Source organism: Eucalyptus grandis, chromosome 7, assembly GCF_016545825.1.
Source record: "Eucalyptus grandis isolate ANBG69807.140 chromosome 7, ASM1654582v1, whole genome shotgun sequence".
Classification (NCBI taxonomy): domain Eukaryota; kingdom Viridiplantae; phylum Streptophyta; class Magnoliopsida; order Myrtales; family Myrtaceae; genus Eucalyptus; species Eucalyptus grandis.
Window position 1 is genome coordinate 2,991,392 of NC_052618.1, and position 72,089 is coordinate 3,063,480.

The window sequence follows — 72,089 nt, forward strand, 5'->3', positions numbered from 1 at the left end:
TGATGAGGAATCTATCGACAATCCATGAAGAACAAATGAAGGAAGCTACGGGAGACCGAAGAGGACCCCCCGCAAAACAGAAAGGAAAGAGTGTAAAGGTGGCTAATGCAAAAAAAGCAAAAAGGTTCTGTCCATATGGAGCACAACCATCATCTCAGCATGCAGAGAACTGTATCCAGCTTGTGGAAACACCTATTAGGGTGGCAGAAATATCAAAACAATGGGCTCTGGTGGCTAGCCCTAATAAGCCACCAAAGTACCCATGAAACTCTTAAGCTGGAATTGTCAGGGGCTGGGCAATCCCCTGACAATCCGGCCTTGCGAGTCACCGTGACTCAGGAACGGCCCAACCTTGTTTTCATTATGGAGACAAAGAATTCAGAGCAGAAAGTGTTTAAAATAAAAGAAGACTTAACTTCGAACAGCTACATCGTTAATCCCGAAGGTACAAAGCGGGGGCTTAGCTTTATTGCAGGATGATCAACTGCGATTATCAATTGAATCCTCCTCGGCCACGGCGATCTTTACCCAGTGCCACTGACGGATCGAGACCAGAAAATGAAAATCATATTTCTCCATGCACCCAATGTATTCAGAGAAAGAATTCAGTTATGGGAAAGAATCTACTCAGCGAGTATATATTACCGGATACCATGGCTTTGCTTGGGTGATTTCAATGAAATACTGAACCATTGGGAGAAAGAGGGGAAGTACGGGGTAGAAACTTACCGGCTAACAGCCTTCGAGAGATTTTGTTAATCAATGCTCCCCGATGGACTGGATTGCAAGGGATGCTCTTTCACTGGTCAAATAAAAGGAGGGAGAGAACCTGGTTAAAGAGAGACTTGACGGGGCATTATGCTCACATCAATGGAGAATTACTTACCCCGAGGCGGCACGCACCGCACTCCCAGCAATAGGCTCGGATCACTTTGTCCTATCCCGATATCTCGGATCAACCAAAAAGAAGAAAGCGAAAGCGGTTCGGATATGAAGCTTGCGGTCCGATGAAACAGAAAGCAAAAACATTATCACGATACTGGAATGACCCGCTTTGCACAGGACCTTAATGGGTGGAAAAATTGCAGCAAGTACAACGAGAGGTTAATGCGGTGGAGCAAGAGCAAATTCGGCCATGCAAAGAAGAGAATCACCCCGCTCAAAGGAGAACTCGTAACCCGATGAACAGCAAACAAACACATGAAGAGACAGCTCGGGAGAAAGAAATAACTAAAGAAATCGACCAACTATGGAGACAAGAAGAGATGTATTGGGGCATGCGATCGAGATTACATTGGATTAAGTGGGGCGACAAAAACACTCGTTTCTTTCATGCAACGACAATTCAGAGGAGATGTAGAAATCAGATAAGAACGCTGAAAAATGAGAGTGGTGAATGGGTAAGAGGGGAACAGCAGTACGGGGGATGACGAACAGTTTTCAAAACTTATACACATCGGTGGGAGACCGTAACTGGCAACCTATCTTACAACACATCCCTACTTTAGTGGATGACCAGATGAACCGTACCTTAATGGAGAATTTCACTGAGGAGGAAGTTACCATAGCTATGCAGCAACTTGGAGCTTTTAGGGCACCCGGTCCTGATGGGTTCCACGGAATATTTTATAGAGAACATTGGCCAGTTGTCTCCAAAGACATCCATCAAGCACTGCAGCTCTTATTCACCACGAGGCCATCTAGATCCCGCACTAAACGAACACAAATCACACTGATACCCAAAGTCCCACAGCCAGAAAAACTAGAGCAATATCGCCCTATCAGTCTCTGCAACTTCCTATACAAAATAATCTCTAAAGTCCTTACAAACAGACTCAAACCTATCCTACCCCATATCATCGCAGAGGAAAATAGCGCTTTTGTGGGAGGCGAGCGAGTTCGGGACAACATATTGATAGTACAGAAGTGCTCCACGAGACTCCGAACTAGCAACGGGGAGGAAGAAATTTCAAGCGATCTTAAAACTGGACATGCAAAAGGCTTATGATCGCATCGAGTGGGATTTTCTTAAGGCATGCCTAACAAAAATGGGCTTCTGTGACAAATAGATAACATGGATAATGCAATGTGTGAGCACAGTATCCTTCAGCATAAACCTCAATAGAGAATCGTTACCTTTTTTCAAACCTACCCGCGGCCTGCGCCAAGGAGACCCACTCTCACCTTACCTTTTCATCATCGTAGCCAATGTGTTGTCGATTCGATGAAGAAAGCTATGCGGGAGGGTACGCTCCGGGATCGAAACCGAACTGTCAATGCCCTACTGGTCCCATCTGCTATTTGCGGATGATTCAATATTTTTCCTACATGGAACAGTTATGGAATGTCAAAACCTTGCTGACATACTTAATCAGTACTGCTTTGCTTTAGGCCAGGCAATTAACCTCAACAAATCAGGCATCTACTTTAGTAAAGGATGTCCTATAGATCTAAGAAGAAATATGGCATCTGCTCTTAGGGTTCCAGAAATCGCAAAGACAGGGAAATATCTGGGCATACCTTCAGACTGGGGACACTCCAAGAAGGACATGTTCGCTTGGATCCTAGCTCGGGTAAACTCCAAGTTGAGCAGCTGGAAGGAAAAACTATTATCAAAAGCTGGAAAGGAAATTCTCATAAAACGTGAGTACAAGCTATCCCTCGCACGCGATGTCTATATTTAAAATTCCTATATCAATCAGTAAAGCAATAGAGAAGAAGGTTGCATCTTTTTGGTGGAAAAGCAACGAGAAAAAGACGCAATCCTTTGGAAGAAGTGGGATTTGTTGAAAACGGGGAAAGGCGAAGGGGATTGGGATTTAAAGATCTACGGATGTTAATAAAGCACCGCTAGCAAAGCGGATGTGGCGCATAATTCAAAATCCAGACTCTTTGTTAACCAGATTATGGAAAGGGCTATATTACTCACGGGGAGATTTACGGACTGCGGGCGGAGGGTCAAGGCCTTCGTGGGGATGGCGAGTATCATCATGGCAAGGGACTCGGTTGCTCCTCAGGTCATGCATAGGATCGGCAATGGAAAAAACACTCCAATTAGAACAGCGAGATGGCTAAAGAGTGGTATAATAGAAGGCCCAGCATCACAACATGAACCAGAAAAAGTCGCAGAACTCATATATCCAGACACAGGTACATGGAATGAACCCTTAATACATTCTATGTTCGATGAAAGGAGAGTGCAGGAAATTCTAGCCACACCCATTGGCTTACCCGACGAGAATGACAAGCTGGTATGGATGCACACAAAAACAGGAGAGTACTCAGTAAAGAGTGGCTATTTCATGTTTAGGAAAGCCTCTGTTATCACACAGGACAATCAAGCAACATCATCTTACCAGGCCAATCCCAATCTATGGAAAAATATATGGCAGTCCACAATCCCACCCAGAACAAGAATTTTTCTCTGGAATGCATGTAACAATGCCCTAGCTACAAAGGAAAACTTGCACCACCGCAAAATCGTACCTTCTCCCTTGTGTCCTCTCTGCAAAAAAGAAGCAGAAACGCTGGAGCACACCTTTCTTCTCTGCCCATGGACTGTAAAGGTCTGGAGTTCGGCCCCCTTGCATATACAGATTCCCAGAGTCGGCCTTTCCCGATTTGAAGAATGGATCTGCGACATACAACAGTCTTCAGTAACCTCGGGTAAATTCAACCTAATTGCTGAGGTATTATGGAACATCTGGAAGGAACGAAATCGATTCGTATTCAATCAGCAGATTCCGAGACCAAAATCAATCATAGCCAGAGCAGAAGCATTTACAGAAAGCTATAGATCCGTAAATGGCGAAAAGAACAACAAGAAGAAAACCGAACACTTATCTGACTCTTGGCTTCCACCTCCTCCAGGAATGATTCATATTAATGTGGATGCAGCTTTCGACCCAGATCTGGAAAGGCACACAGCAAACACCAATACGACAGAACCTCCCACCGAGATGACAGAGACTCCTCGACATCGCGCGGCCATAGCATGTGTATGCAGAGATCACCGAGGCCTCATCGTCGATGGTTTCGCGAAGCCAGTCGCTGCGACTTCGGCTCTCCAGGCAGAGACGATCGCGATCGTCGAAACCCTAAATTTCATCGAGACCCGAAACTTTCTCTCTCCTCAAGTACACTCTGACTACTTATCTCTTGTGCACGCTTTGAAGACTTCAACAGAGTTGAGTTGGGAACTGAATCCGACCGTGAAACGGGCCCAGGCAAAATTACTTCACCTTCCGGGCTTGACGTTGGCCCACTGTAGCAGAAACTTAAACCGCCCTGTGGACTGGATCGCGAAGGCATGCCGAAACAACTCTCTACCCCAGCATTTGGATTTATAATCCCCCTGTTTTATTTGATCTACTATGCTCGATGCTCGAGTGTTTTGTTTCATCATATGAAGTAGTAAAAAAAAAATGATGATGGTTTACAGATAAAAAATAATAATAATAAAATAAAATAAAATAAAAAATAGGGCTTTGTAACTTAATTTGCCAAAAAAGAAAGTTATTTGGCTTTATTTGTTTTACAAAGCAAAAAACAATAAATTCGATTGGGCCAAATTGATAACTTGACATCCACAAAACGAAAACCACTGGATTCATTTGTAAGCTTAGTAATACCATCACAAAACTATTTGCTTTAACATCAATTTATGTACTGGCCAAAAAAAAACATTAATTTATGTTTTATATGAAATTGGATATCTTGGATGTGGAAAGAAATTAAATTAAATAATTAAAAAAAGAAATCAAAGAAACCAAAGAAAAGGATTATTCGCACACATTGGAGGAGAGAGAGAGAGAGATAACAACAGTTTTAATATCCTAATGTAATGTAGTCTTAATAGTTATCGTACTCTATTCATTATATCACAATGTGTGATGGATATAAGACAAATCAAATTTAAAGATTCTATTAATTTTGCAATTCAAATTAAAAATGTCAATATTGCTAAATTTGAGTTATCGGTAACTTATCGCTATCTCTCAAAGAGATTAAGTATAACTAATTTATATTGAAATTTAATCTTATCGATAGAGCTTTGTAAATTAATTTGCCAAAAAAAGAAGAAGCTATTTTATGGTATACTTTGTTTGGTCCTAAATATTTTGTCGTCGTTCATTTTAATCTAAATGACCTAAAGAAATCCCTTCACATGACTTTTCCTCAATGCGTTTTTGCCCCCGCCAATATGTTTATCTATTCCTGCCAACAAGCCCCTCCTGAACCACTAAGTCGAATCTGATGGCCCTATTTCATTGGTATTTATAGTATAATCATCACATACTTCAATTTAACTCACATTTTACGTGGATTATTTGATAAATCTATAATAAAATAGGAAGTACAAATACATTTAAGTACAAATGTCAATAACAATATAGAACATGACAAAAGCATGCATGGTTATCGTTTGGCTTTGCGTAGCTACAAAGAATATATCCAGTTTAGGGGAAGAAGGGCCCATAAAAATAAACTATATCATTTCTCAAATTCACAATTGCCAGAATAGATAAATAATATCGTCTCTTAAATTTATAGTAGTTTCAATATTTGAACTCGAGCTTCAATTAGATTTACTTTCTAATCGAGTTCAATTGACGTTCCTCTTAGACAATCGAATTGAATTGAATTGAATAACTAAAGTACGACCATCGTGAACCCAATGGGAATAAGCCATTGTGCTATAATGTCCTCAATCATTTTAAGTCAAGAAGTGCTCAACTTACTACTTTTGGTCTTCGGGAGCCTAATGCTTCGTGAATCATGACTAAGAATGGACAATTCTAGTTAATAAATACACCTTAAAGAGTCTAACAAGTAAAGTGTGGAGTGATCGAATCTACTCTAAATTTGATATTTAGGAACAATTTCAGTTTTTTTGTACATAACAATAGTGATAATATTAAATGATTTTATACAAATTAACCCTGTAATATATAAGACTAGTAATCAATTTTTGTTATGTTACCTTTTTATTATTGAGACGTTTTCTTTCTTCATTTAACTTGTCTCATCTTTTTTACTCAAATACCTCATTGAATTTATTAAAGTGGCTATATTTATCAAACTTTTGCAAATTATAGTTTAAAATTATTAGCACTGTATATTTTTTATTATCAATAATTTAGTTAATTTAGTTTCATATCATTTTCTATAACTTTTAATCATCCATAGTAAGTAGGGGAAAAAGAGATTTCCTTTAAAAACATGATATTATATTGTTGACACATGAATTTTTGTCGACATTTTAGGTATCCATTTTATTTTACAAAAATACAAAAAAAATACATTAAAAAAAGGATGGACAAGATTAAATTGAGAGAGAGAGAGAGAGAGAGAGAGAGAGAGAATTTTTTTAATAAAAATTAAATTAAATTAATTATAAAAAGAAAAAGAAAAGGGGAATATAGAAACAAAATCGAGTGGGCTGGTTTTGTCCAGCCCACTTTGGCATTTTCCGCTTTCTAAGCCCCATCAAGCCCCGCCTAGTCTCGTTCTTTCTTTTTGGGGCCATCTTTTGTTTTTCTTTTTAGCCCATATTTTTGTTTCTCTTTAGCCCACCTCTTCCATTGTTTTCTTAGCCCACATCAAAATTAAAAAGGAAAAAAAGCCCAGCCCAGCATCCTTCTAACCTTGCTTCGAAGGAAATTAACAGGGCGTGACGTAAGCAAAACTAGAAGGTGAGCTGGCGCATGAGAGAGAAAGAATAACAAGCAAGATTCGCGCGAGCTCGCACGAGAAGGAGGAGAGGATGGCGTCAGCCATGGAAGATAGAAAAGGAGCTTGGACTGAAGTAAAAAACCAGAAAGATTCTCGGGGCTGGAGGAGTTGCGGTCGTTGGAGTAAGTGGTCGGACTTGGTGGCCGTCAATCGGAGTAGGTGACCGTCGGTTGGTGTTGGTTCAGTGGTTATGTGTATTGCCACCGACGACTCGTACAGAGATTGATTCGGCATTCAAAATTCAGGTTTGGTTAAGCTGCAAAAGGTGAAAAGATTCGGGAATAGAAGAAGGTGCAAGGTTGAAGAAGAAGGTGTAGGGGAAAAGGATAAAATAGACAAAAAGATAAAAGGGAGAGAATATAAGACATTAAGAAAATCATTAAAAAAATAAAAAAAAAAAAATTGAAAATTTTCATTTTTTAATTTGATCAAACCGAATCCGAGTATACAGGTTGGGCCAACAGGTCGGACCGGTAAACTAGTCCAAACCCATTCCCGAATAATAATAATAATAATAATAATAATAATAATAATAATAATAATAATAATAATAATAATAATAATAATAATAATAATAATTACTATTATTATTATAAAATTAATTATTTAATTAATTAAAATTTCAAAAAAAAAATTAAAAAAGCAATGTACGTTAATTGGGCTAATTTTATGAGGAGGACACTCAAACTATCATTGACCACCATCAATTATGTGCTGATGAAATGATGTTTATCAAAGCTATTTATTATCCTTATGTCTGGCAGAGCAACAAAACCGGCTTCATTCTTTTATTCTGGTCTCCTCTAGCTTCTATTTGATGGCAAACTTTTGAATTTTGAGAATCTGACTATTATACCGTCTAGCCGCCCTGTAATGGTGGCTTCTTATTTATGTGGACATACCGATTATTGAGCGTTTGTTGCAAAATCACTTGGGTTTGAATATAATTTTTTTTTTATGTAAATTTGTATATTTCGGGAATCTTGTAGGCTTGTGTTGGCAAGCAGAGTTTTTCCATCGACGTCTTCAAAAATACCTTTGGGTCGAGGATTTGCGGTTCCATTACCAAGATGCTCGGTGTAGAGCTTGCTTGCTAGCACTTTCGTTTTTAGTCTTTTTATTAGGAATAAATGCTATCATTAGTTCAATCAATAACGTTAACTTCTCTGTTTTTAACCTTCTTGATAAAGCAGTTTAGTTGCTACATTAGGTTGTCATAGGGTCAAATCATGCGACAGAGCAAATACATGCTACGGGAGGAATAAAACTCTATTATGGTATTTTCTTTTGACATGATTTTCTTTTGTGGAGGAAAAAAATTGCAAAATTATCAAGAAAATGTTTTGGAATGCTTTAGGGAGATGCAATTGCATGTCAAAAACTCTCTAAAGGCTTCTAGGCTAAGGTAGGTCCAAAGGTAATTTGAAATGCTACATTTTAGACTTGCAGACCATCAACACGCAGCCGGCGATAATACCATTATGTTCCTTCTTTCTTGATTGCCCTCCCCCCCTCTCTCTCTCTCTCTAAGCCTACTCTTTTGTGCTTTTTTGATAAAAAAAAAATGCAATTGAGCTTTAAAAATTTTAATTAGTTCGATTATATCCTAAATTTTATGTTGAAAAAGTACGTTTTAAGGACATAGTGTAGCAGAAAATTTTAATTGACATTTGGACAATTTGAGGTAAATATTTAAAGCAACATTCTAACAATTTAAGTGACACTTAGAATAATTTTATTTTTGGGCAGTTCTTATGTGGCTTTTAGATTAACTATATGCTCCTATTTTGCACTTTTATTTCGCACCATCTCCTTTTAATTTGTTACTAGAGTTAAATGGCTTGAAGATTAGAGTCTTTTATTTTTCAAGGAGAAATTCAAAATGGACGTTGCTGTCCTTTGTGCAATTTCAATTGGCTTTAAAATGAATCAAATGTATTCTATCTTAACATATATTTCACACCCTTCTCTCTCTTTTTTCCTTTTTTTTTTTTTGATAATTTGCGTAATATAACTACAAAATCTATTTGACCACTAACTAACATCGGTAAATTTGGGCAATTATCCCTTTTTTTACTTGCCCTTTTTCACTCCAAATTTATATCCACTTTGCCGAAATATATTTGAAGCCAAAGAAAATGTGGAGCAAGTTTTCCACATTCCTACTTAATAATCTCTGTTTTTTCCTCCTTTTTATTAATTGTTGAAATTCTAGGATAAAAATTTTCTCGTTTACAGTAAGTTGAGAATGAAATTCACATTTTTTTTATTCATTATTTAACATTTATCTGTTAATTTGAATTCGTAACCATTTAAAAGTGCTTCCTGAATTAAACAATTGATATACAGTGGTATTTTGAAAATTTCGAAAAATGGACATATTGATGAATGCAAATTGATTCATCCCATGGGTTTTAGTCTAATGGTTACATATATCATTCTTCCAAGCTCCCAATATCTTAATTGCTTTTAGCAAAATGGGCTTAGGGGAAAACAAAATAAAAAAGAGCTTGAAAAATTGGTGTATCGCAAGATAAAGAATTTAAATTTTCCTTATCTCACATCAAGATTTAAATTTAATTTGTTTACTGATTTTTATAGTTATTTGATCTGTTATTGTTCCGTATCTCCATACTCCTATCTGTCAACCTCCTCACTTCTCTCTCTTTGGGACGACAACCTTTCCAGCCATCAACGCTCAGAGAACAGCCTCCCCCACAAAAGGTTGTCCTAGCAACGCTTAGAAGTATTTCCTCCGCTCAGAGGTATGTCCTTTTGATTTTTATTAATCGTGATTAGCGATTGTGCCTCTGAAGCACGAGCTCGTGGCTTTGGATCAACACATTGTGGATGCTTCCACCCTCAGTGCGCACGGGTGGTTGAGTATGTTGAGTAGTTTGAGTCACCCCTCCCAATTGTTTCCACTTTTTGTTAATCGATCCAGGAGCTTATCTTGTGTTTGTAAACTGAACATATCTCGTCTGATTGTCTATCTTGGGAACTGTAATCAATATGGAGCTAGAGTTTCTTGCTCGGTACATGTCGAATTGCCGGTTTCATTTGCACAGCTCATCCTTAGCAATCAACAATCAAATGTTGATTGTTATTTTTTATTTTATAAAAATGAATAGTGACACACCACCGGAGGTGGCCGGACGCACCCACAAGTGCACAGCACGTGCTTGCCTATAATTACAATTTTGTCCCTCACTTTTCGCAAAATTGCAGTTTTTCCCTTACAATGTTTTAACAATTATGTCCTTCATTTTTCTCTCATGTTACCAAACTGACCAGTTGACCCAACCCAGTCATCCAGTTGACCGGCATTGACCTCCATAAATTACGTGTAATCATTTTTTGTTATGCATTTTTTGTAGGAATAATGTTGCGTTTCATACACAGCCAATATTCGCAAGTACAGATGAACAAAAGGCGAGACTTAAAGGGCTAATAGCAAAATTAGCTAATTATCGGTGGAATAATGGTGATATAGTGATGCACGTGATGAGGGTCAATGAGATGATACAAGAAATCATTTGAAATAGTTACATTATGCCAGATTTTGAGAATGTGTCAGCCTTAATGAACACTCTTTCATCTGAATGGCAAGTAGTGTTAAATAAACTAAGGGAGGCCAACGTGGTTCCAGCTTATAAAAAACTTGCAAAAGAGTTTTTGAGAGAATACTCTAGGATTATTGCAATGAAGACTTCAACCCTCGGGTTGAATGCAACTTGGCATAGAATGAATGCGGGAGGAGTCATAAGGGATCTCTGAGGGTCTTTCCGTGACTGCCCAATATGACCTTAGAATTTTCAAGGGAATTTTTAGAGGAATTTGAAAAGTCTTTCCCTGTTTATGAGATGGTTAAAGATCATTGAATTTATTTATTTATTATTTTTCCTAGGTTGGTTTGAGATATCTTAGTTGTAAATGGCATATGTTCATTTAATGAAAATTAAAAAACTTCTCGAATATCATCATCATCGCAAAATCAAAATCAAGACATCTGCTACTGTCACATACATGTTCTGCTGTTTCTTTTGTCTCCACTGGCGGCCATCAGGAGGTGTATCAGAAATCAGATTTGAAATCCGTCAGCTCATTTCTCGTAATTATCGGTTTGCCAAGACTCATACCGAAAAACGTTAGAAGTACTTACAGATGGCTAACAAGTGACAATATTTCATCGCACAAACTAAGGGACTCACGGACGCGCGGACCGGAGTGCCTTAACTTTGGCCAAAGGGACACTTAAGTGCCATAACTTACGAAAGGTACACTTAAGTGCCAAAATCGGAGTAAAATGGATGACTTGAGTGCCAATCCGGCGAAAAAATTCGGCCAAAATGTCGACGTGACACTTTTCCGGCGAACGGAGCTCAAAATAACGTTGTTTTCATGCGACGTGGCCAAAACGGCATTGTTTTGGCCGACGTGGCAAAAAAAAAATAAAATAAAATAATTAATTAAATTAAATTTATTTAAAATATTTAAAAATAATAATTTTAAAATTAAATTTAGTTAAAATATTTTAAATTAATAATTTTGAAATTAAATTTAGTTGAAATATTAAAAAATTAATAATTTAAAATTTAAAAAAAAAAAAAAGTTGGAGAGGCTCCCTCGCCACCGCCGCCGTCGGGAAGGGGCGGCGACGGCGGAGCGAGGGTCGGCCGGGTCGCCGGCCCCCGGCTGTGGGCCGGGCGACCCGGTCGACCGGCAGCCGAGGGCCGCAGCCCTCGCCTAGATCCGGCGAGGGTCGGCGGCCCTCCCCGGACGGGCCAAGGGCCGCCGCCCAAGCGAGGGCCGCGAGCCTCGCCACGAATCCGGGGAGGGTCGCAGCCCTTGCCCACCCCCGGTGGGCGGCGGCCCTTGGCCCGGCCGGGCGAGGGCCGTCGACCCTCGCCGGATCCGGGCAAGGGCCACGAGCCCTCGCCACAGATCCGACGAGGGCTCGCGAGCCCTCGCCGCCCGATCGGCCATGGTCGCCGACCCCGGCCGGGGGCCCGCGACCCGGCCGACCCTCCCCGCCGTCGCCGGCCCTTCCGGCGGCGGGGGCGGCGGGCGAGGGCTAATCCTCGCCCGCCTCCCCACTTTTTTTTTTTAATTATTAAGTTTTTAATATTTCAACTAAATTTAATTTTAAAATTATTATTTTTAAATATTTTAACTAAATTTAATTTTAAAATTATTATTTTTAAATATTTTAACTAAATTTAATTTTAAAATTAATTTAATTAATTTTTTAATTTTTTAATTTTTTACCACGTCGCCCCAAAACGACGCCGTTTTGGCCACGTCAGCGTGCAAAACGACGTCGTTTTGGCGCGCTTCGCGGAAAAACGCCACGTTGGCGTTTTGGCCGGATTTTGGAGTGGCACTTAAGTGATCCGTTTTCTTTGAATGTGGCACTTAAGTGTACCTTTCGTAAGTTATGGCACTTAAGTGTACATTTGGCCAAAGTTATGGCACTTGAAGCGTTCTTTTGCCAAAAAATGAGGTTTCAATGTTATAGCCGAAGATCGAACCGCCGACTGCAGTGATGAGGCATGTTACCACCACATGACATGCGTGCAGGTGGGCAGGAGGCGGGGGCGGGCGGGTGGGCAGCGGGTGGGATGGACAAAAGACAAAACAAGTCCTTCTCAAATAATTGGTCAAAAAGAAAACATGTTAACGAAAGTCTCAAGAAAATCTAAAAATGTAGATGTCAGTATATGTAGCATAATTTCTCATGTCACCTTGACGAATAGTTACTATGGAAGCCCTGCAAAGGAACCGTCCAAAGTTACAAATATGGGTGACTGCACTAATTATAGAATTATTGTTTTCCAATTATTTAGTGAAGCTCTTGAATATATCCTTTTATCCTTGGCTCGATTGTTTCAATGCAATTAAGAGACTACAGAAGATTAAACATAAAGCCTATAGAGCAAGCCTGATGAAAATAAGTAACAGGTCGACTGTAATTGGAATCGAGCCCCAAACTGAATGACAACTAGCAGCTTATCAACCACTGGAACACAGACTGATATTTGCACTACACAAAATGGTAAAGAAGGCCGGATCAAAATAGGAAGAAGTTCCATGCCTATTTGATTCTTGTGGGATATTTGAAATTGAAAGTTTGTCAATATCGCTAGAAGTTACATTCTTAAGTTCAGCCAGCTCTAAAGTGCTATTCATATAATTTACTGGTACCAAAATAGTGCACGCCAGGAATGCCACGGGAGCAAAAATCAATGGTATGGAGAAATTAGAAGAACGGTTTCTAATGCATCTACATTTGTGCATTGCCAACTGAACAGATTTTTAGCTATACAAAATAGTTTTACAGAAAATATCTGGACGTGTTTGGTATATGAACAGATTGCACTCCACGATGTTCATAACAAGGAAAAACGAACAGTGCAACATCCTTAGTGTAAAAAGAGCTTACTTAGCTGTAATTAAATTAACCTGCAAACATACAAGTAGCCAATGTTACCTTGTTTGTTCTTTCCCTCCTTTTCAAGTCATGCGACTTCATCCATATTTACAATTCTTAAACGCCAGAATACTGCATATGACATAACAAAAAATACAAATGATGCAGGTCCTTTAGTCACTGGATCTACGGGCCCGTTTGGTATTCTATAAAGGCTCTGCAGTGATGTTGTCGTAGCTGAGTTGTGATATGATGTGACCACAAATATTAAAGACTTTTGGCATTGCATGTCTTAGAGTTGCCCCCACCGGAGCAACATCTTACAACAAAGTGGAGCAGCTCTCGGAACAGCAGCTGAAAGAGGTTCTGCAACTTGGGAAGCTTCACAATGTCTAAACATTTTCCAAAAACATTATTTAAAAAGAAGCAATCTTTTAAGAGTTGTGGCTTTTGCCTTGCAAATATACTAAACGCCATCTAATCTACCCCTAACGTGCTTCTTTTAGGACAATCGGCATACAGGTTCTCGTTCTTGTATGGCAACCAGTAGCATAAGAAGATTTAGTTAACTAAAGGACACAACTTGAGAACGATATCATTTTCATCTTTAGCGAGATATCCCTTTAAACGGAGCTAGGGGAGCATCTGACAATGCCTTTAATCCACAAGCGCAACTGAAAATCATCAAAGCAGAAGCAAACGAAAATGGTGCAATAGCAGTAGAAAACACATGATGGCACTTCCTGCATCCAGTAGCATAAATCTAGGATGAACTAACAAGAGATAACAACATTAATCAAATGCGGCGAGACGCATCCATGCAACACTAGGAGAGGTCAAAATTTACTTTTGCGCTTCCACAATGTTCCCTTCCTTACTGAGCTTCGTCATCAGCCAAGTAGACCAAGCAATGTCCGATTTCGCGTCGCTACTCGGCAAGTGAACTCTGAAACTGACGGAATCGCTTGTGGAGTGATAAACCCTAGAAATGCCCAGAACAGTGGCGATTCTCCTCGCGGCCTTGGCCGAGCTGAGTGATGATCTCCACAACCCCAACATTCAAGCCCTTCCAAGGCCACGGCAACAACTCGACCAACACCAAGGGGATCATATTAACATTAGGAATCTCTTTTAAGTGATTTTACTTTCTTACTTACAGTTTTATTTTAGCAGTAAATTTTCCTCGGAAAAATTTGCCCATTGTTTTCTTTCTTTTTTTCGCGCGGAGGAAAACCCACTTAATGGGGGAGGGGCAAATCCCAAGCTGACAAATTTCTTTCAGATTTTCTAAAAAAAATAGTAAAAGAGTTTAGTGGTGATACTCAATTCTCATATCAAAGCACCACGTCAAGTACGGGCGGACGGATGTATATTTATCTAATCGGATCCACTTTCTCTTTCGTTGTACAATGGCCATTGCCCTTATCCAGAAAGACACGTGATATAGAAGGAATCATCATCATTAACTTGCTTCCTCCTCCTGTGTAGGTTCCCCATCGTTAAATCGAAGGGCCCAAACCCGACTGAACTCATAAAAGATCCTCTGCATTATATATTTTAATATGATGCTCTCTGAGTCCGAAACTTCTTGTTTTTTCTTTTTCCCACCTGGCAGCTCCTCAGCATAATGGTTCTTGTCAGAAGTTATACGTATAGGTGTTGTTTCTGTGTCCTTATGTATTTTGTTTGGCAATCTGGGTTCGCGGGAAGGAATCTGTGCCCTATGAGAGCAAGAGGAAGCAGGATTTTCAGAACGGGCCATGGAGAAGCATATTCGATCAACTCCACGTTTGTGCAGGATTTGATTCCTTACTGTGTTTAGAGTGTTGCGACCGGTATATACTGTAAGCGGCCCGTTATTTATTTTATGTCTTGATTCTGCTTCCCATTATTGTCCTCCAGCGGCAATTGATCGAATTTGACGGCGGTGTCTGACATCTTCCTCTTTCGTATTCTTGTAACTGTCAATCTGAGTTGTTTAGAGAACATTCCGCGTCTGCTGTTTATCCTTAGATTTATCTCTCTTTTACGATGATGAGGTACTCAAAAGATACCTAGTTGTCCATTTGATTTAATATCCCACTAGATGTGTATTACCAAGAGAGTAGCTTAATCATTCAATTGACCCGAACCCGAACCACCCAAGACCCCTCGGGTCTCGCTATTCACCCTTAAAGGAGCCGTCACCTAACTGGAGCAAACCACCCTCCCAAGGACACGATCCTCCTCGAAGACCGCGTTGAACCTCCGGAACCAGTCCTTCGCGTGGTTCATCGATGTCTCTGCCCGCGGAAGCGAGGCCAGCACCTTGCTCGACCCCATCTCCTCGTAGTTCGCGGCATTCTGCTTGGCCTCCGCCTCTTTGCTTCGCCGCCCAGTCCTCCCCCAGCAAGTACCTGAGGCTCGACTGCCACACCTTGACGACGACGTATTGGAGGTTGTTGGCCAAGGACAGGCACGACAGAGCCACGTCACAGCATCAAGAGTGCGAGCCGCACTGAGATTGGCGACGCGTTGGAGCCGAGGTCGGGGACGGTAGCCTCCACCAGTCAGTCAGCAACTACATCAGTAAGGATCTCGCTGTAGTCGGCGAGGAAGGTGAGCAGTTCTTGACATAGTGCGTGAGGGGTGGACCCCGCCGCCGGGACGGCAGTCTTGGAGGCATCCTTCACACGAGGCGTTCACTGGCATTGAGCATGTCCTGTTGAAGAGAAGCAGCTCTCGATTGCGTTGTAATTAAAGTTTCCCTTGTGCTAAGGAGGGTTGAAAAGACACTATTTATACTGTCTACCTATGAGGACGTGATTACTTGCTTCTTTTTTTGTGTGGAAACTATCATGTTAGCACACACATTAGAGGAAAAGATAGCTCCAGTTCAATTCTGAAAGGCCAATTTCGTGTTTTATCATCATCTTTTTTTGTTTTTTTTCCCCAGCGATGGAATTGTTTATTATCTCCACGAAGGTGAGTTTCATTCAAGCCATTTAATTCAATGAATAGACAAAATGTCACCCAATAAAGAAACGTTAGTTATTTGGTAATTTGATATATCAGTTATTTTAAAAGACCTTATATAAGTAGCCGCCAACCTGATATTATATCATCTATAGGCAAATCCTTTTATTATGTTAATGTTCTTGTAGCAGCAATACAAATAGTCACAAAAAACATAGCGTTTGAGTACTCATCATATACAGGCGAATGGAATTTATCACGGAGGCATGCACATAATAGTTTTACTCACTTATAAAGGCAAATAATATATTAGTAACTAAATGTTCAACTCGAATTCCCAAATGTGTCATAGCGGGGCAAAAATTAACTTTAAGAAAGCAATCACATGCATCAAAACCAATGCCATATTCGCATTTTTTCTATCCCATCTTCTTCAAATTTCCTTACACCAATTGCTTATCTTAGATGTACTCACGACTCGAGTGTGACTGCATTTAAAATAGGCAATTCTACCTTGGAACTTTCTGCTTACATGGATGATCCATGCTTTCATTACTCATTTTAGGCTTTCATCATAAACATTTTTCATTTTGGATCCTCCCAAAACTTCCTCAAGGGTAATAATAAAAATATCCATTTTTCAAGTGGAGAAAGATCACCACTTTGTCGCCATATGGTGGAGTAGATACCTGCCAAGTTGACTTACCAAACACGTGCACAATAAGGAAATGATTACTCCAGAAGTAAGCAGGAATTATGCTCGTTTAAGGATTATAAGACGCCATTAAGGAAAGGAACAAATCGCATCCCGCCGTCCGAACTTGTGTCAGCCCTAGATTGCATAATCCAACTGCTGAGCACTACTTAAAACCCCTTTATTCTACTTGTGAAGACTTTCACAAAGATTTCCATTCGAGGCAAAAGATTAGGTCATTCATGCCTTCATTAGAGTCATCAACATTATTATGAACGGACAAAAAGGACTCGCATTTATTAATTAATTCCGCTCCCTAGAGTAGACCATATGATAATTTTACAATAAAACGTAGGGAAACATACTTGTCATGTAAAATAATGACCCAACTTTCCATATTCAAATATTAATAGTGAAGTCCATGTGCTTTCATAGATAGTAAAAGCAAGTGATATCGCGTGCCTTCTTTGCCTAAAAAGTATTACTCAACTTGATTATTAACACGAGGCATTAATTCATATGTAAAAATGATTTTTAAATAACCACCGCATATATTACTTTTGGACGAACAATGATACCGACTATTTTTAGATAGGGAAAGAACCAACGTCCACCAATGTTGATTGAAGTCTTCCATTAATCATAATTACATGTGATGATTAAAAGATGTGCACTTGCTACCTAAAGCCTTATTATTTTAGGACATCTATAAGTTCGAGTATAGTAGATTCCATGTATTTCCTATTTCACAATGTGCGTGATTGTTTGTTTTGAATTGTTCTCTACTTGCTAAAACCAGTGAATTCATGTGTCGTGGCAATGATAGGGAAGTGACCTGATGGCAGTGCTCTCTTCGGAATGGAAAAGGAAAGGCACATTACCAAAATTGTCAGTACATCCTACATCACTCATATATGAGATTTATGTGTTCTTTATTTACATGTGATCTTATTTTATCTAGTAGTTTAAACTTTCAAGTGTAACTTTAGAACATGGATATTTATGAATGTATGGTCCCTTTAATCAAATTTCACATGAGCTTACACATAAGAAAATTTTAAAGTACCTCATATTGCTTGTTTATGGGACTTATATATATATACACACGGTCTCAATCTACCCATTACTTTAAGTTTTTAGTAGGACTTTTGAAGCTGAGCTTTGTTATAATTAGGAGAAAAAGATGAAATTTTAAATGGAAGATAGAAAAAATAAATATATATATCTATAGATATGGAATTTCTATGAGAAGGAAATGAGTAGAATTTAAATTTTAGGCATTTTTATCCCAATGTTCATTTTCCCCCAAACATGGCATTATACAATTATAAAAAATAAAAATTATGGGCCCTATCTTTGTTGATGACTTAATTACGGAGTAAACTTTATTAGAAATCCTCCGTTGAGAAAGAGGTTTGGCTCCATTTAAAATTATAAAGATAATATTGCGCATTGGCTACTATTTAGAAATCATATTAAACAAATTAAAAATTCATAACTTCATTACACATTAATTTAAAATTTAGAAATTATTTATATCATTTTTCTATGTTTAAATTATTTATATCATTTTTCTATGTTTAAATTATTTGTATAATTCATCAGCTTGGGTAATTGGCAGGCGAAATTCGTGGGAAAGTACTTGGACGCTTTCCCCCCTTTTTTTTGTGGTCGAAAATGCTTGTTCTCTTCATTTACTTGGATAAGTTCGGGGAAATTACATTAATAGCATCAACGCTAAGTAAATCGATTAAACCGATCGAAGGGTAGCTCACCCAGTTTGGAGGTAGGTAATGCTGTCGTTGCGCCCTTGCAAGCCAGTCAGCGGGCCTATTGGCATCTCTACTGCAGTGGGCCAAAGTCAGGCCCGGTAGGTTCCTCTTTTTCTCTTGTATCCGGTCCACCAGCCCTACCACTTCCCAGTTTGGTGTTGTTTCCTCTTCAACTGCTTGCACGAGCGTGAGTGAGTCGAGTGTACTTCAAAGACTTTATCTTTGTTCGGGTAGTTTGAGAGGAAGTCTAGGGTTTCCAGCAATGCTATTGCTTCCGCTTGTTCAGCTAAGGCCGCTGAGATCGTCTTTGCGAATCCATCCACTAGGCAGCCACGATGGTCTCGACAGATGCAAGTGATGGCACTTCGGTGCTCGATTGTTCCTCTGTTTCGTTCAAGATCTGGTGTTGTTGCATTCGGTCTTGGCACCGTGGCTCCTTCTTCCCGGGATCTGGTGTATTTCCGGCGATCTTGAAAAAGGGGACTGCATTTTCGTTTCTGTTCGGCAACCCTTCATCTGCGGTCTCGGGGCGTGGGTGGTACAGGTTTGACCGTCCTCTGTTTCTTCTTCCAGTGCTGGGTCTGCTCGGATCTGTCTGGTCACCAAATCCTCATGTTCCTCCAGATCTGGTAAGTGTTCTGCTGTCCCTACCGAGAGAGTTAAATTTTCGTTGCTGGCCCCTGCAGATGTGGCCTCGAGACCGTGGGGTAGGGTATTTTGACTCTCCTCTGTTGTTGCTTCCAGCTCGGCTTCGCTCTCTGGGATTTCGTTCAAGTCTCCTGTCCAGCCTTCCTCAGTAGATATCGATGGGTCTGCTCTGACTTCCTCCGGTTCTGGAGCACCATCAGCAGAGGAGTTGAGAGGACTCGTGTTGTCGGGTATGTCGTGCTCCCCTCGACTCTCGGCCATGTGAGGACTCGCTTCTCTAACAGTTTCTGAGTCAAGCGTACCCCTGTTCACAGCCATATCTCGTTCCTCTCTGTTCTCTGCCAGTTGATTTCTCTCCAAGTCTGGTAGGTCAGTTCCCTCTTCCACGTATGAGGCATCTATATTTATGCTCAAAGTATTTCGTGGTGGTGGTTTCCATCTCGGCTTATTAGACATTCTGGCTTTTGTTGCTGCTCGGTTACTGTTGCAACTTGTGTAACTCTCTTGTAGTGCGATTGCTTTGGATAGGGTCTACTGCCAATACAGAGGATGATGCTAAAAAACAAACCTATTTCGATCTTTCCAAATGCATCACATAGCCGTGGCAATTAAGTTAGTATCTCGATCTCTGATGGGGTCTTCTTTTTGGGATCTTAGCCAGTCATCAACGCGTGTTAACCCAATTATGGATATTTTTACTTGCAGGGGACTAGCTCGCCATAACTGGGTAGTCCAAGGACATAACATGAGCGCATGTTCAGTGGTCTCAGCTTCTTTCTTGCAGATTGGGCATATAAGATCAGGTACAATTCTCCTCCTATGCAGGTTTTCCACAGTAGGAAGTGCATTTTGGCAAGCATTCCATAGAAACTGTTTAACTCTAGGGAGGGTATTCGATTGCCAAATAAATTTCCAGAGGTCTGGCTTTGTTTGGTGAGAGGAAGATGCTATTGTGTGGAGTGTGTTGGTTGTTTGATTTCTGGTGTGGACGTATCCACTTTTCACCGAATAGTCCCCTGACTTGTTGCCCATCCATACCCTCTTATCTGCTATAGAAGGTAGTCCAATGGGAGTTTCCAGTATTTCCTTGACTCTTTGGTCATCAAACATTGTCCGTAGCAAACTCTCATTCCATTTCCCCTCTCGTTGTTCGATTAACTCCTTCACTTTTTGTGGTTCATTTCTTGCTGCCGGCCCTCCTATAATACCACTTCGTAGCCATTTATCTTCTCTTATTGGGATGGATTGTCCATTGCCAACAACCCACATTACTTGAGGTGTAATCGATTCTCTCCCCAAAATTATGCTTTGCCATCCCCAAGACGGTCTACTTCCTTTTCCAGCTTGCCAGAAGTCACCTTGCGGGTAGTATAGACCCTTCATTTGTTGGCAGCGAAGATGGCTGCTGAGAGATTCTCCAAGCTTGCTTGCCTAACATCGCCTTATTAAAGGCTAAGAGGTCTTTAAATCCGAGCTCGCCTTCCCCTTTTCTAAGTTTTAAATTCTCCCATTTCTTCCAATGAATCCCAGCAGCTTTGTGCCCATTCCTCCACCAAAAATTGGCGATTTTCTTCTCAATGGTTTTACAAATTGACACAGGTAGTTTGAAAATGGACATGGCATATTGTGGGATGGCCTGCACCATTGATTTTATTAATATTTCTTTCCCAGATTTTGACAGCAAATTATCCTTCCAGCTTTCTAACTTCATGTTGACTCTTGCAATAATCCATGCAAACAGTTCTTTTTTCGATCCTCCCCAATCCGATGGAATTCCAAGATACTTTCCCGTTTTCTCTATTTCCTGTACTCTTAACATCTTAGCCATATTTCTTCTCAGATTCATAGGGCAATTTTTACTGAAGTGGATACCTGATTTGTTGCGATTGATGACCTGTCCTGAGGCAAAACAATATCGGTGCAGTATATCTGCCAAATTCTAACATTCTACAACAGTACCATGGAGAAAAATATTGAATCATCCGCAAATAATAGGTGTGACAGGCTAGGACAACAGTTGTTTAGCTTAATTCCACGTAGAGTGCCATCTATGATTGCTTGTTTTATAAGGAAGGATAGGACATTGGCCACTAGGATGAAGAGATAAGGGGAGATTGGGTCACCTTGTCGAAGCCCTCGGGTTGGCTTGAAATAAGATAATGATTCGCCATTGAAGTTTATGCTGAAGGAGACCGTAGACACACACTGCATCACCCATGTGACCCATTGTTCATTGAATCCCATTTTCCTCAAGCATGCTTGTAAGAAATCCCATTCGATTTTATCATATGCTTTTTGCATATCAAGTTTAAGGACAGCTTGAAACTTGCTCTTTCTCTCCCGTGTTCTCAACTTATGTAGCACCTCCTGAACAATCAAAATGTTGTCTTGGATTTGTCTTCCCCCCACAAAGGCACTTTGCTCTTCGGCTATGAGGTCTGGTAATAATGGTTAATCGATTGGTCAAAACTTTGGAAATGATTTTGTATATGAAATTACATAGGTTTAGAGAAGAAACAGAAACATAATAACCTTACTCGGGAATGCAAATGATGAATGGGTGCAAGGTGACCAGCAGTTGAAGGAAATGACAGAAACTTTCTTCAAAAGTTTGTACTTGTCTGTGGGGGCGCGAGACTTTCAACCTGTCATTCAACAAATTCCAACCTTAATAGATGAAAGAATGAACCAAAGGTTGGTAGAATCTGTCACAATAGAGGAGGTCACAGAGGCCATGCAGCAATTAGGAGCAAACAAAGCCCCAGGACCTGATGGCCTAAATGGGCTGTTTTATAAAAAGCATTGGCCAGATCTCAGGCAAGGGATTTTCAACAAAGTAAAGCAATTTTTTGAAACAGGACAGCTAAATCCAGCCCTAAACATAACCCAAATCACCCTTATCCCCAAAACCCAAAACCCCGAAAAGCTAGAACAATGACGCTTTCCCCTTCGATACCAACAAAATACGGAGAAAATATTGGGTGGGTCTTACCCTCCACGTAGGCGTAGGGTAAGACCATTTAGAATCAGACACGTGGCTCTACGTAGGCGACGGGTTAGAGACTTAGAGGTTCAAAATTTGCATGGCGCGGTCTTGGGGCCCACCAGTCTGACGCTCTCTATCCTCTCCTCTCAACAACCCAGCACTTCTTTATCTCTCCTCTCTCTTCTCACTCTCTTTCGAATAACTCTCGGCTGTGGCTCAGCTCGGCTCGGCTCGGCCAAATTTCTCTCTCCTCACACTTGAATATTTTTTGGCTACTCTCTCGTTGTGGAAGAGCAGAGAGGGAATGAGCTGCACTTCCTTCTCAGCACATCCCACCGCCTCCGCCTCCCGAAAGCCTCGCCGGTTGCCTCCGTCCGATTGCCTCCCTCCGACGAACTCGTCATCAACTCCGACTCCGAGCCGCTGCCACCGATGGCGTCCTCCGTCTCTGGCATCTGCTCATCCTCCCCCCTCAGACCGAAGATGCCGTCGGCCTCCGCCGCGAAGCCGTCGACCTCCAACAGGAGGGAGGCGGCCTCGGTCTCGTTCCTAAGCGGCGCTAGGCTCCCCGCCGTCGACCGGGTGTTGTCCCTGTTGCTGGCCCGATCGGTTGCGAGGAGATCTCGGTGGACCTGGGTAGGGCCGACGATGCGGCGAAGAAGGAGAGGCGCAGGCCAGAGGGTTGGAGAAGGATTCCCGCGCTGTGGACGAGGTACGTGGACTGGCTGCACCAGCACCGGAGCTAGGGCTTTTCCTTGGACGAGAGCCGAATGGGGTTCACGGACAAGTTCGTGGAGAAGATGGAGCCTCGATTCCAGGCCGCATTCAAGGCGATGGAGGAGCTGGAGAAGGGCGCGATCATGAACCCGACCTGGACGAGGGCCGCATGGTCGAGCACTATTGGTTGAGGAAGTCGGAACTCGCGCCGGCCCGATTCCTGAAGGTGCAGATTGAGAGCACGCTCGACGCCGTCTGCAATTTCGCTGCCGATGTGGTCAGCGGTGAGGTCAGTTCTGGAATTCCGGTCGTTGTTGCTCTCCGTGTGGTAAGAGAGTGGGTTTACATATTATTCACTTGAAATGACCATGTATGGAGATTTCCGACTCTTAGCCTTAGTAATTTCAGAATTTCCTTCAGGTTTTCCAATTAATGTCAGCATGAAATTCCATTTTTAATCGTTGGTTTTCTTTTAGTATGCTTAGCTGATTGCATCGGACACCGACGGATTGATTGACTTGATAATGTTTGATGCTTAATTTGCAGATTAAGCCCCCTCTTACTTCTCCCGTGGATTGCTTTACTCAAGTACTTTCAGTTGGATTAGGAAGTTCAGCTATTGGGCCACAGTTTGTTGCAGAGGCATTGGCTCCCGATAATCCTCCATTGAAGTGTTAAAGATCGGAGTGTCCATCCTCCTCTCGCAATCTACCCTTCAGGTATTGAGCTTCAAGGAATGTGCTGCTCTACTCTTTTAACGTTTTATACCTTCATTGATCTATCCATTTAAGTTGTCGGTCGATGCACATTGCAACGCTGATAGTGGAGGTGAGCACAACCCTTTTTCATTCAGTTGGGCACCGAACCAAACAAACTGCATTAATACGGTTTACCAAACCAAACCACACTATGTTCTTTTTGGTAACTTTTACTCCATCCTATTTTTCAATGCAAGCTGAACTGCTCACTTCCTTCGGTTTTATTGGCAAATTGTGCGGCAAGCCAGACTCTATTTTTCTGCTTAGCGCATTCCTTCCCCCTCAACAAAAAGGAGTCCCTCTAAAATCTATGGCATGGACAAATATGTGCACTATTTGGTGGTTTAAATCAGCACCTAACCTAGCTTTTCATCTTATGAAAAGTTTTATTGTCTTTATTAGGAAGCAGCCTTGCAGGAGTTGGTATTGCTCCATGCTAAAAATGTGGACGAAACTGATGTTCAAGGTGAATCTGCATTCAAATCATTGGATGTATAGATCTATGAGAGAATCCCTATTTGAGCTTTGCTGTTAAATTCTTTATGATATCTGACATTACCATGTTTTTCGTTTATTTAATTTTTCCACATGCATCGATGAGCTCTAAACTTCTAGAATTGAATTCACTACATTTTTTTTGCAATTGATTAGGATATCTTTCCTCACAAAGTATCATTCCGTATCATGGACACGGCATGTAGAAGATCTACTCTCATCATGCCTATGCTCTCAGCATGTCCCAAATGAACTTGTTTTATACTTCTCTTATTTATTTCTTCCTTCAATGAAGTAGTTTAGAGTTTAATAAAGAAAGTGATCTATCTAAATTACTTCCATTCACATCATCTACAGCTTCATGTTTAATTGCCAGAATCAAAATTTGCTACCTGTTTTATCGCATTTCAAGTAACTTCAATGGTTAATTGTAATAATAATAGAAAACTTTCATGGTTAATCACATTTAAAATAAAGTGAGGTACAGAGGATGTATATCCACTAGATAAGAAGACCTTAAATCCCAGTACTCATTTCAAATTGTTAAGTTGCTCAACATTTGACACTCATAATAATCTTTTAGTATCAGGGAAAGGTGTTGAGAGATGAGAATATGAGCCCCAAAATTATTATTTGATACTCCTGATAATTGCTTAGTCATAGGTGGCTTAAGGACACATAAAAGAGTTACATATTGCTTTACGACTTCAATACTGGCTTCTTGTTGACTACATATTATTGTTTGTCATCTAATATTCGTGAAATTAGTTGGAGAGCTTGGATTAGCGGTGCACAGCAAGTCCAGTTCAAGCCAAGAACCGGGTAGAGCCATCCTGATGAAGTCCTATTCCAGGTCAATTCTCAAAAAATAATGAAACCGTAGAGTCAGCCTTTTTCTGGTTTGGCTCCTGGTTCTTATACTAAAATGATCTATTGGACCTTGAAACCGACCAACCAAGGGGTTCTAGGCTCGAACCAATCCAGAACCCATGTTTCACCTTATTTTAAAAAAAAAAATGTAATAGCAAGTTGCAATCGAGAGGGATTGGAAGCCGTGACCTCAAGTATGAGGTGTATGCATAACACCACTAAGCTCACAAGAGTTTGCTTGATGACAGCTATAAAAGATGATCAATGATATTTTAGACTTGATTTTTACAAAAAAAACCTGGTTCTTGAGTACTGGAAACCGGCCTGAAACCAGTCAAGTGTAATTGAATTGTTTCTTGATTCCAGCCTCGGAAATGAATCGCCCAATTCCCAGAAAGAGCTTTTGTGGAAATCAGATCATACATATTGTATGTTATTTTTCATTGCTCTTGTCCAGGCCAGTTGCAGATCATTTGTAACTGAGACCTCCATGGTTGGTACTAGGTTTTTGCCATGGAATTGACACATCCTAGAACAGATTGCTTGTAGTTTTAGATGTCAATTAGCAGTATTCTTTATACATCTGATTTTTTTAATCTCAAATTTTCCTTTCAATGATTCAAGGAATTGATACTCCACCAACTGTTGTTGTTTGATAGGGTGACAACAATCTATCCTTTTCTCAGTTTTCCCCCTGCCTATAGAAGTTTCACCGACAAGTCATTGAGTTTCATGTTTTCTTTAAAGATACTAACTAGAGCAGAGTTAACAACTAATTATTAGCTTCTCGTCACACGCAAGAGCTATAAGCTATTGAATATCAGACTCATCCTTTTTATTGCAAAGAAATTAGTTGATCTTGGTTGACGTGCTCATGTTTTTATCACAGAGTAGGTTCCATGGCCTTTCTATTGTTGTTCCACATAAAATAATAATAATAATAATAAATCAAACACCCTGTTGCTTTCTTTTCTGGTTGAGCATTTTCTTTAGGGCAAGCTTCTAGATGTCTCGGGTTGAACTCTATTTTGGTGCATGTATTTTATAATTAGGATTATCCAGTTTAGTGGATTTTTAAAGTCATTATTGCTAATGAGGCTTAGTCAGTTTGTTAGTCTTGCGTGGAAAAGTTATTACTTGTGATGTATAACAAAATCTTGGGTAACTGGATGTCTTCATTTATATGTCATTCTGATGGTATACTTGCATGAAGTTATGTCAAAATTAATCTTTTCGGTAGTTTGCTTAAGTGAAATTTTGGCACCTTCAATTTTGCAGATATTGCATTGATCACTATATTTCCCATCATGAATGCAGGGTGTCCCCATAACACGAGAACTCGTTGTTGGACAATACTGCGCGGATTGAGGGCTGGTTGGCTAGATTTCCAATGTTTGATGGGGTGGTGGCAGAACATCTGACATGTCTGCAGTTGGTTTATTTCCAGCAGCCCTTCAAGTTCGTAAGCCTTACTTCTAATCTCATTGTGGTTATATTCTGATTTGACTCGAAGAGCATATTCATTAGCGAATCCAACTTCGGGGTATCGATATCAGAGAAATGCTTGTTGGTGCATCCTTGATGGATGAGGCTACCGGGACAAAAGTGGTAACATTGCTGTCAACTAATGTTATTTGGTGTTTCTTAGGAACGTTATGTTGTTACCCAAGTCCAGTAAAGGAATTAGTTTTGGTATTAGTGGGGCAACTTATGGTGTAAATTCTTGCTCAGTGTGTAGTGCTCAGGATTCTGCATGTGCACTTTTATGATGTAGGAATCTGAGTCGCCAGAATGAACTCAGTATGGTCGAGATATCAGTCTTGATTATAGATAGCTAATCAGGCATTAAAGGATGTCAGCTAACAAGTTGAATAGTTGTCCCTGATGGTATGCACTGTGATGTATGCAAGAGTAACTTGTGAACTTATATGCAGCAGAATCGTACTTGTATCCAGTCATTGTGCGCTGAGAAGATTTTGTAGTATATGTGCTAGAGGATGTCATACAGTATAATTCATTGTAAAATAAAATGTAGAGGATCCATTTGATCCATTTAAGCTCACGACTGGCAATTGCTAGCAATTGTTGTTGTTGTCATTTAGTTGCTTCAAGGCATGTTCATTTCTAGTTGCCGATGCACACTACAGTGAATCAAAGTACAATGCACTTTGATTTGTCCCTTCTCTTGTTGCCTGCTTGTAGTATCAAATTCCCAGCAATTCGAATCCTTGTTCAGGATGCAGAGTAAATCTGCAATGCAAGTCGGGGAGATGATTCTGTTTCCTTGTCCAGGATATCCATTATTTTGTAGGGTGTCTGAAAAAGAACCATAGACACTTTCATTTAGGGACTGATAGCATATCCACACTGTTTGCATTCCTAGATTGTGATTCCTTTGCCTGCTTGTAGTATTAAATCTGGCAGCAAATAAAATTCTCTTTAAGGATACAGTCCAATGTAAGTCTGGGATTAATTCTGTTTCCTTGTCCAAGACATTGCTAACTTGTATGTTGCATCAGAAGAAGATCCACAGAAAATTGATGTAGGGACTATAGATTAACTTAGCATGTCCACATTGTTTGTGCTTCCTACATTGTAAATCCTTTGGCAAGTAACTTATCATTGTACTACTTTCGTCAAATAATCACAAACATAAATGTCAAGGTCTGTTTGGGTTGGTCATGAGTTTCAGCTTGCCTTCCCGGTTTTAGCTGTGGGTTTGAGTTTTTGGCTTTACAAAAATGAAGTTGGCAGAAGACATAACTTCTAACTTGAAAATGACTGGCTCATTTTGAGAATTTAATAATACTGAATGCTGAACCTTAAACAATGATGTTTGGATTCCTGGATAATTTTACTTCTAAAATGAAGCATGTGATGACTTTTAGTGACCAAAAGCCATATACCTGAAGCGCAGTCCCTATCATCCGTCCCCCCACCCACCCTGGCGGGAAAAAAAAAAAGAAAATAACAACACACACACAAAAACAAAAGAAGTTACAACATAAGCAGTATCGGTAGTTTTTGGTGGCTGTCTGAGTGGCTTCTCTACTGATACTAATGAAAGGATGGTTCTTGCCTTTTGTATTCCTGTGCAGCGAAAATAACTCATTTCTTTTCCAGGTGAAGAACAACCCTGCTGCATTTCCCAGATTCTTTCTCCTTTTCTTTGGTAGGAGTAAATCCTTTATCAGAATGACTGTTCTGTAACTATAAGTAAGGAGAAAATATGGGCCTCCATCTTTCAAGATTCTTGCTCTTAATGCTTTTTATGATCACTTGTGTTTTGTAGATGGGAGAAATATCAAAGTGAGGAGGAAGCGGCTCTTGGTTGGGGAAAGCGTGTAAGAAAAGCTGTTTCTTACAAAGAAGCATAGGCAGCACATCCAAGTGAAATGGCTGATGAGGTATTTGATCTAAATTGCCTTCTCTTATGCTGTTAGGCTAGAAACTTTAGAATAAGAGTGCACCTGATGGTGTTAAATATTGACCAAGGGATTATGATGGTGATCTAATTTCTTTGATATGCTGAAGAAACTCTCTGTTGTGCTGAAAAGCAACTTCATGGATCCACTTTTAACCATGCTCCTTTTATGGAAAGGGCAACTAAATAAATCCCTTTGTCATTGTTCTTTATTTATTCTGGGTCCTGGGAGTTGAAATTTGGATTATGAAGTTGCAAATGTCTTTCCTTTTTTATTGGTTATTATTCCACTAATGAAGCAAAGTTCAGTCGCAAACACTTGTAAGGAGGACTCATGCATTGAACATACGGCTTATTTTCCTCCTTAACTTTTGTGCGTGCATGAGTTTGCTTTCAAATTCCTGTTGAACAATATATTTTTCTCATTCATCTTGTCCTAATGTTGCTTTTAGCTTGAATTGCTGACATCCTTGAAGGTAGGATGCTGGTCTGTATTTTGAGTTTTTCACTGAGTATATTAAGCTATTTGCTCCATTAGAAAATTTATGGGCAATAAAATCAAATTTGTTCTTGATCTCAATGGTGCTGAGGTTTTCATGCATTGACTTGCACTTATATAGCATCATAATATCATTATTTGTTGGTTTACCTTTGAAACATAAAGCAGAGTGGTGATGAAGAGGAATGGGTGCCAGAGCAAGAGCTAGAACGGGAGTATACACCTGCTGGACACGCTCTAAAGGCAAAATAGTAAGTGCCACAATTATTTATGGTTTTCTTCTTAGTGTAAGTTTTTTGCTGCTAATTCAATTAATGAAAGGGATGCGAATGCTTATTCAGTTGATGAAAGAGAAGTTGTGACTGCTCCTCCGCCCCCACCAGATCCTGAGCTACCACCCACTGTATCTGCAATAGCCCAATCAGTGAGACTGTTAAATGGGGAAGATAAGCCTACCATTCCTCCTTTTGTGATACCAGGCCCTCCTCCTTCTTGACCTAAGGATGTGAGACTCAATTCTTAAAAAGAGAAAGAAGTCAGACCAAATGCGGCCCATCCAGGCAGAAGTCCAGGAGAGCAGGCAACTCCCTCTGCGGAATTTCTTAGGTGATTATGCTGCTTCAAGTTCTATCCCTCTAGTCCCTAAGCTTAATGCATTTCCACCATCGGTGCTCACAATGACAGGTCTTGCTCAGAAGGAGTCTCCACTTAACACATCAACTTCAGCGATGCGTCAACCTTCTTGGGAGAAAATGAATGCAGATCTGTCCCCATCATCTGAAATACTTCAGTTGGTTGCGTTGAGCATTGGTCCAGGTCGACAGCTTGCCCTTTTTCTGCTCGCGAAAAGCTTAGATCTCCCTGGAAGTGATGTATCCTTAATGAAACAGAGTCTTGACCCTATAGGCAATTCTGAACCAAATCATGTTGGAGGCAAGGAGCAATCACATCCGATCGATGGGCTTGTAGATCCCCAGAAGTTTAGACCAGCCTGAAAGTGGGAATTCTTCTAGTAAGACTTGGTCGGTTCTTTCTCGGACTGATCATCTTGATGCAAAGGAAGTTTCATCTGAGGAGACTGTTTTGGGTCATCCTGAGAGTGACGCTGATCCATAAATCCAAGGCAAGGGAGTGACAATATATGGAAATCACAATTCTTTCACGGGACTGGAAGCGTTAGGGTGCTTTGCAGATGGTGATATAAATTTTTTTCTTGTAGACTTTGACCAGTGACGGTGAGCAATGAAACTACAAAGATAGGGACGATTAGCCAAATTAGGACACCCCTATGTAAAGCTTTTGTTATAGAAAATGAGATTGTAGTGTTAATCAATGTACATTCATCTTACTCAAATGCTTTTTTTTTTTTTTTTTGTGGTAAAAGGTAAGTATTATAGATAGTCTAGAGAACCAGAAGGCCATACAAAGAACAGCAGGGAAGAGCCGGCACCAAAAAAACTTGCACTCAGAATGTCAGAGTGCCACTTGAGTGGAAGGGTGCCAACCCGAGCTGCAGAGAAAGATATAGGAAACATAATAACAGGCAGCTAAAAGAAGGCTGACGAACAGCGCAGCCAGGGCAGAAAGCAGGCCAATAATAAACGAAGAGGGAGGGCAGAAATACAACCCCATAACACCATGATACAATCAAATGAAAGCAGCAGCTAGGTGAACTGGAAGTAGCAACAACAGCAACTGAAAGACCCAGGGAAAGACGAGATAGAGAACCACCCAAACAAGGGGGAAGAGGGGCTACCCACGAGCATCATCAATGCAAAGAAAAACACGAACGGAGACGGCCAAAAGATCACTTCAGAAGGAGGCCATAACGCTTACTCAAAGATAGAAGGGTGGATACCCCAACTAAGTTGAAGACGTTTGTTGTGGGGGATATCCGGGACCTTGGAGAATGTAAGGGCCTTGTCTTTAACAGCTTTGATTAGATGGGCTTTCATGGTTGGGAGGGAGAGTTGTTGCTTGCGGAAGATGATATTGTTTCTCTCCTTCCAGACAAGATAACATAAGGCACCAAAGGAAAACCTAGCCATTGATTGGTGGAACCTGGATCAGATAAGTGATTAATAGCCCACAAAAGGTTCACTTTCCAGGTCTGGTTTCTCCAAGGAAGATTAAACTTCGCTGCCCAAAAGGCCGCAAGGCCGCGAGTGATGGAGCAGCCAAAGAAATAGTGATCGATTGAATTCGGTCTAATTGAACAAAATGCACAAGACACATCCGGAATTCTTCCATGGGTGAGTAACCTCACCTGAGTTGGCAGGCGATTGCGAGTAATCAGCCACAGACGAGTTTGATAACGAGGAGGGAGAGAGGGGCTCCAAATAAACTTGTACCAGTGACTTAATGGCTTCCTCGTCCTCAGGAGATTCCAAGCAGAAGCTGAAGAGTAGTAATCAGCCACATCTTACTCAAATGTTGCAGGTGCTAGATTAGCATAAAGATGAGTTAGTGCAGGCGCTTAACCGGAGTAAGGTTGCTGAGTGGCTCTGTCCGATACATCACCCTTAGATCAAGTCTAATTGGTGCATTTACCTTTCTTTTCTTCACTTGCCTTGTTCTATCTCCCCAAGCTTTTAGAAGGTTTTTTTGTATGAGACTAAAAGCTTGTATCATATTATTGTATCATCAAAATATCACAAATTTTCTATGTTTTTTTTTTTTTTTTTTGGTAAGGTAAGTAGTTAATATAAGGGGAAAAGGTCAAACTGTACAACCAAACGGCTCCAAAAACTAACACTCAGAATGAACATGCTCATTTTGAGTGTAAGGGAACCGAGGAAAAAACCAAAAGGCAACAACCAAAAGGAGAGCCAGAGCCAGGAGCCAAATGGCAAACGCCAGACAAAACAACCTAGAAACCAACAAGACACCTAGCCAGGCAGTCTAGGATTAGGGGAAGAGAAAATAATAGGATCCAAATCCCACGAACAAATTTTCTATGTTAATAAGGGTTCATTTTCAAGTTGTAATGTAATTAATTTTTTTGCATAATGAGCAGTATTAGCAACCATGAAAAGCCATTGTTAAAACTCTGCCAAGCTTTCAAGAGGACAAAGGGGAAACGTGCATATAGTTTACCTGATTTGTGAATCATTTCTTATAGATTCATATTAATCAAAATCGGGACTATGAGACTGCAGTGTAGAGTTTTATCTCTTCAAGCACAAAAACATACTTAGTGAAATTGAGTTTTACTATCATGACCAATCAAAGGAAGGAACGGGTATAGAGACTACTAATGAGATTTAATCAGCTAAATTGAGAGCTTAAAGGACCAAAATGAACGGACTTATAACTTATTAAACCAACATCTTGTGAGAATTGAACAATGCTATGTCTTCTCACCCACATTATCATGCGAAATCGAAATGGTGTATTTTGTATGACACGTGTATTCTGTAGTCAAGTGCCAAAAAGAACTCGAACATAGCATTTCGATGTTTGAATAACAAAGTTTTCAAAACATCTTCCAACAATACAAAGAGTGAGAATTAAGAACCACCATATTCTTTATAACAAGAATTAAAAATTTAAGATTGCTCTGATTTCCAAAAGTAATTGAAAGTTAACTAATATCAATTTTGTTTGTATATCTACACACACTCAAAAGCTGCAGAAATTCTTTAGATCCTTTTCCTTGGCATATCGGCTTGGTATTTATCTTCGAAATGTGAGGATACAAATTCTTAGAGTTCCTAATCATCCCTTCGGTGACTCCAGTAGCAAGTGATATATCTGCACAAACATTCAGTTATTTATATGCACGTGTTATTTCAAATGCCATTTACATATGCACCAATATGTCTTTAGTAGTTTAAATTGAATAGGATTGGAGAAACTAAAACCTTGGGGAGACTTCTTTTCATCATTGAGCTGAGTGGTCATGTAAATAATAGCTGCTACAATGGATATGGGGCTCCTCCTGCAAAATTAGAGGATAAAAACAGAGGAGAATACGTTCAGCACTAAAGGAACAACTAGTAAAGCATTTGAACTGAACCCGGTAAGTAATCTTTATACACAGCAGGTCTACATTGACGAACCTGCTCAAATCACGTCTTTCAACCTCAATAGAAGAAAGATGAAATGTTGTCAACCAAGTTTTACAGTTTTCGACTCTTCCTCCAGCTTTACCATTAAAATTCCAACTATGAGAGAATTAAAAACTGAAAAACATTCAGATTGTGCAGTTTGATATCACTGTCAATGCTTATATCAGCTTGTCTGTCATTAGCAAGTCCACCTGTCTCCTGCATCTAAGTTGATTTCGCTAGGAAGTACTATGTCGATGTCTATCCTGCTTCTCTGGAACAAGTAAACTAACAGAATTAAGGATGTCTACAATACATACAGAAACATAAAACAATGAACTTGCATTATTACCTCTAACATGACAGCCCAAAACCCGATCAACCTGAAAAGCAGAAAAGTATCAAATGAATTAAAGATGGATTCTAAGATCGATCACCAGAATCAAACAACAAAGTTAGTCGTAGGTAGATTTACCCGGTGAAATTCACTTTGGCAGCGTAAATGGCGCGACGAGCACCAGCAAGTTAGGCATGAGAAAAATAAGGATTAGGGGAGAGAGAGGGAGTAGCATTTATACCGGGTACTATAACTGTCTCATATTCATGTGGTCCAATTCTCTCTACACTTAATATGTACAGCTCAATACATCCTCCCACGTGATGGCACACCCCTCAAGTGTATAGTATCTTCTCTTATACAGAATATGCATCCCACTAGCTAACTCAGGTTATATGCCTCTCACTAGCTTAGTCACATAACTAAGACCTACTTCACAACCGAGCAGCACAACACCTAGTTTCTCTGGACACAGAAAAGCCATGAAAACAACAAGGTTATGTATGGATCTAGCCAGCTTTCTTCTGAATCACACGTTCCATCTTTGATTGTTGCGTTTTTCAGTATGATTGTTATCCCCGACCTGATGTAGAATCCTTCTTCTAGTCTATCTGCTTCTTGAACACCCTGTAAATGGAAGGATCACATCTAGTCATAAATCCGGATGGAATTGAAGTATCAGGATTGCAAAAGGCAGTACTTACATCGGTGTTGTGAATAACCACATTTTTCCCTATCCGGGCATTCTTGTCAATTATGCAGTTCCTTGAAATGATTCAACTTTCAAGATAGTGATTCTATATCATACAAGAACAACCAATGCATTGAAAACCGTATAATTTCCTTAATACTATTCAGTAAATGCATATAGACACTTGTTTTTAGGTAATCAATGAAACAATCTTTGTTCATTTTTATTGTTGAGTTTATTTATGTTTTGCTCAACTGAAAAAGAAAAAAAAAAGAGGAACTTGTTAGAACTTATAATCGACCTTGAAATTTGTAACAGGGTAGGTTCCTTATTCCCAAAAATAATCAATTTATCCCCGATAGTAGGTTCCAAGTTCCTAATGGAATATGGAATCACTCACCCCTACTTGAAGTTGGTCAAGGTATGGACCAAGCTATAGAAGGTGTCGCAAGATGGCCCGAAGTGGAGGGAAAAATACGAGGTGCTTTAATGCTTAGTTTGGCTTTTATGGAAGCGTCAACAATTTATGGATTGATTGTAGCATTAGTGCTTTTATTTGGAAATCCATTTATGTAATATAATAAATATAATTTTTTTTTGTGGTCGGGGTTGTTTCTTCTTTCTTTTTCTTGAATTATATCAATATTTTACTCCAACAATTATTTATTCGTTGAGACAATAAACCCTAAGAAGAATGGAATTGTGGATTAGGAATTAGCATACCAATTCTCTTTCTTCTATCCTGTTCTTAGCAAAGCAAACTCTTTTTTTAAGAGAGCGTTACGACAAATGAAGTATTCCCCAATTGAGATTAAACTTGATCACTTACTCTAATCACTATTTTTCTTATTAGGAGTTTCCAATTGAAAAAAAAATCCATTTCAAAATCAACTACATTTTTTTATTCTATCTAGAAACAAGAAAATTAACTAAATAATAATTTAATATATTGAAATACATAAAATTATAAGATAAATATACTACATATATAAACTTAAGAAATAAAAAAAGAAAAAGAAATGAAGAATAAATAAATAAAAAATGTGAAGTGATGCCAAAACAAAAACTCTCTTCAAATTTTTTTTTTTTTTTCTATAAGTGGAGATTGTATGAAAAATGTAAGTGATTCTTTCGTTTCCTTGGGTCACTAGCGATCGGAGTTTAGGATTTAATATCAATATTTTAGCAAGAAATCTAATAAATCTAAGTGTAGTCCTTAGTGTTAGGGTGTGTTAAAATCAAATTGAAACCAAATTGAACCAAAATTTCATGTAATTCCAATTCGGTTTCGATTTCAATTTGCATAATAAAATAATGGCCATTTTTTTTTTATATCGGTTTGGATAGTTTCGGTTTGATTAAATGAACCGAACCAAATTGAATTGAAAATTGTCCACAATTTCTCTTCTTTTTAATCCCTCCCAAAATCGCAGTGAGAAATCCTAATCGTACCAACACTCCATCTTTCTCCCCAAGGCACAGGGGCTAAGATCTCGCGAGTGCCTCTCTGCTGACCACCTTCACCGCCTGCCGCTTTCGACGTCAACGCTGTCTCCTCCTAGCTCACCATCGCCCATCGAAAGCCGTGGAGTCATCGTCCACCACCATTCGCTCGCTGTGAGGTGCCCCCCTCTCTCTCAACAAGCCTCGTTTGAGCTGTCGCCTTACCATGGCTGTGTGCCGGCCTCCCTTGAGCCATGAGTGACCTCAGATCGAGGTCTTCCACGGCTGATCACGATTACCAATTGATGTCATGAGCCATAGTGAGGTCAATCGAGGTCGCCTATGGAGGCGGCAAGGCTCACCATCTCAAAAAAAACATGGTGACTGCAAGAGGGATCGTGTCGATGGTGCCAACGGCTGAGGCTGGGTGTAGGGGCAAGTGGCCATGGAAGGTGGTTTGTATTGGAGGGGAAAGAGATGAAGAGGGGGAAAGGGGAAGGGGGTGTTTGGGGGAACGATGGAGGTAGGGTTGTGAAAAAATATTTAAGGAATTTTAAAAGGGGCAAATCTGGTATTTCCCAGGCTGTGAGCTGTGGAGGAAAAAAGAAAAGAAGGAGAAGAAAACCAAAAGCAAAATCAAATCTAGCTGAAACCGAACCAAAATCAAACCGAGCTTTTGGTTCGGTTCATATTTGGTTTGAGTTAAAGTTCATTTCAGTTTTATTTAACCATATGGTCTAATGGTTCGATTTGGCTCAATTTTTCAAATCGAACTGAATTGTTGACACTCCTATATGATGCATTTATCTTTTTTGGAAAATGGAGCATGAGTTATTTATTTCAAGAATTGGCTAGACCAAACTAGCTGCACCTTTTTTCTATTGTAACTAGTACAAAGTAAAGGATACATGACCTCGTGAATTACGTCTAAATAAATTAAGTTCATTAATTAAGAAATAATATTTAAGAGCCATAATTTTCGTGATTCATTGGTAAATCCACTTCATTCTTTATTAACCAATAATGTGGGACCATTCATATGGTTAAAGCTAAATCGTCTTAAGTTTAAACGTAGTATGGTAATTTTTCTACTACTACGTTAATTTAATCTAGAAGAGTTTCAAAATGGATCATTAAAATGTTTTCTTCAATAGAGAGCACTAATATTGATGAAATTATTTGAGACTTTTATTGGAAGAAAAGGTCAAACTCCTTTTCTTTTAATCTTAGCCATAACTTTCTAATTTGAGAACAAACACCAACACGTAAACGGAAATTGTCGGTTGTGCTTCAACAACCTTGTATCCAAAACCAAGAAGAACACTTGCTTGTGAAATGGAATTGAGGAAAAGTCCATCATCTTCTTGATGACAAAACCAAGAAGTCCACTAGCATATGCATTGGAATAGAGGAAAAGATCATTATCTTTTGGATAGAATGTTCCAATAGCTCGTAGATCAACTAGATTTTCAAAGTCTTGACTTGCAATATGTGGATTGTTGGAAAGCGAAGAGAAACAATAGCAAGTAGACCATCGTACAAGAATTGTGGCTCAAATTAATCAAATCATTGTGACAAACCTTCTATTCAGTACACATCTTCAAGTCTATCCCGACTAGAAAAAGCCACCAAAGAAAGGAAATTAAAAGACTTACAAAGCTCTGTAAGGTTTGACACCAGAGACTTCATATTTTGAAAAACGCTTAAAGGTGAAAAGTTATTTATTGAGGGGATTCCAAGTATAGCTTCCCTAGATGAAGGTGCGTCTTGAAGCGGAGCAGTAGAAGTAATGAAGATCCTGAACTGATTGTTAGTTTAGTGAAAAACTGTCAGATCTATTTGCTTTCTAGGGGAGATCATGAATGCAGTTCTCTCCTTTGCGATAGAATGATGGCCATCTTGGTATCAAATCTTGATTATTCTAGCTGAAACTTATGAGATGATGACCATCTTCAGTGAATTTTTAAATTAATAATTTGGACATTCAACATCATCTAAAGTGGGGCTTGGAACCAAATTCTCATAAAATAGTGTAGCATAGTGTGTGATATCCCAGATTTTCAACCCTATTTTCTACTAAATAAATCGGGCGTTTCATTGATGCGTCTATAGGGCTGTTCTCATATCTAATCACTCTCAAGATAACTAGACTATCTGGTAAAATCATTAAGAATTTTAAGGCAAATAGACTTGAGAATTCGATTAAGAATCGACTGCTCGACCGTGCTCATCTGTTGAAATCATTACGGCACATATATAAATCGATTTGAGATCAGATATAGGTTGGTTCGATTGAGATATGTGGCTAATTGTGGGTGACACTACTAAATTGGAAAATTCTCGTCAACTGGCACTAGACTGATTTTCTTATTGTTTTGGTACCCTATGTCCGTATTTGAATCCTCGAGATTTTCACGACAACTGAGAGTCGCCAATGTGTCGAGTGAGTTTATTGTGGCTTGAAGAAAATCGACCATGGGTCATTTGCACTAAAAGTTTCTGAAAGTTACCCAGTAGCCTAAGTCGCGCTAAAAACGCGCCAAATGGAAATTAACCGTGAATTCAAGTCCGATTTCAAAAATTGAAAGTTCTGTCATGTCACAAGTCATTTTAGGAACGTCAACTCATCTTCTGAAAGTGAGAATTATTCTTTAATTGGATAATCGTTGATTATTAATTCAAAAATAATCCGGCATCGGTTGATAATGCCAAAAATATTTGAGTGGACTACAGAAAATGTGGGAGCTATGGAAAGAAAAATATTATATTTTGGCTAAGGTCAATCGTGTAGCCACACACGATAAATTTTTATCAAGTATCGTTAATACGAGGGAAATAGGCCAATTATTATTTTGATTGAAGATTCTAAGTGTGAAGCACACAGTCCTTGGTTGAGAGTAATTAATCGTGTAAGGGTTATTAGTCGCATTGAGAAGACTATTGAAAGATGAAATGATGTATGATAGGTGTGTGACAGTGTGGAATATGACATGGAAACCATCGGATTTGGAATCGGTTGTGCTCGCTAAGCCGTAATTCAACATTACCATCAAAGTATGGTTTTGTCCATTGGACCTTAAGTTACCACCTAATCTAGGTTATGCACGCTGAGCCATAATTCAGCATTATCATCGAATTTGGAATTAGTTGTGCCGTTGAGCCGTAATTCATCATTAACTGCCAAAGAATTAGTAAGCCATGGCCGCTAAGCCGTAATTCAGCATTACCACTAAAGTTTTAGTAGGCTGTGCTTGCTGAGCCGTAATTCAATGTTGGGATTGAGTGTTCAAGATGATTATGTAAGCCGTGCTCGTTGAGCTGTAATTCAGCATTGAATTTGAGTAAATGAGATGAGCCGACCAAGAAATGGTCGAGATGACATGTAATTGACTAAGTCGATTGGTCGAGATATCGCTCTGTGATGTGATTGCTTGGGTGCCTATTGAACTGTGTTAATATGCAGGTGGAATCTGAGGCCAAGGTAAGTCCTCTGACCCATGCGTGCATAGATAGCCCGGTTAGCGTATTGGTTTACTAATCGAGTCTTACGGGGTAGAACTTGTTGAGACATGATCTCAATGGTTATTGTATAACCATTTTAGGCCCATAGATAAGCTTGAGGAGAAGGAACTAGAAGAGGATGATGAGCTAGAAAAAGATGAAGAGCTTGAAGGAAACTAACTTAGTGAAGAAGAATCAGAGGAGAATCAGGATGATCCCTAGTACGACTCGGATGAGGACTGAGATCCCATCCTGTTTTGTTAGACTTGGTTTTTATGTGGATAAGTGTTAGATTAGACCTCTGTAAATAGTAGTATATTATATACTATGAGGTGTTTGTATAAAAGTGTGGTTGTGAATTTTTAGTATGAAAAATATGGCCCTGCTTTTCTATCTCATTGTTTTATTATCTAGGGATTTATAAATGCTTTCGGATGTGCTATCGAAAATGAAAGGGTCGGCGATACATAGTCATGGATATCACATTCTAAAATCGACCAAGATAAGGGATGTGTGCGTGCCTGAGGATCGGGGCGTGATACAGTGAACCTGCAAGGTGCATATTTGATTGGTCTCATCTTTATGCAACCAAATGCATTTCATGTCAATGGTCCAATCATGACTCCAAAAAGGACAACATTCATCTTACTAGTACAATTTGTAAAATTTGCCATGTCAAGAAGTGATTTTTGTGGCGACTGTCAAACATATGTGGTACATCACACTAAATATCTAATATAAATAGTTTATTTGTCTACTGCTTGTTCTAGAGACTAGAACACGTCCATGATATGCTACATGGACAACCAAAAAGACCATGCATGCTTCAAGCACCCTGTTGATCATAAATTATAAAACTACTATGTAGTGGAAGGAGGGCTTCTTGTTGGAGGAATTTCAAACATTGATGTAAAATTTTATTATCTCACTTTCTTTCTCCCCATTGTCCCATTATCATGTAGAATCGCTCACATCCACTACACAAAAGTCATTTGATTTCTTATTTTCTTCCGCTCACAGCGCATGTACATGAACTTCCATTACCACGACATCCAACTACGACAAGTTTGTTAATTGACTAACTGAAGCATTACTAGCAAAATTTGAAGAAGAATCAAGATATAATGTTGGATAAAGTGCACAAGAAGGCATTTTATGCTAAATGAGTATTAATTGTGCCAACTGACTGCAAGGTGAACGAGCTAGAAGTTATACAATTTTGATTATTCAAAAGTCTATGTAAAAGATCGTCACGATATAATCTGATATGATCATTTCGAATGTATCCATCTCACTTCCATTAAACTAACAGTGCTCAAATGTTTCCAAATTTCGAAGTTGTAAATGAAGCAATTCCTCCATCATTTCTTCCTTTAATAAGATAAAACTTTGCATACATTCCTGATGGCACATTATTTGAAGAAGTAGTCGCGGAAGTCAATTTAGCAAGAGCTCGGTAGTTTCGCATAAGACTAAGTAAATAGTATTTGAACTTCAAAAATCACTTCAAAGCACAAAAAGAAATGCCAAAACCGGAAGGTCCCCAACAAAGACAAACAACTATAAGCAAAATGAAGATCAAATTGCTATACAAAGCACCGAGGAAACACGTTAATGAATGAATTCAAAGGTAAGAGAGAACTGCTAGTAAATTGTACAAAATTGTCCGATGTTTCAAATGAAGTTCTTTGTTTTGTCTCCTTCCTGATCCTTTTTTAGCGCATTTTCTTCTTTCTTCTATTCTTCACCCTCATCCACTTCCAATTCTTCTTCCTCCTCTTCTTCTTCCCCAATCTTTCTAAAGGAGTATTTTTCAAATCTTCTCTAATCTCTAAGTCATCCTCAAATGTGCAACTTTCCTCAAAGGTATCGAGCTTTTTAAGCACAGGTTGACAGTCATCACATAGCCAAATAACATCTTTGTTGAGAGCTTTAGGCATGGTTCTAAGGCAATACCTAAAAAGCAAGGGAAAAAGACAATCGTATTTCAAACAGTGAGCATCTTTTACATGAATTGAACTTGCATACGGGTGTGTTCGTGTATCACATAGTTCTATGTGAGCATGGTTGCCTAAGACTACATGATGTAATTATAAAGGATGCGAGGTCAAAATTACAGGTGAATAGCATATATTTGATGGAAGTGACAATAGCTCAAAGCCTCATAGAGGCCGTGGTCCCCACACATTGTGGGCAAATAGTGGCTTGCAAAAAATCCAGAAAATATTTCCTGAAAGTTATTTTTCATGAAACAAACAGGGCTAATGTGAGAGGAAGTTACGTTCAATATGGGCTTAGTATTAATGGGACTAGATTTGGTTTTAGTAAGTATAGGTTTTGATTAGTTTCTAAGGGGAAAATTGGGTTTAATTCTATGATTTGAGCCTAGTTTGAATTTTGATTGAAACATCCCATTTCAAACGGCCAGGGCCCAGCTCAAGTCCTCATTTTCGCAATAAAAACGTAGAAGATAGCTTTGAAACAGGTCTTGATTATGTGGTTAAATTATTAGCATTATTTTTAGTTTAATTTCATTAGTTAGTATATATTATTTAGACATTTTAGCATGTGCCCTTGACATAGCTTAGTTTTTGGTGCGTTGATCTTCTAGCCAAGAAATTGTATTCAATTTGAATATAGCCTTAAGGACTTAATAACATGTCCATATATTTTTGTTCGGTACTTTATTGAATTTACTTCTGTATGCTTTTTTTTTTTATCATACTTGTGGTTACTTACTTTTTCTTGATTGTGCATTTATGCATGGACATGGTTTAGTGGTATGGGTTCATAAGTTTACTTCATATGCATCTGGTCTACCTTAGATTTTGGTACGTTGATTTTTTAGGCAATAAATTGGACTCAATCATCATATGCTACGATGATGAAGACATCAGTTCCACTTGTATTTATTTTTTCTTTGTTGCTAAGTAGCTGTGTGGGAAGTGTTTGGCAAAAGACACATGCCAAGGTCACAACAATTTGCTGAATGGAACTACTTTAAGGGTTCATTGCGTATCCAAGAATGACGATCTTGGAATTAATGATATAATACACAACTGGGGATTCTCATTTGTACTCAATTTCAGTGAAGGTATGTTGTTATTTTGTAGCTTTTCATGACCTAATTGATTTGAGTAGTTGGATATATATGTGCAAGGCAGGGACTAGAGTGTATGCAAGAGTGTATTTGGAAGATCTCACCTAAGGTCCTTGTAGGCTCAATGAAGTGACAGGGCAGTAAAATGTTTGTTGTTTTTTTTTTTTTTTTTTTTTTTGGAATCCATTAAAGCTAGTTAAAAAGAAATTGTAAATGTTGGATAGTTTATCAAAACATAGACCCTATTAAGAACTAGACAATTAGGAAGTAAACATAATCGCATTAAGAGAACAAAGCAAAAAAAGAAGGTGAGAAACTCCAATCACATATGCACGCATGTGAAAGGGAAAGTTAAAAAAAAATGAAGAAAAAAACATGATGACATAAAAACCAAGAGTTTTGTTTTTCGTTTATCCTATTTTAATTCTCAATTCACTTTCAAATTTTTTCCGTACTTATGGAGTTTCAAACCCTCCACTTTCCTTTTCCCATGTGGAAAGGTTGGCCACTAGAGTAAGCCTGAGTAGTTAAAGAAAAAAAAATCACATGAGTTGGACATCTTTTATATATATATTCCAGTTTTCTTTAAGGTAGAGTTTGTAGGTAAATTCTTCTTATTAATTTTATCCTTCTTTCTTTTTCTATATTAAAGTTGATAGGCGATCGTTAAGATTAATTTTGTTCTCAAATATCCCATATTGCAAATAAAATTTTGGTGTTTTTCTTTTTTCAGTTTCAAAACTAAAATAGAAATTTTGATTTCAATTTTAACCATTCAATAAAAAAATTCCATAAATATTGTCGGAGCCAAATTACCGGGAGTTGGGATGTAGGATCTGCTTTCTCAAATAAACTTGAAATGATTATCATCATTCGGCACTCTTAACGCTAGAGCCTTTTGTAATAAGAATGCCTAAATGTTACAATTCATCATTTACTTTAACTAAATACGAAAAATATGTGTAAGTAACATCAGTGTAAATCAAAATATACATATTTCGTCTTAAAAATTGAGCTTTTTGCTGGCGAGTTTGAATTTAAAAATAAAGTGTTTGATAAATCACTTGCTAGCTAAATAAAAAAGACACTCTTTTCGCCATAAGATTGTGGTCAATTTAATAATAGATCAATGTGCTCTATTTTCATCATTTAAAAAATAGAATTCCTTTAATTACCCTGATAATCAATGAAAAGAACATTAGAGAATTAGGGCAAGGCAATTCCCACAGCCTGCGAGATGAGGCACATATTTTATTATGAACTTGACTAAATTGCCCTCAAACAGGGGAAAATTACCAAAAAAGTCCTAAATCTATTTTTTTATCATAAAAAAACTCCAAACCGGCCAAAATTGGTCGACAAATTTACCCCGATTAACCAGCAAAAAAACCATAAATTTTAAAAAAAATCAAATTTTTAATTTTGACAATTTTTTACCCCCAAATTTTTAATTTATTCGATCGAGGCGAAAAACTCCAAATTGATAAATCTTGCTCGCCGACAAATATACCTTCCGCCTAAATCGGATTAATATCACAAAATAATCACAAGAATTTTAAACTATGACAAATGGAGCATAAAACCTCAGGCCCGACCTCGCCATTGGTAGGCCAACCTCAATTGTCACGTGTCATTTAACTTGCCTTAATATTTTAAGAAGGTAAAATTTAACAAAAATAAAAAAATTCGAGGGTAAATTTGCCAAAAATTGTTCGGTTTGGGGTAAATTTGTCACAATGTATCGCCAGCCAATTTTGGGTTTTTGTGGTCACAATTAAAAAAGTTTATGATAAATTTGCAAAAAAAAAAATGTTTAGGACTAGTTTGGCACAATTGTATTAGGTTTATTTTATTTTTGACTAAATTTGCCCTCAAATAGTGGTCCTACCTTCTTTTTTTAAATTCGTAATTCTTTTTTCTTTTTATATTTTCATGAACATTCAACCTTTTTACCAAGGTCGTATTTATTCCGCAGTTCTCTCTTTTCTCTTGCAATTGAATCTAAAAAGGAAATACATAGTTTTTGCTGATTAATTAAACAAAGGCGAGAGAGACAATTATTTTGAAATTATCGTCGTCACAATCCTCTATCTAAATTACTAATCTAGAATCACTTTGTCAAACCCCTAAGTTTGTCCGATACCCATTATGTAGGTGAAGGTTAAAATAATCATGAACAAATGGACAGTTTGATATCCCTCATTTTCTTCACTTCCTCTTTCTTGTTTTTATTTTTTATTTTTTATTTAGTCGAACACTCTTTCTATCTGTGAAGTTAATTCCCATAAATAAACTTTATAAGGACCTATATAATGCAAATATATTGAATTCTATGATGATTTTTTTTTGTCAAGGAAATTCTATTGTTGGATAATTGATTATATAAAATTATGATTACGATGGTAATCCAATAATATGTGCGTGGATACTTGGCACCATCTAAATGCGGCTGTATGGAGAGAGATTTAAGGATTCAGAGACAATTGTCTTATGCAATAAACCATTGAATCGTAGGATGTCTAATTATACAAAATCAATGAAATTTCAAGTTGCAAATTTAATTTCAGAATCAATAGTCGATTCAATTTGTTGCAGGAAAAATTGTTCACGGTCGAGATAGTTGCCAATTTCTTGCACATTTCTCAACAATAAAATGGAGACTAGATGATTGTGCACACAAAAATTGCTAGAACAAGACCAAAAAACCAAAAAGGTTGCTGTTGCAGGAGATGCTACTCTTGGCGTTAGTATCCTCTTTCCTGCCTTGAACTGGTTCCGATGTGAACTAAGCTATCATACTACTGTGGGTCTAGTTCTCATCTCTATGACAAGTCCTCTAAATCTTTAGTTGCTTGATCGACTGCATAAATTATTATCTTTTTGATGGATTTATGAGATGGGCCTGAGTTGGCCCATCCGCTCAAGTTGGGCCAAAAAGGGCCCGGCCCACGGGAATAGGGCCCGTGGAAGGGGAAGGTATAAAAAGGATGAGAGAGAGAGAGAAGACAACGTTTTAGAAAGGAACGTACGTCTTCTCCCGCGCGTTCTCTCTTCCTCCAAAAAGGAACAGTAAGTTCAAGGCACTGTTTTCTCCCCTTCAAGGCGTCATCGGATCGAACGGGGCTAGAATTTCTTCTTCTTCTTCGGCATTGGTGTTTAATCTGTGGCTAACAAGGTACGCTCGAATCCGTGGTGTGCTTTACGATCGGTGATGCGTGATTTCCCGGGCTTCGCTTCCGCATTGATTTAGGGGTTCGATTTAGTGTCGAATTCGGTTTTCGGGGATCAGTCATTCCCAACATTGGTATCAGAGCCCTAGTTCACGTTTTTCCCGATCAATTCCGATGTTTTTGATTGAGTTTTTGCGAAGAAACTTTCGGCCGTACGGAACCGGGCGAAAATCCCGACACCCGAGACTTCTTCGGCCATTTTCATGAGTTTTCGAATGTCAAAAACAAATTCTGAAAGTACTGGGACAAAGGCTGCGTCGAGACGAGTCCGGCGACATGTTGTGCGTCGCCGGACGACGCCGCACGCGCCCACACGCGCGGCCACAAGCCGCTGCGCGTGGGCGCCACGCGCCCGAAGCGCTGGCAATGGCCAGCGCGTGCGCCACACGCGCCGGTGACGAACCGGCACGTGCGCGCCGGCGACCGGCGAAACGGCACGCGCCGGTCCGCGGACCGACGCGTGCTGACGTCCTGTGATGACGTCACCGTGACGTCATCCAACGGTCGGTAACCGCTCGGATGACGTCACCGATGACGTCATCGCCGACGACGTTTCGCCGGGCGGTCACCGGCCGGCGACCCGACCGACGACCCGACCCGAACCGCGACGCCCGGCACGCGCACGGCACGTGCCGGGTGACGTCTGCGTGACGTCATCCCGCGCACGCGCGCGGCACGTGCGGACGGTTCGCCCGTACCGGCCCGACCGGTCCGTCCGGTCCGACCGGTCCGCCCGGTCCGTCCGACGACCGTTGACCGTTGACCACCGTTGACCGACGACCGTTGACCGTTGACTTTGACCGTTGACCCAAAAAAAAAAAAAAAAAAAAAAAAAAAAAAAAAAAAAAAAAGGAATTTGTTTCTTTTTTCCATTATGCCTGTGTGGGTTGTAGGTAATCCATTTTTATTCTGCATTTGTTGCATGAATCATGGAAATTTATGTATTTTCCATTTTGTTTATTATGGATTATAAGTGATCCATTTTAGTTCTGCATTTGTTGCAGGAACTATGATGCGTTATGCACGGATACCTGCAATCCCAACAACGGATGAAGGAAGAGCTAGACTGAAAAGGCTGATGAAAGAGTTAGCTGATTATCGGTGGCTTGATGGTGATTTAGTATCACACATGGTCAAGGTCAATCAGATGATACAGAAATCATCGGAATGGTTACCTTATGCCGGACTTTGAGAAGGTGCCGGCTTTGATGAACACTCTTCCACCTGAATGGCAAGCAGTGTTAGATCGGCTATGGGAGGTCAACGTGGTCCCGGGTTATAGGGGTCTAGTGGAAACTTTTGTAAGAGAATACTATAGGATTGAGTTGGCCAAAACTTCAACCCTTAGATTCAACGCCACATGGCGCAGCGAATGCGCCTTGGTGGCGACATAAGAGCTCTCCAAAAGTTTTTCCATGGTTGGCAAATGTGCCTTCGGTTTTCTCAGATGTTTTGACTGATAGATTAGAAGGGACTTTCCTAATTATTTCTTTGATTAATTATGTAATGTTTACTACCGATTGTTGTTGATGTAGCAACCGATATGTTAGTTGTATCATGTGAAAGCGTTGTTATTTTATTCGATATTCTATTATATATTGCTTTCTGTTACTGCTGGTTGCTGTGGGTAGTTAGCTGTGGGTAGTAATAGAAGTTTTTGTAACTTCATAAAATGTATTTGCATAAGACAATTATATTAATAATAATTTTGAGTTAGGACTTTGGAGGATGATTGGAAACACAGTGACCTTTTGATTCTGAAGCCTTACTTGAAATTATTCATTAATATGATGAGTCTGTGCAAATAGGGATGCATAAATGATAGGCATTAATAATTCGTGCATATTAGTCTGATGTGTTCAGATCAATGGTTTCAGCAACTAAGAACATAATTGCTGATATGAACGGCAACGATTGTGGAATATTGAATACGAAGATTCAATATGTGCTGGAAAAGCTAGAAGCACTAGAAGCTCTTGACCATATTATGGAAGATCTAGAGGATGCTGTGCGCCACCTTGAGCTAGTAGAGGACTGCCTGTCGGCATTTGAGCGATTATAGACATTGGCAATGTTGGTTCTAGCTCAGAAAGGGCTTTGAGCTCTAAGCGCAAGCGTATTGATTCGTTCAATATATGGGCATGCAAAGGATCAAGTCCTTATTGCAAGAAATCAAGGGTTAACCAACACAAGAGAGGAAAACGTCCTCAAGTGAAGAAAATGTCAAGGGTGAGGTGTTACAATTGTGACAAGAATGTCACTATGCTCGCAATTGTTGTGAGCCGAAAAAGGTAAACACCTCTTGTACATTTGAGAACTTTGATTATGTGTCAAGTTCTGCATTATTAGCTGAATCCAATCCTTTGTGGACTGTAGATTCATGAGCAACAGATGATGTAGCGAAGGATAAAGGATCCTTCGTAGAATTCCGACGATACCAACTGGAACTAAGTGGATCTATGTGGGAAACAGCTCCAGAGCTGAAATTAAAGGGATTGGCACCTGCCAATTGAACATGCGTGGTGGACGCAACTTGTTCCTACATGATGTTCTATATGCTCCGAGATTCGTCGAAATTTAAGTGTCTGTTTTGATGCATTGGTTAAGCTTGGTTTTTAGTATGAACTTCCATAATAGATGTGTAGATTTGTATTTGGATACAAACTACTATGATTTTTTGGTCACTTTCTGGATGGTTTTATTGTACTAAATGTTGACTGTGGTGATGTCAATATGTTATTCCCTTGTTTCACGTCTTCTACTTTATATGATAATGATGTGAATATGGTGGCATGCTAGACTTGGTCATATGGGCCAACAACATATGAAAAGACTAGCCAAAGAGGGCTTGTTGGGCAATATTGAAAAAGTCGATTTGCTTATATGTAAGCATTGCCTAGAAGGGAAAACGACAAGGAAACAATTTGGAAAAGGTAAAAGAGCTGAATTTCCTCTGCATTTAATCTATTCTGATGTCTGTGGTTCAATGAATATGAGAGGAAGGCAAGGGGCTGTTTGTTTCATCACTTTTATAGATGATTCTACTTGATTTGGATATGTCTATTTGATTTCTCATAAATCTGAAACATAAGTTGTTTCAAAAAAAAAAAGTTTATGAACCTGGTAGAGAATCAATTAGACAAGAAAATAAAAGTATTGAGATCCGATCGAGGTCAAGAATATTTATCTGATGAGTTCAGAAAATTATGTGATGAAAAAAGAATAGAAAGACAGTTGTCTATTCCATATACTCCTCAACAAAATGGTGTTGCGGAGAGAAGAAACATAATCCTACTGGAAAAGGTTAGGTCCATGATGGCGCATGCTAACTTACTCATCACTTTTTTTGGAGTGATGCGTTGCTAACTGTTGCCTTCATACTTAACTGGGTGCCTTCCAAATTAGTTATTTCCACTCCATATAAGTTATGGATAAGTAGAAACCGGACTTAAGTTTACTTAAGCCATGGGGTTATGCTACCTATACTCATATGTCATCTCACAAGTTTGGGAAATTGAGTCCCGAGATAAAAGTAGAGTATTTTAATGAGATACTCCGAACACTCGAAAGGGTATGTGTTCATAGGTGAGCAGGAAAGTGGGAGAATAACTGAATTTTGAATCACGGGATGTCACATTCTTAGTGGATGAATTTCCTTAGAGGGGCGAAATAGGGAAAATTACTTCCTATTTGAAACCTTGGATCAAGATAATGATATTAGTGGAGTTCATCCAAGTGGGAGTAATATGAGATGTGATGAATTCAATTCAATTCATTCTCAATTGCAACCACCTGAATGTGACGACATCATCATTACCTAATCCAAGTGGGAGCATGATGGAGAATGATGTGCTAAGTGTACAATCTTCCATACGGTGAACAAGTCGCCAAAGTATTCCCGTCGACGTTTTGACATTGAAGGGGAAACTTTTATGGTTGCTCCACTAGATGAGGATGAGCCAAGAAATATTAATGAGGCTCTAAATTGCCCTAATAAGGAAATATGGATTTATGCAATGAAAGAGGAAATTGAGTCAATGAAATCAAACCAAGTCTGGGAACTGGTTGATCTTCCAAAAGGACACAAAGCCATTGGGAACAAGTGGGTTCTCAAAATAAAACGAAAGGCTGATGGCTCGATAGAAAGGCATAAGGTTCACCTTGTGGCGAAGGGGGTATAATCAACGGGAAGATACATTTTCCGTATTGAGATTTACCTCGATTCGCATAATTCGGCAATAGTGGCTAGTCTGGATTTTGAGTTACATCAAATGGATGTAAAGACCGCTTTCCTCAATAGAGAATTAGAGGAATAAATAAATATGGAACAACTCGTCGTTTCATAGTGAAAGGCCAAGAAGAAAAGTATGTCGACTTTGGGGGTCGATATATGGCCTTAAGCAGTCGTCAAGACAATGATATATACGTTTTCATAATGCCATAATAGCATATGATCTTACAATGATAGATGAGGATCATTGTATATATATCAAAAGATCCAAGGATCAATTTGTGATCATATCATTATATGTTGATGATATACTAATTGCCGGAAGCAATATGGAGTTGGTTAATACTTGTCAAGAGACAGTTGTCTTCCAACTTTGAGATGAATGATATGGGATTGTAAACCCATAAACACTCCTATTGCAAAAGGTGAAGGATTGAGCCATAGACTGTGTCCAAGGACTCCACAAGAGAAGGAACAAACAAAATATGTTCCTTATACTAGTGCTGTTGGGAGCTTGATGTATGCTATGATGTGTACAACACCCGACATATGCTTTGCAGTTGGAATGATGAATAGTTACCAATCCAATCCAGATCAAGCACATTGGAAAGCCGTTAAAAGAATACTAAGGTATCTAAAGAGGACTGCTGATTATACGCTGAGTTATTATGGAAAGGATCTGCGACTCTAAAGGCTATTTTGATATTGATTGGGGAGGAGATTTAAATAAAAGGAAATCTACCTCTGGGTTTGTTCTCTTACCGAATAATGGCACCATATGTTGGAGCAGTAAGAAACAAAAGTGTATAGCCTTGTCCACGATGGAAACCGAGTTCGTGGCATTATCGCATCGTATAAGAAGATGTTTGGCTTAAGAGATTATTGGATCATTTAGGTGTTATTGGAAGTGCTGCAGATTTGTTATTAGTTAACTATGATAATCAAGCAGCAAAAGTGTACACTAAAGATCCAAATATCATGGCAAGACCAAACATATAGATACCAAGTATAATTTTGTCAAGGATATGGTTGCACGAAAGGATGTGAACTTAGAGTACATACTACTCATAGAATGGTTGCAGATCCTATAACAAAGCCAATACCTAGAGATGTGCTTTGTGGCCATGTGAAATCTCTAGGACTGCGTAGAGACCGATGTACTAAATATTGTAATTTCCTAAGTGTTCACAATTTGATGAATTTGTGTTTTCATCATTAATGCCTATGAATCTTTGTTTGATCTTTATGCATCTTAATGCTTAGTGCATTACTTTAAGTTGAGAAGTATGTCGGACAGATATAAGATTAGCCCACTCACACGGGTAATCGCCTCTATTTACTGTGTGATAAATAGCTTTTTAATCTGTTTCACAAAGAGATCAGATAAGGGTGAGAACAACTGAATCACCAAAAAGCAAAAGATGCCACGGCCAACCATATGAGGTAATATTATGTGTTACCTCAAGTTTATCCTCTCTGGCGTTATGATTCTTCGGAAGTTATCTGAACTCGTTAGTCAAACGGAGGCATTGCCAGATATTCTCGGGAGAGACGAAGTCGGTGGCAACTTTTGTGCATGACTACATAAAGAATGATGATAGTGCCGACAATTTAGAGGACTTACAATTCAAGGTGATAGTACAAGTAAAAGATGTAAAGAAACAGTTTGTATACCTTCAAATTTCTAACTTGGTGGGGACACCCAGAAGGAAAAAAAAACTTCTTCGCCTAGGTGTTGTTCGAATGTCCATGGTTCAATTCCTACATAGTTTCAAAAGTTATGTTGGACCATTGTATTAGAGTAAAAATTCGTCGGTTTTAGCATATACTAACCAAATTCCTCCTTCAACTTCCTCTTGTGCTCCAAAGTAAGATAAAATGATTGGTCATGGATTGGATGAATGACCTGAGCATCGAGGGAGTGAGTATCAGACCCAGGAGTGTGGCTTACATAAATATGCCAACAAGAGCAGCATAATTGTGCTGGGAAATTCACCTCTTTAACTGGAGCGCAGTATGTATGCCTGAATTCGTTATGGTGCTTGCGAAGATATGCCTCCGACAGGGGGATATCCTCTCTCCGGAAAATGTCCCACAACTTACCGCCTTTTGCTTGATTTCTTGGTCCGAACAGAGATCGTTTCTGCGTTGGTCTTCTTCTTTTCCCTGGCATCCCTCACGGCCATTGAAGCCTTCAAGACCCCGATCTTGGCATCCTGATGCATCTACATTAAGCTCTTCATGTGCTTGACATTGAAGCTCCTTCACATTCTATGCTTTGTGCTTCTCTTTCAATGTTTTCACTGCAGATTGTTGCTCTTCACTTAAGGACACCTCTGCGGTATGCATAAAGATATTCACCTGCCAGGCGGGTCAAAAGGGAGGGAAGTCAACACAACGCATGCAAGTGGTGTGTCTGATCATGACAAATATCTATTTGCATGCCATCACCTCATCCCTAATAAATGCAATGCATCTTCACAACTAAGCTGTGCCATCTACTGCCTAACCAATGTAGTACGTTCTAATTTTGGTGGACAGTGCTTGGAATTTTCCTTCATATCTGGAAAGAAGGGATTACTGTACTGGACAATATCAGTAACTTTTTATGGCAACACAATTTCTCTGCTGTTTTGTTGAACACTTTCATTCATGCTTTTCTTATAAATGTTCCATGCTTGGTAATAAAGTCATGATGATAATGAAACATCCAGTGATTCACGCAACACTTTTTGAAGAAGGCGCACGACATCTAACATATGAAGCTTGGTCACAGAGTCACCTCTTCCTACTCTTCTGCAAAACCATAGGCAATATAGGTCTTCGATCCCATGTCTGGCTTCAAGACACTTGGTGGTAACTTTGTAGCCAGGTTGAGGAAGCCAGATCGAGGGTTGGTATAGGCATGAAATGGCAGTGCAGCTATGAACACCTCACAATGGCGTGGCAAAAGATCCTCAAACTTGTCTGAAGGAGGCCAGTCCTTTAGCTTTAGCACCTGAGGCCAAAAGTTAGAATACATTCGCCCCTCTGAGTAGCCTTCGAAGAATTTGCGGGTGCTAATGTCCACCTGAAAGTTCAATCAACTACCATAAACAAAACATTCTAGGTATGATCAAAGATGATCTTAAATGCATGGAAAAGAAAGCAACAAGTTTCCAGATAGATTGTAGAAAAAGATGTGAGTAGAAAAAGATGATATGATTGTCAATATTTTCAGTTGACACATTTATGGTGAGTACTTTCTAAATTTTCCTAAAACATTGTCTCCAAATATCTCTTACACTTATAAGAATCCTGAGTACATGGACAAGTAATTTTGTGTCTTTACACGTTATTTGAAAAACTAAAGGTGGGATAATGATATTTACTTGGCAAGCAGCTAGGCAGTCAATGGCATTGACTTTGGATTTTGAACCAGATGTTGAATCCTTATTTTCACATAATGCACGCTGCATTACCATGGGTTCCCAGCTCAAACCAGGGGTCCGCTCTAAAACATTTTGAACTATGACAGGTTCACCTTTAATCCAGTGACTTCGGAAGCATAGAAACTTCTCTTCATCCAATATTGCACTTGATGCTGGACAATATAAGTAATCGTCAGCGGAGTTTCTGCATGCGGCTTTTCGTAGCATCTTATCCCCAGTTTCAGAGCAATCATGCTTCTGAGTGGTATGTTCGAATTTGCCAAATTTCAGCAAGTTTCTTGCTCGCAACTCAAGCCTGCTCATCCAATCTTTATCATGCATGCGTTTAAGCTCTAATTTATGATTACCACATCCACCCATCTCACTCGGAGCGCAATTGATGCTCCCGCCAGTGTTAGCTTCCCATTCAATGGATTGAGCAACATGACTTTGTGAAGTTTTCATATATGGCACCGGATCCATGTCATGAATTGCCACAGGCTGTCCACCGTGAACATAGTCGTTGCCTCTGTTCTCGTACTGAAACTTCACCTCAGCACGAGAAGGAACTTTCCCCTGACAAATTTCTTGGCAGCAATTGAGACAAAGTTCAAAATGGCACTTTGGACAGCTTCTATGGAAGTCTACAATTGAAGTAGCACAAATGTCGCTGCTCCAAAGAAAAGAAAAAAAAAAAAAAAGAGAAAAGAAAAGGACAAATATATATTGTTAGTCACATAAGAATGAAAACGCATGGAAGTATTGTGTTTTGTACTCTCCACATGTATGCTGAACCTCTTACCAGTAGACACGCTCCCGGTTTGGACAGAGAGACATCGGCACTTCAACCTCACCAACTGGCGTTCCTGAATATATCTAATCATATAAATCACGTACTAACATGAGACAAAAGGGTAAGCAATTTTTACAATATATACCTTATATGTTGGCTTCAATTTGTGTCTCCTGAATTTTGTTCTTCGCAAATTTTCCTTAACAAGGGAAGCAGTGCTTCAATTAAGTACTTCAGGTGCTTAACATTTTCATCATCAGACATGCTCACTTTTGATTCCTAAAATTGTATAACACCGTGCATTAGTCAGAAAAGAAATTGGACAAAATCTGACGAGGCATTTCCATGAGCAATGGTATGAAGCATCCTAAAGTTTCAATAGTTTGTTACAACCCATTAAGCACCTCAACGAATAGAATGCCGGTGGTTCAACTTCAGTTGTCAGCATCACAGCAGGAAGCTACAGAACCTAACAGGTAACTAGGCCATGAGGGAAGACCATGGGAACTCCCCCATAAATTGGGGGCTCGTTAGTTTTACTGATTGTCAATTGTCTTTGTTTTTGTTCTTTGGTAGTTACCACGGGGAAAGGATGATGAGACATCTAGCCCATGACCTTTGGATCTAATTACTGGTGGACCATCAGTTGACCAAGGCCTTATTCCTAGTTGATGAGAGATGAAGAAGTGGAAGATTAGTGATCGAGAAGAAATATACAGTCATCACAAGCAATACTAATGAATATTGAGAATTCCACTGTTGGGTCACAGGTTTGGTTTCCTCTTAAATAGCTGTCGACGCCTAATTTTTGGCAACTCTAAGAAAATAAAAAATAAATAAATAAAAACATCAAAACAAATAAAAGGAAAAATGGGGAAAATCAATCTGATTGATTATGCATGGAAATTGAAAATTGATGAATATTCATATTTTGGTAAATGTGAAAGCACTTAGAAAATCAGGTGATTAAAGGGTAAGGATTTTGATAAAATGGAAACAATCGAAGCAAGATCGAACTGATTGCGAAATCACGCTCCAATACACAGCCAAATCAATGCAACATAAGAATGGAAACTCGGAAAATACCATATCCAGAATCACTATAGAAGAGTCACAATTTTCGTGACCAAGGGAGAGCGATTTTGAAGAAAAATTTGTGTAAGAAGAAGGCCTCGTCTGTCTTGGTCAAAGAGAAGGCCTTTCCCCTTTTCTTTCTCTGACAAGAAAAGGGAAAAGTCAGCTGCAGAACAGAGAAAGGTGCTAAAGGGGCCGAATAGAAGTTACGGTGGTCCTTTCGTTTTTCTTTTTCCCGGTCACGCGTATTAACAGAAGCGGCGTATGATGTGTGCGATTCTTTCATTTTCTTTGTTTGGCTTGGATTTGAGTCTTGGATGGTTCTTGATCAAGTTGACACTATACTACAAACAGATCAAGATTCACGGAGAGAGAGAGAGAGAGAGCCATTTATTTGGTGATAATTATTGGTTCTCACCATGAAAAAGTGATGATGAGAATTAAATTCTTCTGCAAATAGCGATGGAAAAAGTAATTCATCATCCACGGGAGTTTAAGGCGCTGGAAGACCAGCTATGGCATAGGGTTAGGGTTGCATTTTCTTTTCTTTTCTTTTATATATTTATTTTTTGCCATTATTAGCTGCCGCGGATGATGTTAGAGAATGGGTGACGGTTTGATATTCTCTCTCTCTCTCTCTCTCTCTCTCTCTCTCTCTATGTGGTGTCGTTTTTGTAATTTGATCACTTCCATAGGTCATGGGCTCTGATTTATTGATGGCTCTCTCATGATCTTAGTGACATGTTTAATAATAATTGAACTTAATCCTTAATCTTTCAAATTTTAACTGCACCCAATTCTAGTTTAAATGGAATTATGAAGAACTTAATTTAATGCATGAATGCTACCAAAGCAATTGTTAAGCAATCATTGAAAGAGGTTTCAACCATCCATATATTGATTCTGTGTTATAGACAATGAGACTTTTTAAAGTGAAACGCTAATTGAGAACTCACATTAATCTAATCCTATTTTGAGGAGTCACTTTATTTATATTTGACTTGATCCACCTCCTCAACTTGATTAAAAGTAGTGCTGCAACTAAATTATTTTTGAATATTGATTATTGCATTGAGATTTATACAATCTCCACATTGTCAATGTGAAATCAATTTTCCACAGGTATTGGTTTTTCTACAATAAGAATAAAAATCATCTTAGGTAGGTGAACTAGAGAGAATAAAATTGAGATAATGTCATATATCAGGTAATATATGAGCTGAAATCTGAATGGGTGGCACAAATATGCAGTTGCATTGCACTTGGTGTTGCGGAAAAACCCATGCAGTGCATTAAATTCCCTAACAATTAAAACATATGCAAAGAGGGTTTATTTACTTAGGTTTTGAGATATGTAAGCAACATTTTATGCAGGTCAAAAGCGTATGTTATCTGACCAACTTAGCATCACTCATTTGTGAGAAATTATGCTTTCATAACTGCACAATGGGCTAGGGTTCATCACGTGATCGTGCCCGCACATGATAGCATCCTAAATCATCTCAAATTTTCAAGTACTTCTATTTATCCATAGTACGCCCATTGCATCCCCCAAAGAGAGCATAAGACACCCATTGCATCCCCCCAAGAGAGTATAAGACGGTGCAAATAGACCCACTCATGTGGAGTCTACCTAACCAAATGTTGTAAAAGGCCACTTGGTATATTAAGAGCTTGAGTGTCGCATGCAATGCAAAGAAAATATATTGAAATAATTGTGGGAGAGATGTAAAAAGAGATGGATTGTGTCGAGGATTATATCCTAAGATCTCCTAGCAAGTTGACAATAATGTTTTATAAGTGTTTATGTTGTTTCTTTGTTGTGCTTTTAGTTAATTAACAAAAAATGGTTTAATTTAGAGAGAGAGAGAGAGAGAGAGAGAGAGAGTCTCAAGCTGAGTGTATTGACAACGTTTCAATTCCGTTCAATTAAGATGGTAATTGATATTGGTTTTTTGGGCTTTATATTTTCATGTGTTGGTTTTTAGAAACTTTCGTCATGTTTTTATCCTAAAACTGTGTGTGGACACCTCCATTAATTTTCAACAAAAGTAGGCTACTCGCTTTTAGACTTCTTTAGGCAAACGTGACAATCCCAGCGGAGATGAGTCCCATCTCCCATTGGAGAGCGAATCTCACTTTCGAAGGAAATTTCTATTAATGCTTTATGCAAGATAAGATAAACGATTGCATAACCAACATAATCCATTCAATCAACCCATATAGTTTAACATATCTTTTATGGAGTAACGGTTTCTGAAAGATAATTGTTGACACCTATTTTTAGCAAATCTAGGAAAATAAGGAAAATAAAAATTGCATTTTGAACAAATAAAAGGAAGAAAAAATAAAAATGGGAAGATTGATTTGATTGATTATGCATGTCAAATTTGAAATTCTGATGGATGTTCAAATTTTGATAAATGCGAAACAATTAAAAATCAGGTGAACAAAGGGCAAGAATTTTGCCCGGGATCGGGCGATTGCGAAATCGCGTTCGATTTAGTTTAACGAGAAAATGGAAAGTCAAAAGTTCTATAAAAATGGCCATTGAAAATCACTATAAAAGGAGCCATAACTTTCGTGAGCGGGGAGGGAGCGATTTCTGAAATCTGACAAGAAGGAGAAGAGACAAAGAGAAGCGTAAAGGCAGAAGAAAAGGGCAAAAAAGGGGTGATTTGACCCCTACTGTTCATCGTCTCCCCAAGCTTGCTGCCCCACGTTGCTGCTCCATCTGCTACGCCCGTTGCTGCTTCATCCGCGACTATCCAGAGCTGCTCCATCTCACCGTGCGATTACCGCCGTTCACCGCCACTGCCACGCCGGCACCGCATCTCCGGTGAGGACCTGACGCCGAGCCGCTCCTTGCTGTCGCGACCAGTCCCGACGCCGGAGCCGATCGCCGATCGCCGATCCGTCGGGCGCCTCCACCTCGGTCAGAGCCCCTACCCCGACGACCGCGCTCCTGCCCAGTCGACGCCGGAGCTCCGAAGCCTGCTCCGCTCCCAACCTCGCCGCGCCGCTCGCCTTAGCCAAGCACCCGGTGCCTTCACCGCCCGTCTCCGCTCACCGGACGCTGCGCCTGCACACCCGACGCCGCATCTCGAAGCCTGAGGCCTGCTCCGTTCCATTACTGTTCCGCAGCAACCGAGCTCTCACTGTTCACCATTGCCGCCGCGACCCACAAGCCCGACGCCGCCGCACCTGCTGCTGAGTCCTCCGTCCGAGCGCCACCCCACGGCTGTCAAGCCCAATTTTTGAAAAAAAGAAACAAGAAAAGAAAACACATTAGCAACCTGCAACCCGCAGCAACTCGCGCACACCACCCGACGACCCCGCGACGCTGCAGCAGCCCGAGAACCCGTGCCGGCCATCGCGATCCGCTCCTGCCCAGCCGACGCCGAAGCTCCGAAGCCTGCCGCTCCCAACTTCGCCGCGCCGCCCGCCGCACCAGCTGCCCGAGGCCTTCTACCGTCCCCGCAGCGCCCCACCGTTCGAAGCCCGCGACCCGACGACCTGCGGTCCGCGATCCACGACCAAGCGCTGCAACCCAAGCTGCATCTCCCTTGCCGAGCGCTGCTTCGCCCTTGCCGGACCTCCGATCAGCCACCTTTGGTCGACCCTACGGCTGCGAAGCCCATTTAGAGAAAAGAAAACAAAAATAAAAGAGAAAGCACATTAGGTAGTTTTCTTTAGTTTGTTTTATTTATTTTATTTTATTTTATCTTGTTCTTTTTAGTATAATTAGCCTTTAGTATATGATTAGAAATTCCAACATATTACCCGATTCGCAGCCGTAGCAGAGTTTTTATTTTCTATAAGGCTTTAGATGAAATAATTAATTAAGCGGGAATAAAATTGATATTTTGATCTTTAAGGCTTAAGATCAATTTATCGATTTTATCAGCGAAATATTACCCATTCATTTGAACGATGTGTAATATTTTTGATGATTTTGGATGATCTGTTTTGTCTTGATTGCTTTATTTATTTTGAAATGTGTTTGAGTTATAATATTGCATGATTTAGGGTTCATATATTTAGAATAGGAATTTTATTTCGAATTTTAAAATAAAAAATCAAATCAATCAATTTAGGTTGCAGTCTGGAAGGATAATATTTTACTTATTTATGAATCAATAAAAATAGTCGGGATTGTGAAAAATTTTAGAGGTAGAAATACTAAATTTGAGACGATTGCAATGAAAGTCTTAAAACTTGTAGTTTTCAAGTAGTTGAATTATGAATATTTCATATCCTGAATTTAACTTTTGAACTTGCAATTTCAATATACTTGACTTCTTCCATTAACTCCATCCATTTAAATTGAGGGAGGACTCATGTGCATCAAACGTGCGAGTTTGAAGGCTAGGTGAAAAAATAAATTTTAAGATTCAAGTGCATCAAATTTGCAAATTTTAGTATTTACACTGTTATTGTGCCTTTAATTTTCAAGCGCTGTCTCCCTTTTCTTTTTCTCTCTTTCTGTCTTTTTCCCAGTCAAGGTCCGCCTTCAATGTATCCATCAGTAGATGGAGATCCGACTCCGTAAACAGGTGATGAATATTCCTCGCAATACTCCCTGTTATGTTGTGTAATCATGAGGGAAAGCAAGCGTACACCTGCGCATCAGAGTGAAACTAGTTGCTTAATATCCAAATATTGAAAATTAGTACTTCTTCGGTTGCAATAAACAGAAAAGGCTAAACCACCAGTTGACTAGTGACTGGTAGAGCCACTTGGAGCTTTATTTTTCCTTTTCTATTTCTTTCCACGCCACTTTGGCTCAACAAGTGATCCTGTTGGAGCCCAAAGCAGGGGAAAGAGCTAAATCAGATATGGTAAGTAAGACTTGATCGAGTAGCAAAGATTTGCCAGTAGCAAAGATTTGCCTCGCATTCTCGAGCATTCTCGAGCAAAGGACTAGTCCGATGATTGTTTCCCACAAAATGACCAATTGAGCTAATTCCAATTCGTGATTTTTCATTAAAAAAAAATACTACAAATTAAGTATATCGCAAACACTATAAGATAGGTGATTGGTATGAAATCCGACAATATCATATCAAAGTGCATTACTTTTGGTCAATAAACATGCACAAACACAAATGATAAACATAAACATCCACTAAAAAAAAAAAAAAAAAAAAAAAACTTCTTTGGAGGTTCGCTTCTCTCCGCTCCTCTCCGCTTGAGGAGGCTTTGTGTCGGTTGCCAAGTTTCACCTTGTACCCTCTTCCTTAAACCATTAGGCTGCATTTGGCAGTCGGGATAAAATTCAGGATAAGATATGATTTATCCTATCTTACGTTTGGTGCTCACTTAGGATAGAATAAAGTTGGATATAAATGGGATATAGGTACGATAAAATTATCCCATGGGGGAGGTGAGATAAAGGTGGATAGGATTTCTAATATCCATAATAGGAAAGTTATTTTTCTCGAATAACAAACTTATTAAGTTAACAAAATTGAAATTATATTTCAATATAAATAATATTTGAATTATAATTTAAGAAATTAAAAATAAAAAAATAGAAATTTATTTTTAATTAATCTTATTTTAATTTATATATTCAACTTTAATTATATCTTATAATAAACATTCAATCTATAAATTAAATATTTATGTTTATTATATATTTTAGGTATGTTAGTACAGTTTACTATTTGATAAAATTTTATTAAAGAATGATGAAAGGAGAAAAATAAATAATAAAGATAATATAAAAAGAGGAAAAATAAAATAAAAATAAATTAATGAATAGTATTACGAGATATTTTCACCATCACCGTTTATAACATTTAGGTTCATTTATAATGACATGCCATTTATATAAAAAAAAAATGTACATGATATGATATGAATATATTTGACTTTAATACTGCGATTTACTAAACAATGAACATGATTTATCATATCATATTCAATTCTATCCCGATTAAAATTCGAACGACCAAACGTAACCTTAGAGTAATTGGAATAATCCCATTCCCAACAGGAGGAAGCCTTGGAAAATGAAGTCCCCACAACACGAGCCGTCTTGGTCTTGGTGCCCAATGACGTCAACATCAAACATGGCTGTTTGATGCAGGGAATTTGATTTTAAAAAGTAAATAGGAGTGACCAAGATTTAATGCTGCTGCGCAAGACGCAACTTTCAAAGCAGCCATTGCCTGCTTACATGAGAAGCTTGTATCAAGATCAGGCAGGGATGGCCCATCTCATCTAACGACATATATGAAGCCCGGTCCATTTGTGATTTCTTTCCTAATAAATTGGCAAGGGCATCATGGTTTCCCCATGTGACCCGTTCCTTTCCCTTCCCTTCCCCCTCTCCCCCCCACCCGGTTCAAATCAAGCGGACCACAACACAATAGCTCACCGATCTATTATACACCCGCCCGCACCAAATCCTCGCCCCCACCCCGATCCCCCCTCTCTTTCCTTTTGTGTTACCTCTATTTTTATCAAATACTAAAAATTATAAGCAAATACACCCACCGGGCTCTCCTTCCCCCGTTGGTGGGGGGGAATGTGGCCGGTATATTTATTGAGGCCCAGATCTCGGCCTCTATCTTGTCTTTCCAAGATGTCAAAGCCTTTTAATATCTTGCTTAGGACGTATCTTATGGGATATTATCCCAGCCACTATATTTTTCTTGGCGTGGGAGCTGCCAGTACCCCCATGTGCACCGGGGTTCCCGCAGAAGTGCGGGGGTGAGGCACCGACCCATGCCCGGGGGCCTTGTTATCGAGGTTATCCCCCCCGAAGTGCTGCAGTTTTAGGTCATGCCGATGACCTTTACCTCTATCTTTATAAGCAAATACTAAAAATTAACGTTCAGGCAACGATCCGTGTAATTAGCTTGCGTCGTGACCATTTGACGACCCATGTTCAATTTAATATCAACACTAAATTCACTTAAAATTTCTCATGTCCGATATATTGTGACTGAGGGTTAGAATAAAATTAAGTGAATCATTAACTAACATATTGGTCACTTGTTAAGTCTATTTGTTTTTCAAAATCAAATTTCAAGCATTGATTTCAAGTGACACGAGAACTTAATTTATTGAAAGTTGCAAAGTTTCCATTGTTAATTGATAATCATAGCTTTAGGTTGAATATCTTAACTCTACAATGTGTCAACCTTCAACGTTGGATTGGGGGAACACCTCATTTAATCTTAGGGTCCGTTCATTTCGCGGAAAATGACTTCCAAAAAAATGGTTTTTTGGATTTTCCGGTGTTCGTTTCATGGAAAATGAACTAGTCAAGGAAAATGTTTTCCATCATTGAAAAAAACACCTTTAAAAGTGAGGAAAAAGTTTTCCATAACTTCTTCCATCTTGCTTCTTTTTACCAATATATTTTCATTTTATTTTTATGCTTTTTTTCTTTTTCTTTTTTTTTTTAAATCAAGTTTTTAATTTTTCTTTTCTTTTCTTTCTTTCCTTTTCATCTTCTTCTTTGGCGGCGGCCGGAGACTGGCCGCGGCTGGCGACCGGCCGCAAGCCAGCTCGAGCCTCGCCCCTAGGCCGGCAAGGCTCCGCCTAGCCCGATTTGGCAAAGTCGAGATTAGGCCTTGCCAAATTGGGCGAGGCGGAGCTCTCGCCGGCTTGGGGAGCTCACGGCTTGCCAAATCCGGCAAGCTAGGCGGGGCTTGGGCCTCGCCAGAGCTCGTCATGAGCTTCCCCAAGCTTTGGCAAGCTCGTGGCTCGCCGAGCTCGAGGAAGCTCGCCATGAGCTCGGTCGAGATCGGCCGAGCCTCGAGCTCGCCGGATCTGGGCCACTGGGTCTTGGTCGGCTGCCGGGAAGTTGACCATCGTCAGGCAGGAATGAGGCAGCGGCGATGGAAGGAGGAGGGAAGGAGGAGGAAGGAGGCGGCGACGGAGGAGGAAGGAAAAGAAAAAGAAAAAGAAAGAATAAAGAATAAAGAATAAAAATTTCGATTTTTTAAAAATATAAATAATTAAAAATTCATTTTTAAAAAATATAAAATATAAAAGTAATTTTTGGTCAATTAAAAATATTAAAATTCAATTTTTGATAATTTTTTCAAACAATTAAATTAGCTAACTAACGGTAGAAAATATTTTCCAGTTAAAGTTTAGGTTTCGGCCGAACATCGGAAAATAGAGTCATTTTCCTGAAAAATGACTTCTAAAAAAATGTTTTCCGGAAATATGATATTTTCCGCGAAACGAACAAACTCTTAATCTTGTATCACAACCACAAATTGACGTCAATGTTTGACTTGTTTGTCATGGTCACAAGCCTCAACCTTGGAAGGTGGAAGGCCTCAATCACCTCGAAGGCGTTTGACCCCTTTTAAGGTCGCTGGTGGTGAGGCAGACACTTTTGAGTGGCCTTGCTTGCTCAATTGCAGAGCAATGTGGAAAGAAGAAATGGCCAAAAGAAGAAAATAAAAAGAAAAAAAAAGGAATAATCACCTAAAACAGATCTCAGCCTTTCAAAATTATCGAAACACAATCAATATTTGCAAACGTGGCAAAAACCGTCCCATCCTAGTGGAAAATTTGTCCGACCTTATTCAAAATCGAATGCCGTAAGAATTCTTTTTAACGAAATCCAAATAAAAATTCACAAATCATGGGAAAAAGTGACTAGATTTCAATAAATTCATTAGTTTTATTTCCTCAGACACTTTCCTTTTTCTAAAACCTTTACTAAAAGTAAAAGCTCGATTCTTCAATTTACTCCAATTTAAATTGGTTTTTGGCTAGATTATCTTTTGATCCAATTCGATAATGGGGTTCCAACCGAACCGTACATGTAAAACATTTAGCTAACTAAGCCGATTGAGGGGTTGGTGGCCGATGGCACAGTGACTCGATCCCAAGGCTTTGGTGATCATTTTTGCAAAGCCCGGTCTGGAGGCGGCGGGAGGGGTGGGCTGGTGGTGGGATCTCAATAGAGAGAGTCGTAAGGAAAAAAATATGTAGGGTGGTGAGGAACTGATAGGATATGTTGAGGTCCAAAATAAATTAGACACGTATCAATATTTTATGAGAGAGATAGCAAATGGGTACATAAATTGGTATAGTAGATTTGTGTGCATCTGATCGAGCTTTTAAAAAATTTAAGATACATCGGCTTGCACATGATATATCATAAGAATCACAAATGACATCAAATAGACATACTAGTGACAGCCTCTAATGGCACTTGCCGCAATCTTGCATCCATTGGCTGCACTAGCAAATATGACACCTGCAGTTGTTGCATAGAAGAAGATCCCATGGACACTTGGTTCCCTTCTTCTTGCTATTACCAATGCAAGAGCATCCCATCATTTTTTTAGTTCACAGCTTGCAAGTTGCCACCTTCACCCAAAACCAACTCCACAATTATAGCTTTTCTTTTGTCGCTTTTTTTCCTTCATAGTTAAGGAATCTTACTTAGTGGGAGGATGAGATGAGGAAACAATTCAATTTCAAATTTCTTGAAATCAAGTGTGCTGGAGGAGCCACGTTTGTTGACGGTTTGTTTGCTCATCATTTTCCTTATAAAGAGGATTAATACATTTGAAAAATACAGTTTGCATGAGTCTCAAAAGAAATATTGACGAAATATAGCGTGTGGTAAGGCACGTGCCGAACTTTTGATAAATGGACATCATTTAGATTGCTTAATGGTACTTTGCTTGCATAAAAAGTGTGTGAAGCAGGATTTGGATGGAGGGGTGGAAAGTAATTGCTTTAAAAGGAAAATCTAAATTGATTAGAAATGTGTGGAATTGAATTACATGATAAGTAAAGTACTGAGAAATGTAAATGGGCAAGGAATTGAAAAATGTCAGGATAACGTAGGAAAGTACAGGGAAATGTAAAAAGGCAAGAAACTGAAAAATGTAAGGAAAATATACAAATAGAAAGCTCTTATAAAGTGTGTTCCCATGTGTGTTTTCTCTGCTTCAAGTCTTGGGATTTTTCTATGCTATTCTCACCTAACTCTATTAAAAAAAAAAAAAAAAATCTCTACTTTTAGGTATAATTTCAATTCTATCTTGAATTGAATCTTTTTTATCTAATTTTTTTTTTTCAAAATTTCACTATAGTCCCAGATATGCCCATGAATTTAAAAAATCTCCACTAGTTTCTTCAAACCCCAAATTCATATAAAACAAAAAGTAGCCTCTTAATATTGGTAATCTTGAAGAAACTAGTGAAGGCATGAGAAAAGTTGGAGATTTTTTTTAATAAGAAAAGCTCAGATCCTAATTGGAATTAAATCTAAAGTTGAAGGAGAAAGGACTACACTAGTATGACCACATTGTTGCTTCCTTAGTAATTGTACAATTTGGGCCATCCATTTCGTTTTTGTATAATGGGCAACTTGACGTAAATTTGCTGTGAAAAACCATGAGGAGTGAGCTCACTGAGATTTCTTGATTGAAATTACCCTCTTATTTCTTCCCAATTTCTCTTCACTTTCTCTCTAGATTAATTGTCGAGAATCATCTCCGTCATTAGGAATTGTAGCTCTTTTTCCTAATATAGCTACCGGAGATTCATAGTTGCAAATGTCATTGTTTTTCTTGTTGATTTGAGTGTAATCGTTTCAGATAATTTCAATTGCCTTTCCAACCACCATTTTTCTCCATTTTCCAAAGCCATGCCTTCAAAGCTCTCTTCTCCCCTATTTCACAACCAAGAGATTTGCAGAGACTATTTCGTGTTCGATCCTTTGCTAACGCTTCCGACCCTCGTTGGTGACATTTCAGGATATCCACGCTTTGATTTTCCTACTGACCGGAGTTAGAAGTCCTGCTTTGCAAGGTTAAGAACTACATGGCTTGTTCTCAATCTCTTTTTGAGTGAAAAGCAGAGTCTACGTTCTGAGTGACATTGATTTGGAAATCTACTATCATTAAGACTGAGTTGATAATTTAAGTATACTTTAATATCATTGTGATAGGTTGAAATGAATTGTTGCTTCAAAACTTGCTTGTAGACTCAACGACTGAAGCACACACAATGTGCTTGATGAAATACAAAAATGAGATTTATATCAACTTGTCTCCAATTTTTTATTACCTTGAGTGTGTTTCCGTATGTATTATCTCTGGTGTTCCTTTCTCCACGTCCTTATATTTTCTGTGTGATTATCCCTGGAAATGTCATTGAGTGCTTGCATTTGCCTTGTTAGTTCTTTGCATCCAGCCTATGTTCTGCAATACTGAGGCATCATTGTCGGAAAGGCTGGTGAATGGAGATGGTTGTCTTGTGGAGGTTGAAGATGGATGGTGGCTGAGTAAGAGGTAATTTTTTTGGCTTTTGCTTAGAATTTATGAATGAATTTGATATGTCAGATTCTGGAACAATGAAAAGTTGAAGAAGACAAAACACAAGGCGTCCAGTGGAAAGAAATGAAAAAAAAATAAAGAGATGTAAAACAGATAATAAAATAGAGGGAAAGTGATAAAAATCTGTGTTTAGTAAAGATAATAGAAAAGGCTTTAGCCCATTTATATTTGTTTCTTGGGCTTGTGAAGTTCACATCTCATTCTTCACGTGGATCAGGCCCAAAATCCTTACCTGCGTCCGTGTCCCATTTTATCAGAATAAATAAAATAAAAATAAAATAGCAAAAACAGAAATAAGGAGAAGGTATAATTTGATCATGTCGACTGTGAGCGTAGTAGGATCAATAATAACAAATAACAAAATAATAACAAAAGGATAAAAAATAAATAAATAATGGAAAAATTGTTGAAAAAATAGGTCTTGATTAGATTGTTCGATCTTAGTATTAGATTTAGTCTATATTCATTTAATTCGTACACATATGGTTTAGGAAAGGTCATGTTTATGTTTCTCTAAGTTTAAGTTTAGGTTTATGAAAATTTGTAAGAAAGTGGGTTTAGAGATAATGACAAAGTTGGACCCAAAGTTCCATATGGATTGGGTTTTCCAAACCTTAGAATGGTAGCCCAGTTTCAATGTGACAAGACCGTCTCACTCCTTTGAAAGCCACTGCGGATCCATCTAAATGCCTAAGGAAGTGGGGTCGTTGGGCAAACTTGCTGGCCTCTGCTGCTCCACAGCTCCTGGCTTATTAGGCAACGCAAGGACTGTGAGGGGATCAAATTGCAATCACGTCTTTTCTTTATTTAGGCTGACAATGTTAACATGCTCCCCTTCAACCCTCCCTCCCTCCGGGTCGGTCACCTTTTTCGTCCCCTTCAAGATTCCACAAATCAAAATGACCCCTATGATGGGGTGCAACCAAGAAAGAGGAATGAAAAAAAGAAAAAGAAAAAATCTTCCTTAAAAAAAGATGTTGGATATTGGGTCTGATTTCAATCTGTCACAAAGCTTTTTTATCTAAAGAAAAACCCATAAATTTTTACTCTACTCCCAAATTTGTCTATATGTTCATTATCACAATTGACACTTTTATGGCGGTTTTGGTTTTGGTTTTGGGATGTATGATCATATTTAGGATTAGAGAAAATATCGATAATTTGTTCAAGATAAAAAAAAAAAAAAAAGGTCAAGATTGAACCTAAATTCGGAGAATTTTTTTATGGGATTAGCTCAATCAATTGATGTGACATTCAACACAAGTATGACCCCAACAGTTGGATTGCTTCTGCAGTGCCTGTATTTTTACCCCTTGAAAAACAGAGCACACTTTTTGATCTCCTTTGTTGATTTTTTTATTATTGCGGAAGATAACTCAAAATTAAATAAAGCAAAGCTTTTATCTAACTGTTTGCATCGACTTTATCTCATTATAAATTTCATAATTCAATAATGATCGAAATGACCATGTATTATGTACACAAAACAAAATAATGCCAACCCTTCAACCCTTAGCATTCTCGAGAAATTTGTGAAGTAATTAACAGAGAAATTTCTACAATTTCTAATGTACCAATTGACCTCGTGTCGCATGATTAGTGCCATGAAAATTGCTCATAGTATTAAAGCTCATTTAACAATGGCGTAAAGCAACACTCATGTGAGTAAAAACTGGTTAGACAGACAGCTGTTTTTATTGAGAAAACAGAAACTTTGATGGGGCTCCGCGTCAGTGGATGGTCCCCACCGCTTTTTCCGCATAGAAAAAAAAACCCAACAAATCTTTAAACTGTCCTATTTATCGAAATCAACCACAAATGCAAAATGAGGTAATAACAAACTGCTGGAGGCTATGAAACTAGAAATGGGATTAGCCCCTAGGCCTGACTCCTGCGATGACGGTCTCCTAGCATTATCTAGGCAGTTACAGGAGAATGATGGCAGCTTTTTGCACCAGGGAAGAGAGGAAAAGAGCCCGACTCGATGGCGTTCGTATGCACGCTCATGCCCCCGCTAGGAGGCCACCACTGTCGGGGATCCAGCTCATGCTCTTGAACAGCGAAGGAGGAGGAGGACAGGAGCTTGAACTTGTCGACAACGTCAGGCGAAGTGAAGGTGGAGCGATGCTGGTGTTGGTGTTGTTCTTCAAGAAAGAAGGCGATGAGAAAGCCCATGCTCTTGCCCTTGCTCGTCGCTAATATACCCATTTGCCCGCCTTCTAGTTCTACCCTCTCTTCTCGATCTCTCTGTTTCGATCTTTTGGCTGTGCCATGACCGTGATTGCTTGCTTGAGTCAATCGTGTGGGGTTCTTTTTTTGTTTGCCACCATTTCTTTGATCTTCCTTCCCCGTATACAATTGCGAATTTTGTCGAAACTCTTGAAATTTCTTGATATATAGCTTTTTCTCATTTGTGCCATCGATATTATGAAAATTGAAATATTTACGTTCTAACATTCATGGAAGAGGCTCTCATACTGAGAAAAATCTTAATTTGATCTCCTCTCCCTCTCTCTCTCTTTCAATCAATCAATCGACTAGAAATCCGAATGAAATATCGGGAGAAATACTTCACCCTTACACAACAAAACTTAATTATACCAATTAATCACCAATGCCATTAGCTAAATCTTGTTTAAACATCAAGTTTGATTTTTTTTTCATTCACTAAAAAAAGATACTCAAATAAAACATTTTTAGGCCTTTCCTAATTTCAGAAATTTTTGAAATATTTTTCGTGCATTTTTAAGAGAAAAAATGATCGAAATTAAAATTAGGCCTTTCCCTAAAAGTAATTTTTCTTTTGGATTTTTTATTTCTTTTTTTATTTTTTAAAAGTATAATAAACTGACCCGTTCAGTCAGACCCGGGCCGGTCGGGGCCGGCCCGGGTCTGCCTATGTTTCCTCTGTTCATTTTACTTTATTTTCCCTCTTTTTTGTCTTTTTCACTTTGGTGTTTCTTGCTCTCTCTCTCTCTCTCTTACTTTTTCAGACGATCGGGAAGTGGCCTATCTCACTATTTTAAAGGCCCCAATTGACTGCATAGCCCACTTTTTGTCTTCTTTCATTTTTTAATTCTATTTTTATTTTTCTACCATTTTTTTTTTAGCTCTCTCTCCCTCGTCTTGTCCCACTCTTCCCCTCTGCACAACGCAAGAATAGCATGAGAGAGAGAGGGAGACCCATGCAAGAAATGGTCCGGCCAACAACTTAGGCCGGATCCACTGCGTCGCCGGCTTTCTTTTCCATCGCTCTAGCGTCGGGCCAGCAAGTTAAACATCTAAATTCCCTGAATTTTATAAGATATTGGCCTTAGAACATTAAATGCCTACCGAGGACCTCCTTTGGGACCAACCGACAAATGTTGGAAAAACCCCGCAATGGTAGAGATTAGATCTCGCGTGGGTAAAATTATTAAACCCGCACAGGAGTCGATGGCGATCGAGTAGCAAGGCATGGCGGCAGGAGCAGCGTGCCATGCCTTGCTTCCTGCCCCCTACGAAGCTCAATAAGCTCAATGGCTAGGTGGGGGCTATACCAGTTAGGGGCTCTCCTCGGTCAACCTCAGGAAGAGAAAATATTGAGCACATCACCTCAGAGCGCGACACGTGTTGCATGTGGGGGCCTAATTCTCATGCCAAAATTTTTTAAGTGTGCGGCCTTCTTTTCTCCTTGTTTTGAGAGAACGTTCTCTCGCTCTCTCCCCCCACCGACCCTCTCTCTCAGTGCCCCTCTCCCACCTCTCTCACCGACGAACCACCGAGCCTACGTCCGACCAACAAGGCGCCGCGCCGCCCCTCCGGCTTGTCCGTTGCCTCCACCGTCCCCAAAACGTTGGCCCCTTCCAGCTTTGCCATCTCTCTCTCTCCCTCCTAGTCACGACCGAGAGCCCTAACGGCATGGCCTCCACCACCACCATCGTTGAATCTTGACGAATTCAACGGGTTTACACTGACTATGCCGCCCCGTTGCCTCCACCTCTGCCTCTGCCTTCGCCTAGACTGAGCCCTAGCCATGTATAGTCATTGCTGAATCTCGACGAATCCATAGGGTTTTTAAAAAAAAAAAAGAATTTCAATACTAGTAATGCAAGAGCTTTATGTGTTGTACAATCTAAAGATTATTTTTTTAGAGATTAAAATTTAATCACCAATTGTCGAAATTTAGGTATAGCAAGAACAAACATTTTAATTACTTTTTTCTTGGAGGGAAATATTTAGACCTAAACATGCGACTATCTTCTAGGACTATCTTTCGGGCATATCACTAAAGGAGGAGCCTAAATATGGGCTTGTGAGGCAAATCACCAAGGAGGAGCCCAAATATGAGCTCATGACCCACTCACTCTTGACCCACCTTTATTAAAAATTTAAGTCAATTAGCCAATTATGATATATTAACTACTCTACAACATATCAATTCTTAGTTTTCTAACACAACTCACACATGTATCTCAACAATCTCCCTCTTACTTGTGAGCTCGCTCCCTCTTAAAATCAAGTATCCTTCTACATCAACTTATGGCTCGCATTGCTACACTATACCATCTTCCAAGGAGAATGCCAAGTAGGAGCCTTTTTTTCTTTTCAATAAAAAAAAAAACATTTCATAATGATTTTCTTTTTAATGCAAGATGGACTTTGGAAAAAATTATGTGTCATCATCCATAAACTATAATACTTATAATTTCTATATTCCAAAGCGATAGTATTTTTTTTTTATCAATGGTCGAACCATAATTTAATTTGAGGCCTTTACTTTTTATTTTTGAAATGCAAAATGGGTCGGTGCTAAGATTTAGATGTCGGCATGTATATTTGGTCTGTGCCTTGTGTAATTTTTCTATAAGTGGTAATATTTTGGGAAGGTTAAAGTGAATATAGATTACAACATCCAGATTTTGATATTTTAGAGAGGTAAATTATCCTTTGACTTTTGTAACGTGGCAACTAATTTCTTTGAATTCCCACCTCTCAAGGCCATAATACCTCTTAAAGGTCATATCTATGACCAAAAGGCACGTTATAAGATGTTTCGGGACCTTAGAATCACAGGAGAACTTACGGTTTTATCTATGGAGCGGGTAGGCTTTTTGTTTGCGGAGTTTGTTTTCATGCTGGACATTCACTCTTTCTTGCTCCCTCTTTGTTTGTCGTATGAAATAGATTGGATATGAATTCATTTGCATTCACTCAAAATTTCAATAATAGATTCGAGGACCAATGCGCACTCACCACATGACAACTGCGGAGAAGCCTCACCAGATTGTAGAGTAATAATGTTGTCAAATAGTGTCACCTACTGATACAATATAACCGGTTGAAATTGAAAACTCATACTCTGATGCGAGTATGGTTTTCGTGTTAAGGATACTCACTAAATCTTGCCGTATTGAACAACTCAATGCATTCTTTCATAAACTTTTCTAACATTCTTTCCTCTATGTCCAATTAAATCGAACTTTTTTTCCTCTATTATATCTTGTATTAACTGCTCCGGGTCGTGAGGATTGATCCCCTACTCATAAATCTTGATCCTATGAAGCTTTCCAAAAAGACTACCAAACAATTAAATGAGATGAAAAGTAAAAAAGATAAGACTAAATTCAAAAGGTCAGCTTTATGCTTGAAATTTGTGCATACAAGAAATTTACCGGAGAAGATGGAATGTACCTTTAGGGTCTAACTAGCATGATCGGTATTAACATGGATAACTTTTAATTGTAATTTAACTTTTATTGGCTATTTAATTGTAAAAATCTTGACACAATATATGGGAAAAATACATATGGCTAATAAAAAATTATATGTCTAAAGAAGAAGATGGAATTTTCACAGTAAGCTCATTTTTTTCTACTAGGTATGGAATCTTGATGTGAGCCTCTGTCTGATCCGCAAATGGAAATGAAGCAAG

General features: G+C 39.1%; 1 long non-coding RNA gene and 1 pseudogene across 2 annotated transcripts; one reads left to right on the plus strand and one right to left on the minus strand.

Moving 5' to 3' along the window:
* The first annotated feature begins 23,129 nt into the window (after nucleotides 1-23,129).
* LOC104429687 lies at nucleotides 23,130-26,460 on the plus strand. 2 transcript variants are annotated; one of them, XR_005552622.1, is made up of 4 exons: nucleotides 23,130-23,226; nucleotides 23,484-23,656; nucleotides 24,098-24,161; nucleotides 26,378-26,460. It is a non-coding gene; the product is annotated as an uncharacterized LOC104429687 (long non-coding RNA). The 2 variants fall into 2 exon arrangements; XR_005552621.1 differs by lacking the exon at nucleotides 26,378-26,460 and adding an exon at nucleotides 24,959-25,049.
* An 18,466-nt stretch (nucleotides 26,461-44,926) lies between these two features.
* Nucleotides 44,927-54,032, minus strand: LOC120295682 (annotated as a pseudogene).
* Nucleotides 54,033-72,089: the final 18,057 nt, after the last annotated feature.